Source organism: Grampus griseus (genome assembly GCF_964374135.1).
Source record: "Grampus griseus genome assembly, chromosome: 3".
Classification (NCBI taxonomy): Eukaryota; Metazoa; Chordata; class Mammalia; order Artiodactyla; family Delphinidae; genus Grampus; species Grampus griseus.
This window is the reverse complement of record NC_139019.1, coordinates 160,436,413-160,496,464: the sequence shown is the minus strand read 5'-3', so window position 1 is coordinate 160,496,464 and position 60,052 is coordinate 160,436,413. Positions and strand designations below refer to the sequence as shown.

Here is a 60,052-nt window from a genome sequence, read left to right as displayed (position 1 = left end):
GCTGGGCCCGTGAGCCATGGCCGCTGAGCCCGCGCGTCCAGAGCCTGTGCTCCGCAACAGGAGAGACCGCAACAGTGAGAGGCCCACGTTCCACAAAAAACAAAAAAAAAACAAACGAAAAACAGAAAACAAGTGTTAGCGAGGATAAGGAGGAATTGGAACCCTTGGGCACTGTTGATGGGAATGTAAAATGATACAACTGCTGTGGAAAACAGTACGGAGGCTCCTCCGAAAATTAAAAATAGAACTACCATATGCGCTATGACCCAGCAATTCTACTTCTGGACGTATATCCAAAAGAACTGAAAGTAGGCTCTCGAAGAGAGATTCATCCACCCGTGTTCACAGCAGCATTATTTACAATAGCTAAAACACAGAAAAAACCCAACTGTCCACTGACCGGTGAGTGGATAAGTAAACTGTGGTACATCATATCTTAAAGAGGAAGGAAGTTCACACACACTACAACATGGATGAACCTGGAGGACATTATGCAGAGTGAAATAAGCCCGTCACAAAAAGGCAAATACTGTATGATCCCAATTACACGAGGCACTTAATAGTAGTGAAAATCATAGAGACAGAAAATAGTACGGTGGTTGCCAGGGCCGGGGAGAGGGGAGCATGGGGAGTTAGTGTTTAATAAGTACAGAGTTTCAGATTTACAAGATGAAAAGAGTTATGGGGACGGATGATGGTAATGGCTGCTTAAAATTGTAAATGTATTTAATACCACTGAACTGTATACTTAAAAATGGTTAAGATGGTAAATTTTATGTGTATTTTAACACAGTTTAAAAAAAAGAATATGTCCACATCCTAACCCCTGGAACCTCAGAATGTGATCTTATTTGGAATAGACATCTTTACAGACAAAATGAGTTAAGGATCTTGAGATGAGCTCAGCCTGGATTTAGGGTGGTCCTATATCCAATGACAGGTGTCCTTATTAGAAGACGACAGGAGGGAGGGCTTCCCTCGTGGCGCAGTGGTTAAGAATCCGCCTGCCAATGCAGGGGGACACGGGTTCGAGCCCTGGTCCAGGAAGATCCCACATGCCGCAGAGTAACTAAGCCCGCAAGCCACAACTACTGAGCCTGCGCACCACAACTACTGAAGCCTGCACGCCTACAGCCCATGCTCCGCAAAAAGAGAAGCCACTGCAATGAGAAGCCCACGCACCCCAACAAAGAGTAGGCCTCGCTTGCCACAACTAGAGAAAGCCCATGCGCAGCAACGAAGACCTAATGCAGCCAAAGATAAATGATAATAAATAAAGTAAATATTTTTAAAAATCTTATCTATAAAAAAAAAAGAAGAGGACAAGAGGGAGCTCCCTGGTGGCCTGATGGTTAGGATTCTGGGCTTCCACTGCCGTGGCCCGGGTTCAATCCCTGCTCTGGGAACTGAGATCCTGCAAGTCGAGTGGCATGGCCAAGAAAACAAACAAAAGAACAGACAAAAAAAAAAAAAGGAGGACAGGACACAGAGAAACACACAAAGAGAAGACCATGTGACAACAGAGGCAGAGATCAGTGATGTGTCTACAAGCTAAGGAAGGCCAAGAATTGCCTGCAGCTACCAGGAGAGAGACCTGGGATAGATTCTCCTGCAGAGCCTCCAGAAGGATGTAACCTTCCTGACACCTTGATTTTAGACTCCTGGCCTCATGAACTGTGAGACAATAAATTTCAGTTGTTCGAAGCCACCTGGTTTGTGGTACTCCACTATGGCAGCCCCAGGACACTCATCCAGGGGGCCCTTCCCTGCCCTCCACGTGCTGGGATGAGGGCTGCAGGTCAGGCCCTCCACCCGGGGACCAACAGTCCCACTGCCCACCAAGGACCACGAGACAGCGGAGACTTCAAAGAGATGTTCCTTTTAATAACTGAGTCACCCAGAGCCACGGCCCATGGGCTGAGCCCCTGGGCAGGGCTGGTGGCCAGACCCTATCGGCTTCCAGTGGCACCACTCGGCTTTTCTAAAATGAAGCCTGGAGTGGGCTGGCAGCGGGGCCCAGACTGGGAAGATCCCGGCCCACTCGGGCTGTGCGTGGTCCCAGCTGTAGCATCTCGGCACCAGTTACAAAGTGGAATGCTTCTCGAAGGGCACGGTCAGGAGTCGGGCTGCTGCCTCGTCCAGGAACCAGCAAAGTTTCCCAGTGCGGGGCTGGACCAGGGCGGCGGGGAGCGGGTTTTCCTCCTTGTCCTCCAAAATGCGCTGTGTGGAGAGGGCAGGAGCGTGGGGCCCTGCCCACACCCCAGCACCCTTGGACCTCTCCTACCCTCAAGAGGTGATATCGCCCATCCCGGATGTCCTAGCTTCAAGCAATCAGGAGGGATGGGGTCTCTTCCTTTTTATCATGTGACTGTTTAATATGGGGGTCAGCACACCTCTTCTACAAAGACCAGAGAGTCACTATTTCAGCTCTGCAGATCACACCCCATCTCTGTTGCAACTACTCAGCTCTGCTGTTACAGGGCAAAAGCAGCTTTCTAAAGTGCTTGATTTCTTTATTTCAATTGTTTTTTATTTAACAATTAAATATATATGTATATGCATTAAGTGCTACGAATTTACCTCTGAGCAGTTTTGGCCTCATCGCATCCATTTCATTTCATAATTGTTAACTCCTAACTAGCCTGTATTTGCAGTTTTCATCTCCCCTTCAACCCAAGAATTATTGAAATATCCTGGGATCTGGTGCTTTCAGCACAGTAGTGTCTAGGGCCATATTCTATGCCTACAACCTTCTTGGGAAGGGGGCCCTCAGCTGTTACCTTCAGAACAGCTGCCTTGCCTTCTCCAGTTGCCACAAAGATGATAGTTCGAGCTGCATTCAGCACGGGAAGTGTGAGGGTCACGCGCTGTGGAGGTGGCTTCGGGGAGTCGCTGATGGGGGCCACAATCTTCTCCTTCTCCTGGGGAGGGAGGCCCAAGGTAGAGACAGGAGGACAATGTCACTTGACCTCTTGAGTACTCACACATGCCAAGCACTGTCCATCCACCGTTCCATCCCGCCCACTAATCCTGTGGTACTTGATTTAAGGCTCCTGTTTTAAGGGGGGTGAACTGAGGCTCAGAAGGGTCAAGCCCAGCGGGCATGCCTGTTGGCAGAGGCTGACTCACACCACGCTGTAGGCACCTTCCAGCGCTCTGGAAGCCCCAGATGGCAGAGGCTGGGGCTCAGACATGAGCAGGGCCTTCGTGGGTGTGCTCACCTGCAGGAGGGGGTGGTCTGGGAAGAGTGAGCAGGTGTGGCCATCGGGACCCACACCCAGAATCAGCAGGTCGAAAACCGGGATGGAGTCCCCTTGGAATGCCTGGGTGAGGAAAGAAGACAGTCCCAAGAAGTTGTGAGGGAAGGGCGCAGAGGACACAAAGAAACAGTTGTCAGAAAAACAGGTCGCTGTAACCCAGTGAGAAATGCTCAGCCTCACCTGCAAAAAAAGGAACTCTAATCTACAAGGTTCCACATTTCACTGTCCACCTGGCTGACAGTGTGGGTATACAACTGTCCCCACGATTTGAAGACCCAGGCCCACTACCAGGGTGTCAGAGACCAGGCCACCTTTGGGGTCCCCCAGGGCAGGGCTGTGGCCTCTCAGAGGGGGGATCCTCAAAGGGGGCTCTGCAGGGTGAGGCTGGGTCTGCTGACTGCCCCCAGGGAGATTTCTGCCAGTGCTGAGCACACAGTGCCCCCAGCAGGGCGGCTCCGGCACTCTGGGAGAGGCCATCGGATGGATGAGGTCTTGCTGCAGCTACTCCGAGGGACTCACCTGTCTCAGCTTCTTGGCATAGTCCTCAGCTGCCTCCTCCACGGGCAGCTCGGGGTTAACGGTGATCACCTGGCTGTCGGGGATCGGCAGCCTGGAGAGCAGGTGGGTCTGCAGCAGACGGAGGCACAGTGTCACCAACAGAAACACACAGTTAGTGGTGGCATGGGACCTGCACCTATGACTACCTGGATCCTCCAGGTGAGGACATGACTGTCATTATCCACTTCCCGTGAGTGAGGATCCCAGTGGCATTCCGCCAGGGGTCTTTCAAGTCCATGGTGCTTGGGGGCCTCCTGGCTCCAGCCTGCACCTGTTTGGCCATGCGACAGCCCTGTTTCTAAACCCCCAGGGTGGGGAAAGGGGGGTGTGGGATGAACTGGGAGATTGGGATTGACACATACACGCTACTATGTATAAAATAGATAACTAATGAGAACCTCCTGTATAGCATAGGGAACTCAGTGCTCTGTGGTGACCTAAACGGGAAGGAAATCTAAAAAAGAGGGGATATATGTGTACTTATAGCTGATTCACTTTGCTGTGCAGCGGAAACTAACACAACACTGTAAAGCAATTATACTCCAATCAAAGTAAACAAACAAACAAACCCCCAGGGTCCTTTGGCCTTCAGGATAAAACCTAGCTCCTCTCTGCCCTCCAGGAGGCCCTGCTGACCTTCCTGCCTCAGTGGGTACACCAGATGCTGACCCTGCCTGGGAAACTTACACATCCCTCAAGCTGCCTCGTCTGAGCAGCCACCCCTGCCTGCACCTCCCCCGCAGTGCTGCCTGGTGGCATGACATATAATTGTGAAAAGCACTGATTTGTCTTCTGGGCTGCCACTACGGGGTGAGCGTGCCCAGCACATAGCAGGCACCCCAACCTAGTATGCGTGGGTTTAATGCAGAAGCACCTGGAATCAGGCCTCCCGCAAGGCAGAGGGCTCTAGCCCTCGCCCATGGAGATGAGCCCCAGGGCCTTGGATCTGCCCTGGCAACCCCCACCTCGGTGCCTCCTTTTAGGCAGGGACTAGCTCAGCCAAGGCAATGCTGAGCTGACCACAGAGTAAAAGCAGGTAAACAATACAGTTTTTGGAGCAGTGGGGGAAGGCGGCAGGGACATGGGGCAAACCCGCCAGATCTTATGGCGCTGACCCCCCTGAATGTTGGCCTGAGTGTGGGCTCTGTGTTGAGGGTAATGGGGAGCCAAGGAGGGTGTGTGAGCTGGGGAGGGGCACGATCAGATCCATCGTTGGAAAGACCTGCTTTGTCCAAGGTCCCCATCTATACACACCCTTGGGGATTGTACTGAGCAAAGCCGGATGGAGTACGGGTGCCCCATTTCTGTCACCTGAGTCCCCTCCTTAGCTGCCCTCCCCCACAGGGTCAGAGCCATTCCCTCCTCCTCAGTTTGGGCTTCCAGGGAGCCCAAGGCTGGGCATCGGTTGGGCAGGTTCCTGGAAGTGGAACTGCTGGTTGATCGGGTGGGCTCTCTCTAAACACTTTGTAGGTGCTGAGGAACCATCCCCGGGAACGTGGCCCCAGCTAATCCTCCCAGCCTGGACAGCAGAAGGCCCATAGAACAGGGTGAGCCATTCATGCTTAGAGAGCCCCAAGGTGGCCGGGGTCCATCCTCAAGGAGAGGAATACCTCTGCACCCCTGTACCAGGTCGCTTAGTGGCCCCCCAAATTCATGTCTACCCAGAACCTCAGTTATTTAGAAAGAGGGTCTTTGCAGTTGTCATTAGTTAAGATGAAGTCAGTGCATTAGGATGGGCCCTAAATCCAATGACTGCTGTCCTTGTAAGAGGAGGACACAAAGAGAAAATCAGAGAAGATGATGTAGAAACAGAGGTAGGGGTTGGAGTGATGCAGCCACAAGTCAAGAAACGCCTGGAGCCACCAGAAACTGCAAGAGGCAAGGAAGCCTCCTGCCCTAGAGCCTTTGGAGGGAGCATAGCTCTGCTGAAAACACCTTGATTTTGGACTTCTGGCCTCTAGAACTGTGAATCAGCGCCTGTTGTTTTAAGCTACCCATTTGGTGGTACTTTGTTACGGCAGGCCCAGGGAACTAATATGATTCCCCTCACGGGGAAACTGGCAGAAGCAAATCCTCGCCCCACGTTTGTTCCCACCGCACAGCTTTTGCCTCTACTCTACCCTCTGCCCCAGCTCCCCACTGGCGGGCTCCTCACACCTTCTGGTCACAGCCCAAACGTCACCTCCTCAGAGCCCCCCAGTGCCCACCATCCTGGCTGAAAGATGCTCCCCCCTCTTCCCTGGCACTTTCTTTCATCTTACACTATTATCTTTTGTCCAAACTGCATTGCGTTATGGCTCCGGGTGGATTTCCCTTATTTATTGCCCTGTGTGTTGGTACCCCTTGCCCCACAATGAGCCCTGCGAGGGACCTGTCCCTAGTGCTGGATACATGGACACGCATTGAACATCCGTGCAACTTTCTCTTTGACGGTTCTGTTAGAATTCTGTTACTTGAGGAAGTATGGCTTTTCTAATTAAAAGTCTTTCAAAGTCACTAAAAAGAAACAAGAGCCCACTTTTAAATTAGGCTCTGGGGGAAGACACACAGGAAAGCAGACTTAAGGGTGGCCCCTGTCCCTGCTATGGGTCCCAGGTGCTATCTGGGGGGCTGGGCCAGGCAGGTTCATACCCCGGCTCCCTCACTGGTTACCAGGTGACTCTCCTGGCCTCAGTTTCTCCATCTATGAAATGGAGGTACTAACAGCCCCCGCCTCATAGGCTATTGTGGGGTTTCATGAGATGATGGATAAAGCGCTTGGTAATCAGTAAACCTTCCTGCTTATTACCAAAACAAACAAAACAAACAAAAACCCATCACCTCAAGCTTCTTTGTGAAGAGAACTTAACACATCCAGGACCTGAGCGACCTGAGGCTTCTGGCCAAACCTGCACCTCCCACACTTCCCTGGGTGGGTTTTCCTCCTCCATCCATGGCAAGAAGAGTTGACTGAGACGCGGGGGGCTGGGGGGGAGGCGTAGGCACCCAGCTCAGACCAAAGATCCTCCAAGCCTCAGTTTTCCTGCTTGTAAAATGGCGGGCAGGGGGTCCCCTGATTCTATAGGAGTCTGGGGCCCCAGGCCAAAGTTAACCAGTCACGGAGTCATCAGCGCCACAAGCTGTGTGGAGACCACCGAGAACTCGTCCAGGTTACAGATGGGGAATCTGAGGCCCAGGTTCCACACCAGATCCCTCCTAGCTGGCTCTTCCCTAACTGCCTTTGCACGCTACGAGCCTGCGGCGCCTGACCTTCTCTAGGTCCCTGGAATGAACCACTCTGTTTCACCTCCACGCCTTTGCCCATGCCATTCCCTCTACCTGGCTACCGGATAAAGCATCGAGAGGCTTCAAGGTCCCCACTTTCCACCCGGGTGGCAGTGGAGGTGCAGCCCAGATGGGACGTCAGGGCATCCAGCAGACCATTCCCGGATCCAGTCCAGATAGAGGCAGAGGGCACGGTGTGACCCTGCAATACCCCCGTAGCCTGGTTCAGGCGGTGGGCGCGGCCTTCTCGAAGTGACCCCCGGTGGCCCCCGTAGCCGGGTTCAGGCAATGGGTGCGGCCCTCTCGACGTGACCCCCGGCGGCCCCCGTAGCTCTCACCCGGTAAAGGCCGTACGTGCTCTCGGCGTGCTCGAAGGGCACGAGCCGCTCGTCGCAGAAGCCCAGCGTCCAGCGCGCGAGGCTGGCGGGCCCGGCGGGGGCAGCGGCGGTGGGCAGCTCGCGGGCCAACATCGAGACGAGGCTGCCGCCTGACAGGCCAAGCGTGAAGCGGGCGCGGGCCCCCGCCAGGCAGCACGCTGCCTGCTGCGCCACGAGTTGTGCCAGCGACGCGCCCAGCTCTTGCGAGCTCGAGAAGACCGAGATGAGGCCGGGGGCCGGCGCGGCCATGGCGACGGCGGCAGCAGGGAGGCGGAAGCCCTCCCGGCAGCCGCCAGTGCGCCTGCGCGAAGCCTGGTCCTGGTACACCCCGCTCGGTGCCTTTGGGCGGCTGCTTGTAGCACATGCGCAGTCCCACGAGTGAAATCCCGGCGGGGTGGGGCAGCCGGTCCGGCGGCGCTCATTGATTCTTTGCGCGCTCATCGAACTCTTTCCTGGGCTGCGGCAGGCGGAGCAGGTGCAGTTGCGCTCAACCTCCCGGTATCAGGGCGGGGCCAAAGGAGGGAGCTCAAAGCTTCCAGGCTCGGGAAGAGGGGGACCTGGGGTCGGGTGGAGGGAGGCGATTTCCTGGAGGAGGGCGCATTTTGGTGGACTTTGCATTCCTGAACTTATGTTTGTCTTGCTGGTATTTGTCGTTTCTCTCTTTAATTAAAATATAGACTTGATGAGGACAGGGATATTTGTTATGTTCACCGAATCCTCCAAAGCCCCCTGAATTATGGCACAGTGTAGGGGCTGAAAATACACTTGTTGAATTTCTCCTGCATATTCTCGCTGGAGACCTCTGTGTCTCTCTGAGGACTCAGAGAGGCCTCCACCCTTGGCTCTTGCCTGGAGAAGCTACCAGACTGAGGCAAATGGGCCTTGGCTGATAAGATAGAATATTCAGGAAATAACATGGGCAGGGAGGACTGGAAGGGGCAGGAGGCCTGGTGGGTCAAGGCAGCTGGACCACGTCTCAGAAGCAGAGAGTTTAGGAGAGTGTAGTAAGTGCAATGAGATTTGCATAGGTAGTGCATCTTTAAAAGAAGTAGCAAGAAAACAATTCCATTTACAGTAGCATCAACAAGAATAAAATGCTTAATAAGTTTAGCAAAAGAGGTGCAAGACTTGTACACTGAAAACTATAAAACTTAGCTGAAAAAAGTTGAAAGATGATCTAAGTCAATGGAAAAACATCCAATGTTCATGGGTTGGAAGATTTCATATTGTTAAGATAGCAACACTCAGCCAATTAGTCTATAGATACAATGCGATCCCTATCAAAATTCTGAGAGCCTTTTTTGTAGATATTGACAAGCTGACCCCAAAATTCACATGGAATTGCAAGGACCCCGAATAGCCAACCAATCTGGAAAAAGAACTAAGTTGGAGGACTCACACTTCTTGATTTCAAACTTACTGCAAGCTACAGTGACCAAACAGTGTGGTATTGACATAAGGATAGACATATATATCAATAGAATAGAACTGAGATGGAAAACAGCAACAACAAACTGTATGTCTTTGGTCAGTGGATCTTCAACAAGGGTGCCAGAACCATTCAATGGGAAAAGAATAGTCTTTTCAACAAATGGTGTGACAGTTAGACAGTCATATGCAAAAGAAATGAAGTTGAGGGACTTCCCTGGCGGTCCAGTGGTTAAGACCCTGCTCCCAACGTGGGGGCATGGGTTCGATCCCTGGTCGGGGAACTAAGATCCCACATGCTGCATGGTGCAGGCAAAAAAGAAAAAAAATATATTTTTTTTTAAAAAAGGAATGAAGTTGAACCTTGTAGTAGGCAGAATGATGGTCCCCCTGCTAAGGTGTCCACACTGTAATTCCCGAAACCTGTGAATATGTTAGGTTACTTGGCAGGGGGGAATTAAGGTTGCAGATGGAATTAGGTTGCTAATCAGCTGTCCTTAAAAGAGATTACCTGGATGAGCATAATGTACTCACAGAGGTCACTAAAAATAAAAGAAGGAGGACCAGAGAATTGACAGCATGAAAAAGACTCAACCCACTGTTGCTGGCTTTGAAGATGGAGGAAGAGGCCACGAGCCAAGGAATATTGGCGGTATCTAAGTGCTGCACAAGGCAAGGAAATGGATTCTCTCAGAAGCTCCAGAAGGAATGCAGCCCTGCCAAACCTTGATTTTAGTCAAGTAAGATCCATTTCTGACTTCTCACCTTCAAAGCTATAATTGGCGTTATTTTAAGCCAGTAAATTTGTGGTGATTTGTTACAGCAGCAGTAGAAAACGAATACAGATCCATACCTCCTGCCATATACAAAAATTTAAATGGGTCAAAGACCTGAATATCAGAGCTAAAACTAAAAAATTCTTAGAAGAAAACAAATGCAAAAAACCTTTCTGTCCTTGGGTTAGACAATGATTCCAAAAGCATGAGCAACAAAAGACAAATACATAAACTGGACTTCATAAAAATGAAAACCTTCTGTGTTTCAAAGGATACTACCAAAAGAGTGAAAAGACAACCCATGGGATGGGAGAAATTTGCAAATCATATATCTTATAAGGGTTTAGTATACAGAATATATTAAGAACTCTTACAACTCCAAATAGACAACCGAATTAAAAATTGGGCAAAGGGTCCGAATAGACACTTCTCCAAAGAAGGTATACAAATGGCCAATAAGCACATGAAAAGATGTCCTGTTTATTAGCCCTCAGGGAGATGCAAATCAAAACTACAATGAGGGGCTTCCCTGATGGTGCAGTGGTTGAGTGGGAAGATCCCACATGCCGCGGAGCGGCTGGGCCCGTGAGCCATGGCCACTGAGCCTGCGCGTCCGGAGCTTGTGCTCCGCAACGAGAGAGGCCACAACAGTGAGAGGCCCGCATACCGCAAAAAAATTAATTAATTAATTAATTAAAATAAAACTACAATGAGATATCACTTCATACCTACTAGAATGACTACAATAATGAAACAAGTAGTGCTGATTAGGGTGTGGGAAATTGTAAACTCACACACTGCTGCTGGTGGGGTTATAAAATGATGCAGTCACTTTGGAAAACAGTCTGGCAGTTCCTCAAAAGATTAAACATAGAGTTACCGTGTGACCTAGCACTTCCACACCTAGGTTTATACCCAAGAGAATTCAAGACATGTTCGCACAAAAAACATTTGTGTGAATGGTCACAGCAGCATTACTCACGATAGCCAAAAAGTGGAAATAACTCAGTGTCCATCACCTGGTGAATGGTTAAACAAAATGTGGTCTCTCTTTACAATGGTATATTGTTTGGCCATAAAAAGGAATGAGCTACAACTTGGATGAATCTTAAAAACATATTGAGTGAAATAAGTGAGACGCCAAAGGCCACATATATGATTTCATTTCTATGGAATGTCTAAAACATATCCGTAGAGACAGAAAGTAGTACTTGCCAGAGGCTGGGGAAGGGGAACAGGGAGTGACTTCTAAGGGACATGAGATCTCCTTTTGGGGTGATGAAAATATTCTGGAACTAGACAGAGGGGACAGTTGTATAACCTTGTGAATATACTAGAAGCCACTAAGTTGCACATTTTAAATGTTTTTTTAATTATATTTTAAATTTATTTCATCTTATTTTTATTTTTGGCTGCGTTAGGTCTTCATTGCTGTGCGTGGGCTTTCTCTAGTTGCTGCCAGCGGGGGCTACTCTTCGTTGCGGTGCGCGGGCTTCTCAGTGCGGTGGCTTCTCCTGTTGTGGAGCACGGGCTTCAGGCACGCGGGCTTCAGTAGTTGTGGAGCACGAGCTTCAGTAGTTGCGGCGCATGGGTTCTGCTGCTCCGCGGCATGTGGGATCCTCCCCGACCAGGACTCGAACCTATGTCCCCTGCATTGGCAGGCAGACTCCTAACCACTGCGCCACCAGGGAAGCCCTAAGTTGCACATTTTAAGAGGGTGCATTTTATGGTATATGAATAATAGCTCACTTAAAAAATAAACCAGTGATTCAGGCACATGAGACAGCAGGAGCAAAGGCACTGAGGCCAGACACAGGCTGGAAACAACCATCTGTGGTACAAGGAAAAATGCCTGCAGGATGACAGTGCTAGCCAGAGCCTGGAATCTTCCCCAGAGTGATGGAGACCCTCAAGGGGTGTGGGGCAGGGATTCAGCCTGCAGCCGCCCGTCCTCAGGAAGCTCTTGGCCCCCAACTCTCCTCCTCCATGTGCCCTCTCGGGCAGCTGCTGCTCCTTCCTGGTCCTTCATGCACTTCTCAGCCCCTGCCTCTCACAGTGTACTTGCCAATGCCAGGCTGGGGCGTTTTTCTTCCCACATCACAAATAAAGACATCCCCTCTGTGCACATCCTTCCAGGGCCCCTCCAAAAAGGAGAGGCTCAGGGCACAGCACCTTCGGATCCTAGCTCTCTTCCTGATTTACCGAGGGTCCCGGGGGCAAGTCACAGAGCTTCTCATTTGGTATAAAAAATACAGAGCTATCAAGCCACGAGAAGGCATAGAGGAACATCAGATGCATCTTGCTGAGAGAAGCCAGTCTGAAAAGGTTACACATCGTGTGATTCCAAGTCCATGACACTCTGGAAAAGGCAAAACTGTGGAGACAGTAAAAAGATCAGGGGTTGGGGTAGGAGGAATGAAGAGATGGAACATGGGAATTTTAGGGCAAGAGAAACTACTCTTTGTGATACTGTAACAGCAGATGCATGTCTTTATGCAATTGTTGAAACCCACAGAATGTATAACAGAAGGAACCCTAATGTAAACTGCGGACTTGGCTTAATAATAATGTATCTACATTAGCTCATCAAGTGTGACAAATGTAGCCCACTAATGCCAGATGTTAATTATAGTGCAAACAGTGGCGCAGAGGTGAGAGGGTATATGGGAACTCTGTATTTTCCACTCATTTTCCTGTAAACCTAAAACTGCCCTAATAAGTAAAATCTATTAATTTTATTATTTTTAATAAGTTTATTTATTTTTGGCTGCGTTGGGTCTTCGTTGCTGCACTCGGGCTTTCTCTAGTTGCAGCGAGCCGTGGCTACCCTTCATTGCGGTGCACAGGCTTCTCATTGTGGTGGCGTCTCTTGCTGCGGAGCACGGGCTCTAGAGCGCAGCCTCAGTAGTTGTGGCGCACGGGCTTAGTTGCTCTGCGGCATGTGGGATCTTCCCGAACCAGGGATTGAACCCGTGTTGCCTGCATTGGTAGGCAGATTCTTAACCATTACGCCACCAGGGAAGTCCCCTATTAAAAAGCAAACAAACGCAGACCCTGATCCTAAGAGACATCAGGATTATTTTCTTGCTGGTCTGGAGAGAACTTCTTACACTGCTGCAACTAGCGTCACAGGCTTTGCAATGAGAAAGGTCCCCACTGGGCCACTTTCTCACCAGAGCCCCTGACAATGAGTTCATTCCCCTCCCTGTGCCTTCAGTTTCCTCATCGGTACAACGGGGACCATGATGATACCTTTGGAGGTGGTTGGATGTCTGAAGGGATGTTACCCAGAATACACTTGCTTATCAACACACCAGGGAAGCTCCATCCCCACCAGCACCAGATCCTTCTCCCACCCTCACTGGGCATCTCAGAGGCTATACCTTACATCCCCCTCTTTGCAGTGTGGGCAGCCAAGGACCAGCTCCACACATCAATGGTTCATCCATCCTTGAGCTGGCCAAGGACTCATCCACCCCCCATCCAACCCCAGGGTCGCCCCCTGGGTGCTCCCTGCTAGCAAATGCTCCGTTGTCATAAGACTTTCTTCCTCTGTCCCTTGAAATGGAGACGAGACAGACATTATAATTCTGGAGGGGGGACAGCTGATGGTGGGAGCTGAGAGTATGAACTCTGGAGCTCAATGTCCTGGGTTCAAATCCCATCTCAGGCAGCTACCCTTGCAGGCTCAGTGGTTCTCGCCCAGAGCTATGGCCTTACGTGCTGACCCCACACACAGAGGGGCTCCCTTCCTGGGGCAGCCGGACATGCCAGGACACACCCTCTGTCCCCGGCCATCCTGTGCACCTGCCGGAACCCAAGGCAGATAGGCTGTCCCTCTCCCGGGACCACCAAGGTCAGCACGGGGCTATGGGAGGACCCGGAGGCTGCAGGGAGGTGGCAAGAACGCTAACCCATGTGCCCCCCCCCGCCCCCCATCCCCAGACCCCTGAAGCCTTGCAGGTTGGAGAAGAGGCAACAGGAGCTGTAAGTAAAGGCTGAGTGTGTTTTGCTCATGTCTGGTGACTGTGTGTTCCGCGGTGAGAGGCCTAAAACTGACAGGGTTCTGGGCCACGTGGGGACAAACGGTGAGTGACTGAGTTCCCATCAGGCACCAGACACTCTGCAGGTTTATTTCTTAAATTCAGCTAGGAAACAAAATCTCAGTGCTTAGAAAGGCCCGTGCAAAACAGCATGGGGTCACCTGCTACTGGCCTTGCTGTTCTAGGTGCGGGACGGTGCTGCCGGAGGCAGGGACAGAGGGGCAGTTTGGGTGGCAGGCCCCAACGGTGGGTGTCCAGGCTGAGCCATCGACAAAGCTGATGGGGATGTCCGAGCCATCCTGGCAGGGTTGTCTCAGGATGTCACCAACCCAGGGTCCGAGCTGTCACCAGCAAGGCTAGCGGGACGTTCAATAGGCTGGAACGCCTGAGGCCCAAGAGGCCATCTCAGACGCCACCCCTGGCCTGGAGGCTTCTCCCAACCCCACTGCTGCCACCCCCGTGTGTCCCTCCAGCAGCCACACCAGGTAGGATCCCCAAGAGGCCTCTGCCAGGGTGAGCGTCTGAGCAGTGGGCCGAGCAGCCCCCCAGAGCCATCTTCAGGGCCCCTCCAGCAGAAGCTCCGTGGAGACGCCTGAACAGGGACATCTGGGCAGGGGAAACATCCAAGTGGTCACAGTCAGTTCCAGAAGTTTCTGGGGTATCAGGAAGGGCAGGCAAGGCAAGGGAGACCCACCAGGGATAGGAAGTGCAAAAGGCAATTGGTCCGGCCAGGGAGAAATTTCCCGTTGACCTGCACCCCTGGCCGAGGCCCCCCTGCTCCCGGGCTGGCCAGGCAGACACCCCCGGCTCCTCAGTTCAGCAAGGAGAGTGGAGGGCCTGCCTGGAGCTCATGCAGTGCTACAACGTCCAGGAATCTAGCAGCCTAGGGAGGTCTGGGCTGGGTGGGCCTTGTTAAGGCACAGCTGAGAGGGAGGTGGAGAGGCCCCACTTGGGTTTACCACCCAGTGGGGAGGACCCGCGGAGGCCCCCAAGGCAGCTGGGCCTCCGCACAGACCCCAGCTCCCAGGAAACGTCTGTTCTACTTTCGGCAGGAAGAGGGCAGGGGAGGAAAGATGGAGGAGAGAGGTGAGGGCAGTCAGGGACAGGAGGGAGGCCGAGAAGCAGGGCGCAGAGACAGACACACACACAGGAGTGGAGGACAGGCAGGGGGGCAACCAGAGGGGGAGAGGAGGAGGGTGAAGGCGGGAAATACAGGCTCCTCCTGGGATCCAGTTTCTCTGCCCCCAGGACAGGGCAGGGCTGTCTGGCTCAAGCCCCCCTCGCTTGCTGGGCCTGGTGCAAAGTCTCTGGTGGGCCGAGGAAGAGCGTCAGAGGGAGAAGGCGCCCGAACAGATGCGGGTGTAGACACCCTGATCCAGAGGCAGGTAGTGGCCCTGCTTCAGGTCCAGGAAGAAGAGCCGGTCTGAGGTCTGGCGTGGGTCGAAGCCCTCGTGCTGCAGCCTCGTCTTCTGAATCTTGAAGGTGCCTGTGGGGATGGGGGTGGGGGTGGAAGTGGGGGTGGGATGGGGACTCGGCAGGGGGGGTCCCAGGAATCCCCCCTCCCTCAACTCGCCATCCTGTCCTGCACCTCCAGGCCTCTGAAGAGGCCTCTGCTAGGAACATTCTTCCCCATTTTGCCTGCCTGACTCCCCCCTGGCCTTTGCATCTCAGCTTCATGCCCTCTCCCCCAGGGAGGCCTCCCTGACCACCCTCATCATGGCCTGAAACTCTGTGTACCCCCTGCCTGGTCACGTGCCGACCCCCCACAAGACCAAGAAGGTGACAGGGCTGGCTCTGTCACACAGTAGGTCAGGAGTCAGCAACTTATAGGCCCATGGCCCACCCCACGGGCCAGATTCGGCCCACCATTCGAGGTGGGCCACGCCCATTCACGTACACACTGTTTACTATTGCTTTTGCCCTACAGCTGCAGAGCTAAATTATTGCTGCAGAGGCTGTGGCCCACAACTGAAAATATTTACCATCTGCGACTTTAAGAAAAAGTTTGCACTCCCTGCGGTAGACTATTAAAGAAGGGTTTTGTGAAAGACAGGGTTAGGGTTGGTAGCAAAAAATGGAGGGAGAACCTCTGTGTGCTCTAGAGTTGGGAAAGTTTTTTTTCCTTTCAAATGAAACTTCAAAAGCACAAACCTGTGTGCATTGGTGGCAGAGTGGTGAGCATAGCTGCCTTCCAAAAGCACAAACCACAAAATTGAAAAAGCAGAGGCGGTAGTGGCGGTGGTGTTTAAGTTTGTATCAAAATTAGAGGCTTCTTTTCAATAAAGGGCATCATGGACAGAGTTAAGAGATTCCAAAACAGAAGAGATGTAGAAGGTCTGAAACCACTAAGGAATTAACATCTAGACTATTATGGGAAATTTCCGTAAATCACAAAGAAAGATGAGGCAATACAAAGACGGGTCAAAGATACGAAGGGTGATTTACAGCAGAGGAAACCTCAGAGGTGTGAGATGATTTGCTCAAATTTCCTAGTCATCAGAAAAAATGCTGAATATGAAGAAATGCACCCAATACTGCAGGATCCCCAGTGGGAGTGCGAGTGAGAAACAGAAAGAAGTATGTAAATAAAACAAGAAAAGGGCTTGGCCCACAGTGCCGGCTGGCCATGAACCATTACGTCGGACCTGGCACAGGGACTGAACTAGGACAAATAAGTAGATGACTGAGGAACTAAAAGACAGATGGATACACGAAGAGACAGGGCCGCACCTGTGGTGTCCACCTGGGGCAGGAGGCGCAGGAAGATGGGCCGTGCGTAGGGTGCCAGCACCTTCTGCAGCTCCTGGTACAGGGCATTGGGGCTCAGCTGGCCGTGGGGGTCCGCAATGGCCGCCATGCCTGCTTTGCCCTCCACCCCTGGAGACAGAGGTTTGGCTGAGACCACCACCCTTCGCCCCTCCATGGGACCAGATCCACCCTCCAACAGTGGCCCCTGGCTTCTGACCTCCAGTCCCTTCCACCCGGAATAATGCTCGCCAAAGCAGCAAACATTTTATGGAGTTCCTGCTGCACTCCCTGCAGCCCTGAGCCACGGCTGATTTCATGAGCCCATTTTCTGGATGAGGAAACTGAGGCTCAACATCAGGCACGAGGAGAGATTCCAGACCCAGGCCGCCACCCTGTCGGATGCAGTTGTCCAGGTTGTGCACTGCTTTAGGTCCTGCCTACAAGGGTACCTGTACCTCCAAGCTCCTCCTGGCTGGGCTCCTCCAGGGCTGCTCCCAGGACCCTAGAACCACCCCCAGAGCCCCCAGCTTGCCTGGCACGGCCACCCCGTACACGGCCACGTCTGTCTGGCCCAGCAGGCGACTCAGCACGCCCTCCACCTCAGTGGTGGAGACGTTCTCCCCACGCCAGCGGAAGGTGTCCCCGCTGCGGTCCCGGAAGTACATATAGCCCAGCTCGTCCATCACCAGCACATCGCCTGGCAGAGAGGAGAGGAGATGGGGAGGTAAGACGGCGACCTGCCATCCCTGTGGCCGGCCCCCAGGGTCTGCACACCTGAGAGGTAGGCACTGTCCCCCTTGCGGAAGACGCTGTGGGTGATCTTCCTGCTCGTGGCGCTCTCGCTGATGTAGCCATCGAAGCGACGCAGAGGGTCTTGCTGGTTGATCTGGCCCACGAGGAGGCCGGGCTCCCCTAGGGAGGAGGCGGCGCTCGGGCTGTGCTGGGCGGGCAGGAGGCGGGGGGCCCCGGCTCCCCGGGGGACTGGGCGGGACCCTGCTCACCGGCCTGGCATGGGATGCAGAGGCCCTGGGCATCCCGCAGTAGTTCCATGGTGTCCTCATTGACCTTCACCAGTCGGATGGGGTACACATTGGGCAGGATGCGGCTGTTGAAGCCACAGGAGCCGACCTGGGATGCGGCCAGCCGAGTCAACGAGGAGCCCCGGGGTGACACGGTGTCCTCCACACACACACACACACCTTGCCTCTCCTGCCCCAGGGCCTGCAATTAGCACTCCCTAGTGTCACCCAACTCTGTGACCTTGGATGATCTGAGAGAGGGGGGTATTAAGTGCAGCATCCTGCCAGGAATCGTGCCCCCCTCTCCCACCTTCCCAGCCTCCTTTGCAGTCATGTGAGGAGACCTGCCAGCCGGCCGCCACTTCCTGGTCCTTAAAACTTTCCAGGCTGGCAGGAAGTGGATGGCCAAAGTGATCCTGAAGCCATGTAGGGACACTGGCAGAGCTTCTGCCCGCTGCCCACTGCATGTCACCCTGCCTGGCTCAGTGCTATGAGCAGAAAGGCCTAACGGGTTTCTGCCGCTGCACACGGTTGGGTGTATTTGTTAGAGCGGCAACCTCTGCTGGTACGGCCAGAGTGTGCTCTGGGGCTGTCCATTCAACAGATGTGCGCGGTGGGGACTGTGCCTTGCCCTCAGGTGCTGGGGACCCAGCAGCGAGAGACAGAAAGAACCCCTGCCCCCTAGGGCGATGTATTATTCTTCTCGTTCTCTGTTCCTGACTTTGGATGGGAAGGGCTTAATAAGGGAGAAGGAGGGTCCTGAGAGGGCAGAGTGGAGATAATAATTATTAATCATAAAAGCATCTGTTTGCAGAGTGTCTACTGCACGGGGAAGGGGTGCTGTGCTGAGCTCGTGATGTTGGGTGATTAGAACAAACCTGATAAGTTGTTAACCCCATTTACAGAGAAGGAAACGAAGATCCAAGGAGTCTGAGTGACTTGCCCGGTAGGAGGAGATCAGCACCCCATTTCTGGCCCTGGACCCCCCAGAGCCTTGCTCTCCCCTGCCACCTCCACTGCTACAAATTGAGGCTCAGAAAGGCTGAGGTGATTGCCCAGGGCAACACAGTCACGCTGTGAATTTGAACTCAGGGGCGACAGTCACATGACTGGACAAGCCAGAAGAAAGCATCCGAGTGCCCTGGCTGAACTGCCCACCATAATCCAGGCTGTTCTTTGGGGACACGGGGCCGGCGAGGCATAGGTAGCAGTGATCCCTGAACCCCGAGACCTGCCCGGGCCGGGCCGCCCCGCCCACGCCCACCTTCCCGTCCATGTTGGCGATGCTGCAGTTGCACTCGGTGGCTCCGTAGAACTCGCCGACCTGGCGCACGCCGAAGCGCTCCGTGAACTCCTCCCAGATGGCTGGCCGCAACCCGTTGCCCACCGCCAGGCGCACGCGGTGCCGCCCTTCTGCCTCGCTCACCGGCTGTTTCAACAGGTAGCGGCAGATCTCCCCGATGTACTGGACCACCTAGGTGGGTGGGAAGTGAGCAGTGGGCGCCTGCGCTGGAGCAGAGAGGAGCCGGCTGGGGGTGGAGGCGGGCCAGAGACCCCCAGACCCAGCGACCTCCCCCACTCCAACCTGGGCGCTAGGAACAAAACGGCCTTAAAGATGATAATAGCAAGGAAACAGACCAGGCCTATCCATTCCCTCAATCCCCAACACTCCTTCCATCTGAGTGGATGCATCGCGTCCCCCATGCCCCTCCAGCGGTCCCTCTATCCCCTCCGCTGCTTTCTGGGGACACCACGTGTGGTGCACGCAGGCAGGAAGGTGAGCCGTGGCGTTGACACTCCACAGGGCAACCCTCAGCCCAGAGGCGATGTGCTCTACACTGTTCCCTAGAGCCCCAACCATCTGAGCTCAGGGCGCCCACAGTCCTGATCCTGGGGTGGGACCACTCTCAGATGCATGCTCTTCGCTGCCTCCCTGAAGTCACAGCAGGGACCCAGCCCCAGTTGCCCATGGAGTCACCTACTCACTGCTCGCCCCCCCGCACCGCCCCCTGGGCTCCTTCTCTCCCTGTCTTGTGGCTCCACCCACTGGGGTCAAGTCCCAGATACCCCAGGTGCCCTTGAGTCCTCATCTCCAGGACGGCTTCTTAATGATACCCTCCCCATTTTACAGATGGAGAAACTGAGGTTCACAGACAGTAAGTAACCACCAAGGCTGATAATGTGGTAAAATTTGTTATGTATCTGGGCATCCTGGCTCCAGAGTCTCAATGAAGCAGTTACATGTTCAGAATTAACCACCATGGCCATCAGTACGGCTTCAAAGTACTCACTAGATGAAGTACAAAATTCGACCTGTGATCAATTCCATGTGACCCTGCCGCCCTCACTGCCCCCTGTCCTTCTAACTCCTATGCTCACTCAGCTCTGCCACGTGGGTCTCCTCCTCAGGGCCTTTGCACATACTGTGCCCTCTGCCTAGAACAATCTTCCCCCAGATGCACCTGGGTCCTCAGGTCTCGGCTCAAATGTCACCGTGACTGAGAGGTATTCCTTGAGCAGGACTTAATAAGTATCTGATAAATACAAGTGCACTGAGCACTCACTACCAGCCAAGCAGAGAGCTCATCTGTTTCATCTTCCTGAGACTCCATGTTGGAGAGGAAGGTACTGAGACCCAGAGAGGGGACACAGGTGGCCCAAGATCACCCGCTGCTGACCAGGAAGCAAGCCCCAGGCAAGGCAAGATCAGAGACCCTGATGGTTTCTCTCCCTCTGCCCCCAGGCTCCCTCATGTGCTTTGGGTGTGGCCCAGCCCACCCCATCTCCAGGATAGAACAAGTCATAAGGCCTGGCCAATCATTCCAGTCCACCCCCAGACACTGATTGGTTCAAGGATAAGCATGTGACCACAGCTAAGCCAATGAGAATCAGCCCTGAGACTTTTAATGGACTGGTGGGAAGACAGGCTCTTTCTCAACTAGAACTGCAGGGAACACTCCTGGAGAAGCAGGGCTGGGAAGGAAGCCACCCACTAAGGAAAGAAGAAAACAAGAGGAAGAGGAAAACAAGAAAGAGAGAGAGAGAGAGAGAGAGGCCTTCCTTGATCAAGGTGTGCCTGAAGCTGTCCATCATGTGGCCTCCTCGGTTCCATAAGCTAATAAATCCCTTTCCTCAAGAAAGCCAGAATTTAGGTTAGGGCTGGGTTTAGGGTTTTGGTTTTACCTGTCAACTGACAAAGTCCTGCCTAAATACATAGCTGCCCTCCAGACCATCACAGGTAGACACAGCCACACTCTGAGCAGCTCGCAGATGTCCTCTTCAGAAACCAGGCTGGGGAAGGGACAACACAGCCACAGTTGAGGCCGCTGAAGGTTTCAATGACCCTGTGGCCCTGAGGCCACATCTACATACTGAGAGCCAGACAGCTGATCTTTACTCTGGCCTGGACTCTCGGACAGACCCAGGGCTGAAGGGAAGACAGCTCAGGTCAGCTCAGAGAGGCAGACACCAGGTGCCCCAGCCGAGACCTCCTGCCTGCAGGGCAGCACCTGGAAAGAAGCTGGCAGTGAATTGTCAACCGGGGACCCCCACTACAACTCCCGAGTCAGGGTGACCTCGTACACCAAATGTACACACCCAAGTGGGTATGGGGAGACACAGGAGCTATACACCCATGGATGGATGACGGGTTGACTTACCCGTCGCCTGCCCATCTGCTCTATGCGCTAAAAAAGGGGAGTTCTAGATTACAGCCTGCTGCCTCCCATGAGGATGGCTGGGCAGTTGATCTGGGCCATGCCCACTGCTGCAAATAAAACAGCCACGCAGTTTCCCCCATCCTACAGCCAGCCATGAGATGGGATTTCTAAACCCAAACGCACGCTCTTAAGTCTTTTTGGCATCCTTGTTAAACTTGACCTTTGAGGATTCCATCCTCTACTCCTTAAAGAGCCCCTCAGTGCCTTCTCTTGGTCACAGAAATACCCCTTCAAGGAAACAGAATGGAATTTCAGGGGCCCGGAGACAGTGAACAAAGCCCGATGCAATACAGCATGTCAAAGACAAAGAGAGGGACCGCCAGATACCACAGGCCTCCTCGTGTAGGACATGACATCACCCACAGGGAACCCTTGCCAAAAAAGCAGAATTTGAAGCGATCAAGTATCTAGATCAGTGGTTCTCAACCACAGTCAAGACACCTGACAATGTCCGGAAACGTTTTTAATTATCACAGCTGGGAGGTGGGGTGCTAGTGGCATCCAGTGATTTTAGGCCAGAAATGCTGTTAAATAACGTACAGTGCACAGGACAGTCCTCACCACAGAGAATGATGCAGCTCCAAAGCCACACTGCTGTGGCTGAGAGATGCTGTGCTTCCACTACGGAGAACAGTATAGAGATTCCTCAAAAAACTAAACACAGAGTTACCATGTGATCCTGCAATCCAACTCCTGGGCATATATCTGGACAAAACTCTTCACTAGAAAAGATACATGCACCCCAATGTTCATAGCAGCACTATTTACAGTAGCCAAAACATGGAAGCAACCTAAATGTCCACTGACAGAGAAATGGATAAAGAAGATGTGGTACATATATATACAATGGGATATTACTCAGCCATAAAAAAGAATGAAATAATGCCATTTACAGCAACATGGACCGACCTAGAGATTATCATATAAAAAGAACTAAGTCAAACAGAGAAAGACAAGTATCATGTGATATCACGTCTATGTGGAATCTTTAAAAATGATAGAAATGGGGCTTCCCTGGTGGCGCAGTGGTTGAGAGTCCGCCTGCCGATGCAGGGGACACGGGTTCGTGCCCCGGTCCGAGAAGATCCCACATGCCACGGAGCGGCTGGGCCCGTGAGCCATGGCCGCTGAGCTCGCGCGTCTGGAGCCTCTGCTCCACAGCAGGCAAGGCCACAACTGTGAGAAGCCCGCGTACCAAAAAAGAAAAAAAAAAAGATAGAAATGAACTTGTTTATGAAACAGAAATAGACTCACAAACTTAAGGTTACCAAAGGGGATGGGTGGGAGAGATAAATTAGGAGTCTGGGATTAACATATATACACTACTATATATAAAATAAACAACAGGACCTACTGCATAGCACAGGGAACTATATTCAATATCTTGTAATAATCTATAATGGAAAATGGAAAATAATCTGAAAAAGAATATATATATATATATAAAATGTTTATATATATATATATATATAACTGAATCACCTTGCTGTATACCTGAAACTAACATTGTATAAATTAACTATATGTCAATTTTAAAAAGTAGTTAAAAAAACCCGCTATGCTTGACCCTACTCCCAAGGTACAGGAGGTGCCAGGGAGAGAGAAGCATGTCAAAGGACCTCCCAGCAATACCCAGACTGGGAAAACACTACAGGCCAAACTTCATTTCTTCAATAAATAAATTACAAGGAGGGGTGGGAAGAGAATGAGGGAGAGACAAGGGGCACCTACAGATGAAAGGATTCTTATAGGAAACATCAACTAGTTGCAATGTGTGGGTCTTACCTAAACACTGATTTAAAAAAAATACAGAAACAAACCGCCCCCCCATATTTTGACATGGTAGAAACACTGGGGATCAGGCCACTGTCCAGATTCCTGATAATTGAGAAATCACTGGCACTTTTTGGCTGGGATAATGATACTGAGGTTATGTGTTTGTGGGGTTTTTTCCTTCTTTTTGACTCTATCTTTTATTGGGGTAAAATACACACAATATAAAATTTACCATCTTAGCCATGTCTTTTCCATCTTAGCCATTTTTAAGGGTACAGTTCAGTGTATTAAATACATTCACATTGTTGAGCAGCCATCACCACTATCCATCCCCATAAATTTTTTTTTTTTTTTTTTTTGGCCACACCACGTGACTTCTGAGATTTTTTTTAGTTCCCTGACCAGGGATAGAACCCGGTCCCTCAGCAGTGAGAGTGCCGGGGCCTAACCACTAGACTGCCAGGGAATTCCCCCCCAAAAATATTTTTACCTTGTAAATCTGAAACTCTATACCCAGTAAACACTAACTCCCCATTCCCCCCTCCCCTGGCCTTGGCAACTACCATCCTACTTTCTGTCTATGATTTTAGCTACTGTGAGTACCCAATATAAGTGGAATCATGCAGTATTTGTCTTTGTGCAATTGGCTTATTTCATTCAGCATAATGTTCTCAATGGTCATCCATGTTGTAGCCTGTGTCAGAACTTCCTTCCTTTTTAAGGCTGAATAATATTCCACTGTAGGGATGAACCACATTTTGCTTATCCATTCATTCTGTTGCTGAACACTTGGATTGCTTCCATGTTTTATTTATTGTGAATAATCTGCTGTGAACATGGGTGTACAAATATCCTTTGAGACCCTGCTTTCAAATCTTTTGTTTCATTTTTTTTAAATTAATTAATTTATTTATTTTTGGCTGTGTTGGGTCTTTGTTGCTGTGTGGGGGCTTTCTCTAGTTGCGGTGAGCGGGGGCTACTCTTTGTTGCAGTGCACGGGCTCCTCATTGCGGTGGCTTCTCTTGTTATGGAGCACGGGCTCTAGGCACGCGGGCTTCAGTAGTTGTGGCACGCAGGTTCAGTAGCTGTGGCTCCCGGGCTCTAGAGCGCAGGCTCAGTAGTTGTGGTGCACGGGCTTAGTTGCCCCATGGCATGTGGGATCTTCCCGAACCAGGGATCGAACCCGTGTCCCCTGCATTGGCAGGCGGATTCTTAACCACTGCGCCACCAGGGAAGTCCCAAATCTTTTGTTTTAAAATCAGCCCTCACCAGACACAAAAGGCCACACAGAGATCCCATTTATAAGAAATGTCCAGAACAGGCAAACCCACAGAGACAGAAAGCAGATTCATTGCCAGGGGCTGGGGGAAGGGGAATGGGGAATGACTGCCAGTGGGGACAGCATGTTCTTTTGGGGGTGATGGAAATGTTCTGGAACTACACAGAGGTGGTGACTGTACAACACTGTAAATGGACTAAGTGCCACTGAAGTGTCCACTTTAAAACAGCTAATCTTGGAGACTTCCCTGGTGATCCAGTGGTTAAGACTCCGCCCTTCCACTGCAGCAGGCACGGGTTCCATCCCCCGCATGCCGTGAGGCGTGGCCAAAAAATAAATAAATAAAACTAAATAGTTCAAAAATTGAAAACAAACAAAAAAAAGCTAATCTTACGTGAATTTCACCTCAATTGGAAAAAAAAAAAAAGACCAATCCTCAGCTTTCAGAGGTTTTACTGACGTATCTATGCAGGAAACACACTGCTATCTGGGGCTGCTTCACAACAACACAGAAGGAGGGACGTGCTGGGGGCGTGGAGGAGGCAGGAGAGGGTATCTGATGTCCTCTGGAGCCGAGTGATGGATACCTGGGAATCCCCTAAACTTTTCTGTCCACATTTATTATATTTGCAACTCTCAAGAGTTAAGTTAATAAACGGACTGTCTTCTATTTCAAGATTCAGATTAGCAGTTTTCCCCAGACCACCCCCCACCACCCCAAGCAGAACATAAAATCCTCAAAAGCACAGCAGGGCAGAGTCATCGCCCCGAGAGATCCCCCAGGATGCCCGGCCCAGAGCCCCCACCCTGTCCAGCTGTGTGATCTGGGCAAGTGGCTGAACATCTCTGGGCCCCACCTGTTCAAGGTGGGGTCAGCACCTGCCAATTTGCCAGTCCCTGGACACACCCCCTTCCCTCCCCTCCTCACTCCTTCTTCCCCCTGGAGGAAGGTACTAGGCACCTGTATTTCCACCCCCATCACAGCACTGAAATCCTCGGCCTGCTCTCCTCTCATTGTGGAGGGGAGAGGAGAGGAAGGGATTTGTCTTAACCCCTACCTGCTCTGCAGGACAGTGGATGCCCTCCACCTCTGCTTCATGCTTATCCCACCAGGAAGCCCTGGGCTTTGTGGCCTTAACCAGCCCAGCGCGGTGACTGCACCCATTTCCCTGCAGCCACCAGCAGGGAAGACCTTCGGGGCACAGGGAGTAGGGAAGGCAGCACCTTAAGGATCTCAGGCAGTCTGTGTCCAATTAAAAGCCTCAGTTTCTCCACCTGCAAAACGGGTATGAGGCCTTTGCACGCTCCCAAGCAGCTGTGAGGTTCCAATGAGTTTACATGTTGACGGTTTAGCCTCGGGCTGGGCCTTGAGCACAGAAGCACTGACTGCCCCCTCCCAGCCCCACCGAGTCCCTGGGAGGCAGCCATTCAGAGCCATATACTTGGAAGGGTGGGCGGAGGGCTGGAGGTGCGAGAGGGGGCGGGGCCTGACCGTGCAGTTGTACTTGACGCAGTCATCCCAGAAGCGGCTGGCTGAAAACTTCTTGCGGAGGACCACAGTCAGCCCGTAGATAAGACACTGACCCACGCCAATGATGTTCCCTGCAGAGAGTGGACTCAATGAGGGGTCCCCAATCCCCCGCCCCCTCCCCCGCCCAAGCTTCCCTGTGGTACCTGCCGAGTGGTACAGGGGCAGACAGTCGTAGAGCACATCTGCCGCCTGCATGCTGTAGGAGTGGTGGGTAAATGCCGCTATGCGGTAGTACCTGCAGGGGCAGGGAGTGCAGGGGCTGGGACCCACACCCCCGAAAAAAGCATGGCATGGGGGGAGCGAGCTGCGTACTGAGGCAGAGCCAGCCCAGCTCATAGGGGCCTTATAGGCTGGCAGGAGAGGAACATGCAACAAATAAAATGGTGCTTGCTCCCACGAGGGATATAATAGAGCAAAGGGATAGAGAGAGGCTGAAGGGGACAAAGCCAGGGAGGGTGGGGTAACCTGCCTGGGGAGGTGACACATGAGCTAAGGCCCGGCAAGAAGGTGCTGTAGGGTGAGCTAGGGAAGGGCACCCAGGTGAAGCGCAGAGCATATGCAAAGGTCCTGAGGCCAGAAGGAGTCTGGCAGGTTTGAGGAAGTGTGAGGGGTCGAGGAGGGAGCGAGCGAGAGGTGGAGAGGAGGAAAATGACATCAGAGAAGTGGCAGGTGCCGCACAACACAAATACGGCTTTTATTCTGAGGGCTAAGGAGGGTACGGGGAGGTTTGGCACAGAGGAGGTCTGACTTAGGATTTTAAACCTTGCTATGGTCACTGATGAGAAGGGGGCTGTTGGGGGCAGGAGTGGGGACAGGAGGAGACTGAGGAGGGGCAGAGGGCAGCACGGTGTCCTGAGATGGGCTGTGGGTTTTACCCAGTTGGGATCAAGATGCCCACAAGACCCCAAAAGGAGCTGGGGGTTGGGGGGATCAGGCCATAAAGAGGCTTTCCTGCGCTGGGGGCAATGCCCACGGGCCCCTCACCTGCTGTGCACGACGATGGCAGCCTTGGGCAGCCCCGTGGTCCCTGATGTGTAGATGTAGAAGAGTCGATCTAAGAGAGATGTGGGTGTTGGGGACCGGAGGCTGGCGTGAGGGGGACGAGGGGACTGGGTGGGCATCGGTAGGGGGGATCCCACCTGGACTCACCATCCATGCCCTTGCCAGGGGGCTGGGCTAGGGGGGCTGTGGAGGCCTCCTTCAGCAGCGGGTCCAGGAGCTGGGTGTCCGGCAAGACACCCTCGGGCCCCACGTCTCCAGAACAGAACTTGACCAGGCTCTTGCCCAGCTGTCCACTCACCTCGGCCACCACTGCGGCCCAAAACATATGTCACGGTCAAGGACGGGCAGGTCCCCTCCCAGGGCCAGGGAAGCACCATCTCCCTGCCCTGGGCGGCCCCAGGCCCCCACCGAGATGCTGCCCACACCCGGCCTCACCCGCTGCCAGCTCCCGTCCGAAGACCAGAGCCTTGGCACCCGAGGTGCCCAGGCAGAAGATCAGGGGCTCCCGCCGCAGGTTAACATTGAGCAGCGCGGCCTCCATGCCCGCCTTGGCCAGACCCAGCCACAGCCCCACAAACTCAGGCCGGCCCTCCAGGAAGATGGCCACCACGTCCCCTGGCGTGTAGCCCAGATGGCAGAATAGGTTGGCCACGGCATTGGAGTAGGCGTCCAGCTGCGCGAAGGTCCAGCATACGCCGCTGCCCGCGTCCACCAGCGCCAGGTGCTCAGGCTGCCGCCGTACCACCTCCTGGAAGATCTGCGGGATGGTGTGGCGGGCGCGCTGGTGCCACCGCAGCTCCAGGCGCACGCGTATCAGCACGAAGAGGCCGCTGGGAGGGGGGACGAGGGGACGGTGTCAGTGAGTGTCCTGCCCGGCTTCCAGGAGACCACCCCAAGCCTCAGCATCCCCACGTGGAGAAAGCGGAGGAAAAGGTCCCTGTGTTCCCAAGGGTGGCAAGTGTTCAGAAGGACCCTTGGGTTGCTGGGTCTCTTGGAGAAACTAAGGGCAAAGGGCCATTTACCAGTCAGCCCAGAAGTAGGCGGATTCTCACAGCTGGCCAGGCCATGCAGTGTAAGTCAGAGTCACCCTGTCCTCCTCCGCCACAGCTTGCTTGGTGACCCTGAGGGAGCCAGGCCCAGGCCTAACCTTGTTTTTCTCTCCTGGGGCAGCCCAAGTGCCCCATGCTGACCCCCCACTGCCTCCAGCTTGGACTCCTCATGCCCCACCTGCCTCAACCGGGCCCTGGGGTCCAGCCCCTGAGCTGGGGGGCTGTTCCACTCCCAAGTTACTCAATGGCACTAGGCACAGGTGGCTGAGCCATCCAGCATGTGTGCCCCCACCCAGGGGAGGAGGTGCCTCTGCCCCAGATGAGGCCAGAAGACAGGCTAGCGAGAGGCCCTGATGGCAGGTGTCTTGCTCCTCTGTCTTCACCTGCTAGTAGAGACAAGGGGATCAGAGGGCCCAGGGGGAGATAGAACCCCAGTAGGAAGGAGCCAGGTTCCTGAATGACCCTGTGGAGATGAGCAGCCATCACTGATGATGCCAGGCTGTCAGATGAGTGAGACATGAACTTGTTTGTGTTGTTTTAAGCAAACAGAAATGGCTTTAGATCACAGAACCAAGAAAGCTAGAATTTCTCAGTGCAGGAGCTCAAGAAACAAGTGGTCTTCTGGCTTTACCTGGCTCTCTGCCCTGCCACCTGACTCTGAGAGGTAACTTTGTGCTGGGTTAAGCCACTGTCAAGTGGGGACCTGTTTGTTACAGCAGCTTGCTCTGCCCTGACCGAGACAGGTGGTCCTCACTCTGCCCCCAGGAAGGTTACCTGGGTGTGGTTCCCCAAATCCTAAATGAACACTTAGAACAGGTGCATTTTATTATATGTAAATTACACCTCAAAAACAACCCATGAAGACAGAGCAGATTGGTGGTTACTAGGAGCTGGGGGAGGGAGAATGGGGAGTAACTGCTAATGGGGACAGGGTTTCCTTTTGGGGTGATGGAAATGTTCTGGAGCTAGATAGAGCTGATGGTTGCACAACACTGTGAATGTACTCAATGTCGCTAATGGTAAATTTTATATTATATGTGTTTTACTACAATAAAAATGAATGAATGAATGAAACTCATGAAGACTGTGGCAAGGTTAAAAACAGGAGTCCTTACCTTCCAGATGTACACCCTGGAAAACCAACAGATAGAAAGATGTGCCACTGAGATTCAGACACAGGAGGAAGTGGGTGGAGATGAGGAAACAATCATATGAAGATCACGGAAGCTGGGGGATGGGCACATGGGTTTATTACATTATTCTCTCTACTTCTGTAAGCTTGAAACTTTCCATAGTAAAATGTTTTTAACATAGATTTTTAAAAAATAAAATAAAAAAATAAATTTAAAAAATATTTGGGCTTCCCTGGTGGCACAGTGGTTGAGAGTCCGCCTGCCGATGCAGGGGACACGGGTTCGTGCCCCGGTCCGCGAGGATCCCACATGCCGCGGAGCGGCTTGGCCCGTGAGCCATGGCCGCTGAGCCTGCGCGTCTGGAGCCTGTGCTCCACAACGGGAGGGACCACAACAGTGAGAGGCCCGCGTACCGCAAAAAAAAAAAAAAATTAAAAATTTAATTAAAAATTTTAATTTAAAAAATTTTTAAATAAAATTTTTTTGGCCGCGCCGTGCAGCTTGCAGGATCTTAGCTCCCTGACCAGGGATTGGAATGGGCCCCCTGCAGTGGAAGTGTGGAGTCCTAACTACTGGACTGCCCAGGGAATTCCCTAAATTTTAAAAAATTTTTTAAAAAATCAAAAAAGTTTTTTTAAATAATGTTTTAACCCTCCAAAGGCTCCCACTGTTTTTTCGATCAAATGCCTTCCCTGTGGCCTGTGAGGCCCAGTACGGCCCAGCCCCATGCATCTGGCCACCTCATCACCCTCCATTGCCCCAGCTTGCTCTTGCCTCCTTCCCTGATCTTCAGCAGGGCAGAGGTTCCTGCCCCAGGGCCTTTGCCCAGCTCCCACTGCCTGGAATACTCTGCCCAGGCCCCTTATCTCGGCTCCTTCTCATCCTTCACCTCTCAGCTCCAATGACACCTGCTCAGAGGGGTCCTCCCAGCCCTGCCCCGCTTGGATCAGTATGGCTATTTTAAAATATCCCTGCAAACCCTTTGACAGTCCTCCCTTCGAAAGGTGGGTTCTATTTCCCATCCGCTTTAGTGTGGGCAGACTGAGGGGCTTGCTTCTAAGGAAGAGAATGTAGCAGAAGTGATGCTATGTGACTTCTGAGCCCAGGGCACAAAGACAGCACACCAGCACGCAGGAGCCCTCATGCCCTCTTGCTTTCCCTCTCTCTCAGGACACTGGCCCTAGGAACCCAGCACTGAGCGGTAAGGAAGCCTAGACATAGGAGATGATAATGATCATTTTTTAAGCCCCTAGTTAAAGGGGTAATTTGTTACACAGCCATCGGTAACTGATACATTCCCAGCACCTACACCACCACCACCATCGTTTTCTTCCTTCAAAGTGATCATCACAATCTAAAACTGCCATCTTCCTTTGTGGGTTTCCTGAATTCTTTGTCTTTTTCCATGAGAGCAGGCACCCTGTCTATCTGTCTATTGTGTCCAGGGATGTAGTCCCAGCACTAGAAACAGGGCCTAGAATGTAAGGACGATGCTGGTGTCCCACAGGCTGGCTCAAATGCAGCCCAGTCTCTTCTGCCTGTGTGACTGCAGTTGTTGAAGAGTGTCTCCAAAAATTCATGTACACCCAGAATCTCAGACTATGACCTTATTTGGAAACAGGGCCTTTGCAGATATAATTAAGGTAAGTATGAGATGAGGTCATCCTGATTGCCTAGGTGGGCCCTAAATCCAATAACAGGTATCTCTACAAGAAGAGAGAGGGACTTCCCTGGCGGTCCAGTGATTAAGACACTGCACTTCCACTGCAGGGGTCGTGGGTTCAATCCCTGGTCGGGGAACTAAGATCCCGCATGCTGCGCAGTACAGCCAAAAAGTAAAAAAAAAAAACAAGAAGAAGAGAGAGCACAAAGACACAAGGGAGAAGGCTCTGAGGAGACAGAGGCAGAGACTGGAGTGATGCAGCCACAAGCCCAGCCAAGGACGCCTGGACCCCCCAGAAGCTGATCTGGGGCTTCTGGTCTCCAGAACTTTGAGACAACAAACTCCTTTTGTTTTAAGCTACCGAGATTGTGGTAATTTGTTACGGCAGCCCCAGGACACTCATACAGTGGGCATGGGTGGGTACATCCCTCTCTGGGCCTCCTGGTTAATGGGGACAATAAGATCCCATGCCTTCCAGGTCATTAGGGGACAAAAGAGATGGATGGAGACTTCTAAGGACAGGGCCTGGCGTGTCCTACATTCTCAATAAACTCTGTTGCTATCCTCTCCCCAGGGAGGTATGCACTGTCAGTAAGAAAACAGAGTTGAATTAGCATTTTATCTGCCCAGCAACTTGACTCATACCTACCCTGTAAGGAAGAAAGAGGAACAAGCAAGTTCCAAGAGCGGGGGCCAGCCCAGGAGGTCCCCTGGGAGTAATGGTCCAGGGGAGGAGGCAGGACATGATCTGAGGGCCTTGTGCAAACACTGATTCCTCAAGTGTCTGTCCCGGAGCTGTGAGCCCCAGCAGAGCCCAGAAGAAAGAGAAAGTGCCCTGGAGTCAATGGCCTTGGTTCAGATCCTACTCCACTGCTTACCAGCTGTGGCACCTGGGCAGACCCTGTCCTCTCTGGGCCTCAGTTTCCTTACTTGGAGTATCAGGAGACTGAACATAACAAGCTCCAAGTGTTCTCCAGCTCAGCAAAGTGTAGGTACTGCCATTGTCCTATTTACAAAGAGGAAGCAGGGCCCACAACAGCAGTGCATCTGTAAATGGGGCAACAGTGCAATTCTCAGCCTAATACCTGTCAAATGTATTAAGTGCCCAACCAAGAAGAAGGATTGAAAAAGAGGGATTCATCGTTACTCTGCCCAGGAGGGTCGGGTCCTGCCTCTGGGCTTTGCACCTGCTGTTCCCTCTGCCTGGAGAACTCTTCCATCCCCCAGGTCTTTGCACGGTTGGCTCCTTCTCATCTGACCACCTGTGCTGGATGCCCCACACCTACCGCCCTGGCTGCAGTAGTCATGCACTATCCTTTCCTCTCCCCCACGTGCTGTATTCTTCTTGTCACTTTCTGATGTTTAAATTATTTCCTCATTTCCTTCTCGAGCATTCTTCTCCCTCATTAGGCTGTGGGCTCCATAGGACAGGAAAAGCATCATCTGGTGCGTTCATGGCATGTCATGGTGACCATGGCATCCCCGAAGCCCACACAGGGTGTGGGGCACAGGAGGTCCTCAAGGATGGGTAGAACAAATGACTTTCTCCAATGCAGACTAGCTGGAATCCGGTTATCTCACAAGCACGGCCAAGACCCCACCGTCACAAGCCTGAAACGGTGCAGTCACCTCCCCCTGGTCTCCCGCCTCCACCCTGGGCCAGGCCCCATTCTCTGTGTAGTGGGGTCAATGGTGGCCCCAAAAAGATACATCCAAGTCCTGATCCTCCAAACTTGTGAATGAGCCCTTATGTGGAAAAAGGGTCTTTGCAGATGTAATTAAGTTGAGGATCTTCAGATGAGATCATCCTGGATTTAGGATGGGCCCTAAATCCAATGACAAGTGTCCTTCTAAGAGACAGAAGAGGAGACACAGGCATAGAGAAGAAGGCCATCCGAAGACGGAGGCAGAGATTGGGCTGAGTGATGCAACCACAAGCCAGGGAACTGCCGAGGATTGCTGGAAGCCACCAGAAGCTAGGAGAGAGGCATGGAACAGATCCTCCCTCGGAGCCTCCAGAAGGAACCAACCCTGCCCACACCTTGATTTCAGACTTCAGGCCTCTACAACTATGGCAGAACAAATTTCTGTTGTTTTAAGTCCCCCAGTTTGTGCTTCATTGTTATGACAGCCACAAGAAACTAACACACTCTGCTTCATCTCCAACTTTTGTCTATCTTCCTTACCGCTCTCACTCCAGTGCCCCATTCAAGGGGGTAGAGGGGGTGTGTCTCCATTCCCACTGTATGGGAACAAGTGCATTTCCTGCCTGACTGCCTCAAACCCTCCTCACCAAGCCACCCTCTTCCTCCATGCAGGCCAGCCTAGCTGTGCTGCTTCCCTGCTCAGAACACTTCCCTGGGAACATAAGACTGTCTTCTGCTCAGTGTTCAAAGCTCTGGAAATCTGGCTCTAACTCCAACACTGCCCAACTCATAGACCTCCCGCCATCACAATAGCCCCTTTCACACCCCCTGCAACATGGGGCCTGGTAGTCCCATGTTCACTTTCTTTTATCAGCATGTGATGGCTGGAGCCACAGCAGCTAATATAGGACCATGAGGGTAACTAACAGGAGACGCCGAGCCCTTGAAGCAAGGATGCCAGAGCAGAAAGGCAGAAGGAACTTGGGCCAATGATAACATGCTGAACACAAATTGATCAGCCTGAAGCCACCTCATGTCCCAATACCCCATTGCCCATGGCTATAAATGTGCTTTACTGTTGATGCCACTTCTAGTTGGGATTCCCACTACTTGCAGCTGAAGCCTCCTCGTGGAGAAACACCTCCCCAGAGGAGCTGATCCACAAGTGCAGCACACCTCCACAAAGTACCACCACACGCTGGACATCATCACAGGAATGGGGACACACAGGTGACCAAGGTAGGCGTGATCCCTGCCGCTATGGGTTTACAGTCAATAATCAGGGAGAAAGCAAACAAAAACAATGACAGTTTTATATGTTTCTTAAGAAAAAAGCAACAGGATGATGTGATCAAGCACGACCAGGACAGACTTCACCCACGGGGCAGGGGAGCCTTGTCTGAGGAAGCAGCATTTGCACTGAACTTTGAAGGATGACAAGGAGCCAGCCACGGGTAAAGCTCGAGGGAAAGTATTCCAGGTGGAGGGCACCACGAGTGCAAAGACCTGAAGGCAGGAAGGAGATTGGCAGGTTTAAAAGAGAGCAAAGGCCAGCGGGAGGAGAGGAGTGAGTGAAGCAGAGTGAATCGCTCCGCCAACTGGTATACTGATTTTGGCATATTAAAGTCACACGGGGGAAATGACCGCACATTATTCATTTGTAGCTTCCAGTGAGCAGAAGATGGGAAAGAATCCAAACATCCTGCAGTAGGCGCAGGGTTAGATGAACAACAGCTCGAGCTGAAGCTTACAACAAAAGGCTGTGCACAAGAACGGCGCCCCCGGGCTTCCCTGGTGGCGCAGTGGTTGGGAATCCGCCTGCCAATGCAGGGGACACGGGTTCGAGCCCTGGTCCGGGAAGATCCCACATGCCACGGGGCAACTAGGCCTGTGAGGCACAACTACTGAGCCTGTGCATCTGGAGCCTGTGCTCCGCAACAAGAGAGGCCGCGATAGTGAGAGGTCCGTGCACCGCGATGAAGAGCGGCCCCCGCTTGCCACAACTAGAGAAAGCCCTCGCACAGAAACGAAGACCCAACACAGCCCAAAAAAAAAAAAAAAAGAACGGCGCCCCCAATGCAAGGGATGAGGAAGGACCCTAAAGGTAAATGGGGAAAGTTACTGCTGACCATGCGGCAAAGATGGCAGATTGAGCACTCAGACACTGACTGTTGACAGTGCCTCCCAAAACGGCTAGTAAAAGGTCTTAAGTGTGAACTCACAAGGACCGGGAAAATGGAAGTGGAGACCAAATCACCCCACTTTGGGAAGCTGGGCAGCAGCACATGAGAGGTGGAGGCCCCAGGAGGAGGGGGAAAGCAGAATCCTGGGCTGTGGTGGAGGATTGATGGAAATCTGTTTAAGAAGCCCCCTCTGTGAAATAAATGTCATGGGGACGTAATGTACGACATGGTGACTATAGTCAATACTACCTCATGGCATATTTGAAAGTTGCTTAGAGAGTAGATCTTAAAAGTTCTCCTCACAAGAAAAAAATTTTTGTAACTCTGTATGGTGATGGATGTTAACTAGACTTACAGTGGTGATCATTTCACAATATACCAGTATCCCCTACTTTTCAAAAATTCACTCTAATGCCACTTCTCTTTTGTGAAAGACCAAAATTAGTACCTGTTTTTGCTAACCGAAAGAAATCCAAAGAGGATTTTCGCTTTAACAATGAAAGGCAAGAAGTGAAAATAGTGTTCGGTGTTTGTTCTGCAGGGAGCTGTTATAGGGGCAGCGCGCACCCAAAGCAGTGAGAGAGGCACTGCCAAGCTCCTTCCCTGGGAACTACACTCAGCATCCCAGCATCAAGCTGTCATAGCTTTGAACTGTGTCTGTGAGCATCTGAACTTTATCTCAATTTATTTTGTGCACCCATTAGCAAGATGCATCCTAAGGTAATTGCTTCTTCCCTTTACACCATTTAGGTTTATGAAAGGTTTCAGAGGAATGCTCTATTTTCGGGTAGCAGGAGAAACCTTTATGCAAATAGCAAATCATTATGTTGCCCACCTGAAACTAACAAGAGTGTTATATGTCAGTATCTCAATTGAAAAAAAAAAAAAAAAGTGGCTACCCAGGAGAAGATTGAAAGTCCATCCACAGGAGGGTTTCTGGGTGGGGCACCTCCCTGCAAGTGGGTGTTAAGTGAATGTTTACTTGCCAGATGTCAAGCCTCCAGCCCTCTTCCCCGCTGTGTTCCTGGGATGCTGCTGGTGGGGCCTGTGCCCAGGCCTGGAGGAAAGACCCAAAGACACTGCACTGGACTTTCCCCAAAGCACCACCTGGCCAGGTGACCCCATCATGAAGCTCAGTTGACAAGACCCCCTCACCCCCTACACACATCCATGCTGAGAGCTTCTAATTGGCTTTACAGCCAAGGACTACCAGACTTCTGGGGATTTCCTCTAATAGGGATGATGGAGACTAAAATAAACAAAGAAGAAAATCTTTGAGGAAAAAGAGATTGTGCAAAGTGAAAAAAACTAATAAAGTCATTAATATCCTTGAAAATGTACGAAGATATACCGCATCCATGAAACAAGAATAGGATGCTATATAAAAGCTTTCAGGGAATGGAAAAAAAAAATGATCCAGGAAAATTTAAATGTGAGGGCACAAAGAATGTACAACATACACATGAACCCTAATGAAAAATATGGGGCTTGGGGCTTCCCTGGTGGCGCAGTGGTTGAGAGTCCGCCTGCCGATGCAGGGGACACAGGTTCGTGCCCCGGTCCGGGAAGATCCCACATGCCGTGGAGCGGCTGGGCCCGTGAGCCATGGCCGCTGAGCCTGCGCGTCCGGAGCCTATGCTCAGCAACGGCAGAGGCCGCAACAGTGAGAGGCCCGTGTACTGCAAAAAAGAAAAGAAAACAAACAAAAAAAAAAAACAGGGGAAACTGCAGGGGAGAGTAAGGGGGTATATGGGAACTCTCTGTACTTTCTGCTTAATTTCTGTAAACCTAAAACTGATAATAAAAAATAAAGTCTATATAAAAAAGAAAAAACATAATTAAAAATCAATTAAAATAGTCTATTAATTTGAACAAAGAATCATAATAAAAAATTTTAAATGTGAGGGCATAAGTTAAACATTAATAGAAGAACTAAAAGATATATTTGAAGAAATATCATAGAAAGTAGGATAAAATGATAGAGATGGAAAATAAAAAAGATAAGAAGATAGCTGATTCACTTTGTTATAAAACAGAAACTAACACATTATTGTAAAGCAATTATACTCCAATAAAGATGTTAAGAAAAAAAAAGATGTGAAAATTATAGAACCAGTCCAGAAGATCCAACATCATATTCATTCAATAAATGTTATCAAGCTAGACATTGTTCCAGGCACTCAATAATAGGAGTTCGAAGAAGAACAAAGGAAATAAAGGTGAGGAAATCACCAATGATAACATCAAGAAAACTTCCTTGACCTGAAACCCACCAACAGATCATACAATGGATGGAAATAACCCACCATCTTGAAAAGATCCCACAAGCTTCCAGAAGGAAAAAAAGAAAAAGAAAAAAAAAAGTCACTGCAAAGGATCAGGAATCAGAGAGTTTTAGTCTTCTCAACAATAACCATGATGTGAGAAGAAAATAAGAAATGCCTTCAATTTTGAAGGAAAATAATATCCAACCTAGAAGTCTATACCCAGACCATCAGTCAAGTGTGAGTGTGGAAATAAAGATATTTTCATACATGGAGGGTCTCAAAAAATTAAATTTCTATACATGATTTCTCCCAAAGCTAATGAAGATATGTTCCAACTAATTAAAGGAGTAAACCAAGGAAGAGGACTATCAGGGACCCAGGAAACAGGGTATCTATCCAACCCAAGATAGAAGTGATGCTAATCCTCAGGAAGATGGGTAGGAGCAAGCCTGGTGTAATGGCTGCCCACCAGGTAGAGAGAGCAACTAGACCAGCCTGGACAGATTGGAGGCTAAAAGAGAGACTTCTCCAAAAAGATGAAACTGAAAGCCCATCTGATGCCATAAATATTAGAGGAGAGAGAGACAAATGTTGTGGAGTTTGGCTTTGAAGTAGAGATAAATACATAGAAAACTAACCAATACGAAGGCAATCAATAACTCCAGACAAAAATACATAAAGTTGTTTAATTCATATTATAAACAAGCATCCTTTTGGCAGTCTATTTAATGCCACATTTTTTGGTGTCTTTGTGCTTTTTGTTGTTGATTTTGCTGTTTAAAATGGGCCCCAGGCATAATGCTGAAATGCTGTCTAGTGTTCCTAAGTACAAGAAGGCTGTGATGTGCCTTACGGAGAAGATACACATATTAGATAAGTTTTGTTCAGGCATGGGTTATAATGTTGCTGGCAGTGAGTTCAACAGTAATGAATCAACAATATATATTAAATGATGTGTCTCTAAACAGAATACACACGAAACAAGATTATGTATTGACTGGTTGATGAAAATGTGATCAGAGGCTTGCAAGAACCTAACCCTGTATTTTCCCTAGGAACAATGGTTCAGTATTTGCTAATTCAATGTTCGCAGCAACTTTGTAGAACAAAACTATCACAGGGAATTCCCTGGTGGTCCAGTGGTTAGGACTCCGTGCTTTCACCGCCGAGGGTGCGGGTTCAATCTCTGGTGGGGGAACTAAGATCCCGCAAGCCTTGCAGCATTTCCAAAAAAAAAAAGAAGAAGAAGAAGAAAACTACCACAAATAATGAGAATCAACTGTAATAATATTGGGACAATGAAGAGATGGAAACATGTGTGTCTGTGCATGTATGAGGGTGGGTATGTATACACCATGCACAGGGACAGGAAGACAGTGAGGACAGGGGGATAAAGGGATGCCAAATCCTCATCTTCCATGGTGTGAGATGACAGATCTAGTCTCAAAGTGAAAAAATGCAGATTTGTCACATAAGCCATTTAGAGACGTGGAGGTGAAGTCCAAAAGATTCAAAGGAGAGGTAAGAATCATTCCTGGAAGGGAAGGGAGAATGTGGGTAGAGGGTGGGGCTAGCAGCTGCCACTTGAGGTAGAAGGCTAGAGTCTTTCATCTCGAAGCCTGCATGACTTTAATAAAAGCAAAAATTTCAAGTGAAAGTGGAGAGAAGAAAGAAAGCAGGAGGTGAAGAATATGATGGAGAATGTGTGGCCATTTGTGAGCACCAAGAACAAGAAGAGGTCTACATATATTTCTTGGGAAAGAGACACAAGATGCCTCTGAGGAGAGGAACTGCAGGGCTGGGGGCAGTGGAGAGAGGGCAGCATTCACAGCAAACCTCTCTCTAACATTTGAATTTTGTACCTGTGTTATGTATTAACTGTTGCAAAAAAAATAACTGAAAATGTAAAATGTTAAAAGTTAGCTGTTTATACATCCACCTCCCTGGTCGGATCCTGATATCTCAACCATTCAACGAATAGAGTTGCTACGGTGAGCAGCCTCAGCGTTTACTGAGCTAACCTTACGGCCACCCTCCAAAGTAGGGTTCTAAAATCCCCATGTCAGATGGTGGATGAGCTGGGAGCTCAGGGAGATGAATTACACACCCAAGGTCACACAGCAAGTAGAGGACAGAACGACACAGACCAGGCCCCCGGCAGGGTCCCTCGGTTCCTCCTCAGGCCTGCTCCCAAACAGTCACCACGTACCACGTGACAGAACAAGTGCCCGTGCTGCACACAACAGGTGCTCAATTCATGTTTTCTTAAAGAAGAGAGGATGCACAAGGTGTACTCTTAGAGATGAAGGAACTAAGGCTCAGAGGGTGATGTTTCATGGGCTAGCAAGGCGCAGAGTGAGGGCCACAGCTAGACGCTCCGGCTCTAGCCACCAAGCACCTGACCTCTGAGGTGCCCACTGCTGGGTGAAGGCGATCAGCACCCACAAGTCTGGGTGCCTACTAGGTGCCCAGCTCTCCTCTAAGAGCTTCAGCAGAGCACCCCAAGAACCCCATGAAGGGGTGCTAGTGTTACAGCCATGGGGAGAGGGCTATCAGCAGGGGTAGGAAGCACAGGAAGCCGCTCCCGCAGGGGTGCTCCCTGTCCACAGACAGCACAGCAGAGAAACTCGACTGAGGCTGCAGTGGCTCGCGCTCAGGTCACTCAAGCATTCACAGTGGGGCCCAGTCTTCACGGCCTGTCCCTCCCGCCCTCGCCCCCAGCCTCTCTGGAGCACACCCACACGGGCGGGCAGTGGACTTCAGCACTGGGCTCCGGCCACATGTCTGGGCCACATGTCTGGGCCACCCCCACCCAGGGGACAAAGAGGCCACTGTCCACCTTTGGGCCCTTCCTGAGGCCTCTTCTTGACCCTCTGCTCCTTCTGCCCCTTCCTGCTTTCACCCTGAGCTCTAGGACACCGGGGCAGGGAGAAAGAAGCACAGATGAATGTGATCAGATTTCATGAGGAAAACAGAAGACGAGTTAGAAGAACGGAGGCTGGGTGCTTAAATATTTCTGAACCTAGGTTCTAAATGCAGCCGGCCCGCACCACCACCCCAGCACAACACAGCAGCTAAGAACACGTACTCTGGAGTCCTGCCGCTCCTCAGCTCTGTGTTCTTGGGCAAATGACCTCCCCTCTCGGTGCTTTGGTTCACCAACCACAAAATGGGATTAGTAAGCATGCCTTCCTTACAGGACTATGAGAACACTAGAACAAAACCTGGTACAGAGGTGGGTGGGTGTTACATAAGCTGCATTAGTTAGCTATTGCTGTGTAACAAATTGCAGCCAAAATTACTAGCTGAAAAGAGCAAACACTGATTATCTCACAGTTTCTGTGGGTCACAAATCCAGAAGCAGCTTAGCTGGGTGGTTCTGGCTCAGGGTGTCTTGTGAGGCTGTAATCAAGGTGTCAGCAGAGGCTGTGATCATCTCAAGGTTTCACTGGGAGAGAATCCATTTCCAAGTTCACTCATGTGAGACTCTCCACAGAGCTGCCTTACATGACAGCTGGCTTCCCCCAGAGGGAGTGACCCATGAGAGAGAACCCAAGATGGAGGCCACAGTCTTTTTTATTACCTAATCTCAGAAGTAATATCCCATTGCTTTTGCTGTATTCTGTTCATTAGAAGTGAGTCACTAGGTCCAGCCCACACTCAAAGGGAAGGGATCATACAAAGGTGGGAAGACTGGGAGGTGGGCCCATCTTCCAGGCTGCCTCCTACAGAAAGTGTGTCAAGCTCTGTGTTGGGGACTCGGAGTGGACCTAGCTTCTGTCCTGTCCCAGGGGAGACAGAGCAGGTCACAGATATCCCCTTCCTTGGGCATGAAGGAGTGAAGACCTGCCATCCAAAAAAGGAAGGAGTGAAGACCTGTCATCCAAAAAATACATCCTGTGCTCCTGTTGTGTGCCGCCCTGACGGAAGACCAGGGCCACAGGAGCACAAAGTCCAACACGGTCTCCATCTGTGCTGGCCCCCCAACAGGGCCCACAGTTTAGTGGGGGGAAAGAGACCCCAAAATTAAAAAGCAAGAAAGCAGACACATATGATAATTACAAGTGACTGATGCCACTAGCGGTTACAAGTCAAGCTCCGGAGCCACACTGCCTGGGTTCAAATCCTGCCCCCACTACTGGCCAGCTGTGTGACCTTGGGCAAGTGACAAAACTATGCTGTGCCTCAGTTTGCTCATCTGTAAGATGGGACAAGAGAGTACCGACCTCTCAGGGTGGTTGGGAGGACTTGAAGAAGTCATGCTTAGCATAGTGCCTCACACAGAGGAAGCCCTGTGTAAATCTTGGCCATTCTACCAGAGAGCAACAAGGTGGGAGGGTCTACAGCGACATAGGGTCAGGGGAGAGCTGTCTGACAAGGTGACATTTAAGCCATGGCATGATGAAAATGAAGAGCAGGGGAAGAGTGATCTGGGCAGAGGGTATAGCAAATGCAAAGGCCCTGGAGCTGGAATAAATACGAGTGTGTTTAGGAACAGCAAGGAGGCCAGTGTAGCTGGAAGAGTGACAAAGGAAAGGACAGGAGGTTGGGAACATGGTCAGAAACCTCATGTGGTCTAGATTCTAAGAGCAACAAGGAGCCATGGGAGGGTGCTGAGCAGGAAAGTTCAGCAAAGGGTCCCCTGAGGGAGGCAACATCATAAGGCGTTGCCAGGCAAAAGGAGGGCCAGTGTATTTCAGACAGAGGAAAGCAGCCTGAGCCTGACAAGGCAAGTTGATCTGGGGGCCAGATGAACCTATGGAGAGGTGGGGAGTGGCAAGTGGGCAGGGAATAGATTGTCAGGCCCTCAAGTACCCAGCTGGAGGCTGAGTCTTTTCTACTGCAGAGGATGGAGGTTGTGGAGGGTGTCTGAACAGAGAACACAGTCCAATCTGCATGTCAGAAAACCAAGGGCAGGGGCAGGGGCCAGGGCGTGGAAAAGAAAGGTCAGGTTCTAGAAGGTTCAGAACCAGTCAATTTGCAGTGGAGGTTTTTCCAGCTGCACACCATCCCTGCTGCTCACAGAGCCTCAGTTTCTTCACCCTTACAATGGGTTAGTCCTCCCACCTCCCCATGGGCACCAAGACTGGCAGACCCATAGCAAGTGCTCAGGGACTTCCACATGGAGGCTGTTCCTGAGATTTGCTCCGGTGGTAATGCCCAGAAGCACTTGTTTCACCCCAGGAGGACTCCCAACAGCTTCTCTGAGGAAGCCCCTAGAGATACCCCAGAGACCTTCCAAGGATGCCTGCAAACACCACCAGAATCCCCTCCCCAGAGATTCTCAGTCACCAGAGACCCCTAAGCAAATCTTGGAATACACAGCAACCTCTCCACAGACTCTGAACCCCCAAAGTCACGCACAGACCTCAAACTCTCAAAGAGCACCCCGACCACAGAGAGACATGTAAATGGCCCTGAGGAGACAAACACCCTTCAAAGGCTCTAAAAGCCCTTTACACATGCCCCAGGAAGCCCTTTCATTCTCCCTGAGAAAGTCCCCCTGAGAACTCCTAGGGACCTGCCGGAGTCCCTGAAGACGCCCCAGATCCCTCCCACAGTCACCAAAGCCCCACAGAGACCCCCCCAAACACACACGGCCTCCCAAGCAGCCTCAGCTCTCTGGAAGTCCTACTCGCTGCCCTAGTACCCCCAAGTTGCTGTCCAGAACCCTGAGGTCACCCACGCAGGCTCAAGGACATTGAAATCTACCCATCTCCCTCCAGGGAATCCCTCAAGATGTCCCCTGCTGGTGCCCTCAGAGTCCTCCAACCCACTCTTTTCAGGTCCAAGCCCAGCCCCTAGCCCTGCCCTCACCCAAACCCCGCCCCCAGTCTCCAAAACCTCCCCCCTCCAAGCCCTCAAGGTCCCCCACGCTGCCCTTTCAGCCCCCTCTGTTCGCCTCCCTGGGCGCTCAGCCCGCCCCCGACCCCAGCCCTTGTATCAGGCCCGAGCTGCACTCACAAGAGGTCCCGCCTCGCGGTTTTGCAGACGATGCGCAGGAAACGCCAGCCGCCGCCGCCTACGTACACGCCGAGCGCCACCGCTGTGCTCCAGGTCCACGGCAGTCCGATCAACCACAGCAGCACCAGTGAGGCCACGGAGGCCGAACCCGCACCTGGAGCCCGCATCCTGGGGAGGCGGAGAGCTGTGAGGCCACGGCCCGCCCGGGCCCTGCCCCACGGCCAACCCAACCCCGCCCAGATGTCGCGCTCCGCTCCCGCTTGGAGCCGGCCCCCCCCCATACCTGGGATTGGGCATGTCTCAGACAGGCTCCGCCCCATCCCAAAGTGGGCACAGGCCTCCTTGCTCCTAGCCCGGCCCAGGCTTTTCTGCCAATCATTAGTGTATCTCCACGCCCCCAGGCATAGCTCTTCCATTCCGTCAGTCACTGGCAAGCCCCATCCCATGCCTCGACTTAGCAGCTGTACGCTGGACCCAAGCTCCATCCTAACGACTTGGCCCCCAAGCCTAGAGTCCACCTTGGCCCCACCACAGACCCAGGTCCTGGGCTTTCCCCCAGGTCCCACCTCTATCCGCCCCACCTCCACTGGCTTGACCCCGCCCCCAGGTTAGGTCTCCGGCCCCGCCCGTAAGCACAGGCCCCATTCCAGAGCCCCGCCCGCCCTGGACCAGGTTCTGCCCCTAGGTTAGGCCTATGGTCCCGTCCACAAGCACACGCCGCACCCACTCTGGGCCGCAGTAGCTCAAGCCCCGCCCCCAGTCCTCGGCCTAGCCCGTATTCCCAGGCCCAAGTTCCACCCCGGTCACCGGCCCCGCCCTCAGGCTTTGGCCCAGTCACCACCCTCCGCCTCACTCCTAGCACCCTAGGCCCCGCCCCACCTGCCCTCCCAGGCCGGCTCTCTTCCGACCTGTCTGGCTTAGACTGCTCTGCCGCACAGCCGCAGAGCCGACGCCCGCCCCCTTCCGGAGGCCACGACCATAGAGAGGCCACCCTGGCCAGAGTGACGACGGCCAGCGAGACCCAGGGGCTAGAACGACTGGCGAGGAAGGCGGCTGTCTCCATGACAACCAAACTTCGCCGGCCTCCCAGCTCCCCCGTCCTATCCCTGCCGGCGATTAGGAAACACGTGCGTCCCTCAGCCAAGAGAGGTTTGGCTCCCGGGCGCTCCCGGCCCAAGCCTTCGATGGAAACCAGAATTCCTACCCCGGGGGACTAGCAACTCTCAGTTCACATTCAGGGCCTACCTGTACTGGGTTCTTGCCCCAGTTTATTCTAAATCCAATCCCCAAAGCCTCTTCGGACTCCAGGGACCTGGGGAGTACTAAACTCACAGCCTAGGGGCTCCCAAATATCCAACCCCTACCTCAGTCTTAAAGATATATTCCAATGGACTTCCCTGGTGGCACAGTGGTTAAGTATCTGCTTGCCAGTTCAGTCGACACGGGTTCGAGCCCTGGTCCGGGAAGATCCCACATGCCGCGGAGCTGCTGAGCTCCTGCACCACAACTACTGAGCCTGCGCTCTGGAGCCCGTGAGCCACGGCTGCTGAGCCCACGTGACACAACTATTGAGGCCTGTGCGCCTAGAGCCCGTGCTCCTCAGCAAGAGAAGCCACCGCAATGAGAAGCCCACGCACCACAGCAAGGAGTGGCCCCCAGCTCCCAGCAACTAGGGGAAGCCCGCGCTTAGCAACAGAGACCGAACGCAGCCAAAAATAAAATATATAAATAATTTTTTTTAAAAAAAGATATATTCCAAGGACCCAACTAATCCCAAATCCATATCCCGAATTCTTGTCAGTTAAGTCTCACCGCAGCAGCCCAGGGAGGGCAAAATCCACACACCAGTTCCCCACCCTTCCACAGGAACTCCACAGTCCCTTATTTGCATCCCAAGGTCCTAAATGCTAACCTAGAGACCCTAAAGCCCTCCCCCTGATCAGGTGCGGGCCAGTGCTGGCCTCGCTGCCCACCACCCTGTTCCCTGGCTGACCTGGAGCCGCTCACAGACCCTTAGGCTTTGGCTGCTCTGTCGAGGGTTACCAGAGCTTAGGCAGCGACAGTGAGTACAAGACAGAGGACTCCTCTCCGGGGCTTCTGCTTCTGCAGACTCCTGGGACCTGCTCTGACTGCATTGTGCCCATGTGGGCTTGTGCTTTGGCTCCTTCTCTCCAAACTCCCCTTTCCTCTGCCCCTCTGCGCACCCCACCCTGCTTGTTTTCTGCGCAGCTTGGCCGACCTTCTCAGCACTCTCCTTGGGAGGTGGCCAGGGCCTGCTTCCAGCACCATTTAGGGGACAGGACCGGTCAGGCGCTCCCCTCCACACACACACACACACACACACACACACACACACACACGTGCGTGCGCGTATGCGCTAGCGCACCCATGCTGCCATTGGTCCCTGCGGGCCACATAGGGTGGATAAAAAGGGGACGAGGAGGCAGATCTGAAGGACAGGCCCAGAGCCAGTCACTGATCCCCTACTTTCTCAACTGGGGGTCAGTAGAGTCAGCAATGCCCAGTAACTACAGCAGCACTCTTATCCTGCCAGGTAGCACTATTGCAATCACCCCACTTTACAGGTAAAGAAACTGAGGCCTGGAACTGTCACACTAGCTGGAGTTGAGATTCATTCATTCACAAATGTGGGCAGACAGCTTGCTCCCCTTCCTCACCCTCCTCCTCCCCTTTCACTCTTCCTTAAACTTCTCCTCCCTCTTCTCCATCTTGCCCTGATTCCCCCTACTTCCCCCTTCCTCCCTCTCTCCCCCTCCCCCTTCTCCTTCCCCTCTTCAAGGCTCCCCTTTAGCCTTCTTCCACTTCCCCTTTGCTCACCTTCTCCCCCTCCTCCACCCACTCCTCCTTCCCCTTCCCCACTTCCTCCTCCCCACTACTCCTCTTCCCCTTCTTCCCCCATCCTCCTGCCTTCCCTCCTCCTCCCTTCTTCCTCTTTCTTCTTCCCCTCCCTTCCTCCCCTTCCCCCTTTCTTCTCTCTCTTCCTCCCTCCATCTTACCAAGTTTACTGAGCCCCGACTAAATAGTACACGTGGGGGCTTCCCTGGTGGCGCAGTGGTTGAGAGTCTGCCCGCAGATGCAGGGGACACGGGTTCGTGCCCCGGTCCGGGAAGATCCCACATGCCGCAGAGTGGCTGGGTCAGTGAGCCACGGCCGCTGGGCCTGCGCGTCCGGAGCCTGTGCTCCGCAACGGGAGAGGCCACAGCAGTGAGAGGCCCGCGTAACGGAAAAAAAAAAAAAAAAAATCGTACACGTGGGACTTCCCTGGTGGTCCAGTGGTTAAAACTCTGTACTTCCACTGTAGGAGACGCAAGTTCCATCCCTGGTCGGGGAACTAAGATCCCAAATGCCGTGCACGGAGATACTCTTCTCCTCAGTCAGCAATCCCCAAATCCCCAAAAAGGCTCTGCAAACCCAACTTTTTCTTAAGGTAGTGCCAGTACTCCGGCGGAGGGACCACTTCCGCGGCACTGACCCTGGCTGTTTTCAGTGATCAACGATCCCTTTTTACCCCTGTTTATCCTTTATTTATCCCTTTACATAGGGGCTTCCCCATACCCCCCAGGGACATCACACAACACATGGCAGCTTTCGCCCTGTTACCTTCCTAAGATCTGAAAAATTTCCATTTCCAAAAACGTAACTGTCCCCAGGGATTTCAGATGACTGGTTAAGGAACGATCCTATCCCTGTTTCACAGGAGGGAAAACTGAGGCCTGGACAGAGGGACAGAACTCAGCTTTCAGGGCCAAAGCAGGCTCTGAGCCTCTCCAGTTGGGTGGCCTTGGGCAGGTCACCTCTCGCCTCAGCACACTGTTCGCCCTCTGGGTGGTAACGCCCACCTCCCGCGCGCGCTGTGCAGAAAGGCTCACGAGGGGCTTCTGGTCTGGAGAGGGAGCAGGCACACAGTAGGTGGGGGGCACAGAATGATGGGTATCTCCCTTCCCCGGCTGACCACATGGGTCTGCAGGCCACAGCAAAGGGAGTTCTTGGAACTTTCTGGAAGAACAAGAGGAATGAAGCACACGTTGAAATAAAATAACCGGAAGATCAAAGCATGGGAATCGCACTATCAGAAGAACATGAGCGCCGTGTGGGAGGCAGCCATTTCTCTGCGCCAAATTCAAGTGCCCACTACAGTAGGGGTATTAGTTTATTGGGGCTGCCATAACAAAATACCACAAACTGAGTAGCTTAAAATAACAGAAATGTATTGTCTCTCAGTTCTTCCTGAAGCCAGGAGTCAGAAATCAAACTGTCAACAGCCTCATACCCTCTGAAAGTTCCAGGGACCCTTCCCTGCCTCTTCCAACTTCCGGTGGCTCCAGGCGTTCTTTGACTTCCGGCCATATCACTCCTATCTCTGCCTCTATCTTCACATGGCCTTCTCCCTGTGTGTCTGTGTCCTCTCCTCTTCTGCCTCTTATAAGGACACTTGTCATTGGATTTAGGACCTACCTAGATAATCCAGGATCATCTCATCTTGAGATCCTTAATTTAATTACATCTGCAAAGACTCTTTTCCAAATAAGGTCACAGTCACAGGTTCTGGGGGTTAGGGCTTGGATATATCTCTTTAAGGGCCACCAGTCAACCCAATATAAGCAGGGTGATCAGTTAGAGCGGTGATTCTCAACTAGGGGGCAATCCTGCTCCTTTGGACACTTGGTGACACCTGGAGACATTTTTTTTTTTTTTTTTGCGATACGCGGGCCTCTCACTGTTGTGGCCTCTCCCGTTGCGAGCACAGGCTCCGGACGTGCAGGCTCAGCAGCCATGGCTCACGGGCCCAGCCGCTCCGCGGCATGTGGTATCTTCCCGGACCGGGGCACGAACCCGTGTCCCCTGCATCGGCAGGCGGACTCTCAACCACTGCGCCACCAGAGAAGACATTTTTAATTGTTACAACGTGGGACCGGGTGTGGTGAGGATGGGGTGTTATGGCATCTAGTGAGTAGAGGCTAGGGATGCTGCTAAATGTCCTGCAATGTTCAGGACAGCCCCACACCGCAGAGAATGACCTGCCCCCAACTGCATGGGGGCTACAGTTTGGAAATTCTGGGATAGTTGAAAGGCCCAGTTAAGTTGGAAGGGACTCTGCAGCCTGACAGGCGTCATTTGCTGGGTGACTTCTCCCAGGCTCTGTGCTTCACCTGCAAAAGGGAGTAAAACCATACAGGCCTTGTAGGGCTGTTCTGAACACACAAGCCTGACACCTATGTTGACCTGAAAAATAAAGTTATTCTACCAGCAAAGATGGGTTTATGGGGAAATAGCATGGAATTACAATTCAGGACAAGCAACCTACAGTGAAAACCATAGACAAGTCCAACAACGACAACGACAACAAAAAGGAGAGGAACATTATTTTATAAAGAAAAAGCAGGGGGGCTTCCCTGGTGGCGCAGTGGTTAAGAATCCACCTGCCAATGCAGGGGACATGGGTTCGAGCCCTGGTCCGGGAATATCTCACATGCCGCGGAGCAACGAAGCCCGTGTGCCACAACTACTGAGCCTGCAGTCTAGAGCCCACGAGCCACAACTACTGAGCCCGTGTGCCTACAGCCTGTGCTCCACAACAAGAGAAGCCCACCCAACGCAACGAAGAGTAGCCCCCACTCGCCGCAACTAGAGAAAGCCCGCACACAACAACGAAGACCCAACGCAGCCAAAAATAAATTAAAATTAAAATTAAAAAAAAAATTTACTTAAGAAAAAGGAGGAAGTTGAGAGGCACTGTTTGGAAGGAAAATCCACTGGAGAAAACTGAGTGTTCAGGGTGATGACAGTTTCTCATTGGCTGAGTTCCTGGGGTAGTTGATTTCTTGTAGGAGATGCAATGTACCTCCTTTCTTTTGGTGCCTGTAATTGGTGATTCCTTCCTATTGATGATTCTTCTGTTGGGGCCTGTAATTGACAGTTCTTCCTGTAATTGACCTTGAGTAATACTGCATGAGAGCTCCCCCTCTGGCCTCCCAACTCCATTTTTGTGAGGTTTCCCTTTATTTTCATACCTTGTAAATATCTTAGAAGAGTTCTCCATTGTTGAGATAATTTTGCTCTCAGTAATCTCTTGAATTCACAATAAGTTGGGACTTCCCATGGTTCTGGTGGAGAGAGGAAAATCTAACCAGGAAATTTTAAAGGGAATTGAAACCGCACACCTCAGATGGGACTCCAACCCACAATCTCTGGCAGATGGGACTTGAACCCACGATCTCCCAGCTGAAACTTCACGCCTGGTCTCAGGGCTTACTGAAGTTCCAGTTCTTGTGTCTTGGTGCAGAGAGAATTCAACGAGAGGCAAAGTGATAGGTAAGAAGTGGGGTGGGGTTTTTTTTGGCTGTGCCAGTCTTAGCTGCGGCATGAGAACACGGACTTCTTAGTTGTGGCATCCATGTGGGATCTAGTTCCCCGACCAGGGATCGAACCCAGGCCCCCTGCATTGGGAGTAGCAGAGTCTTACCCACTCCGCACCACCAGGGAAATGCCAAGAAGTGGATTTAATACTATAGGACTCTTGTGAAGGATACAAGCCGGCAGGCAAGGGAGCTCTGCTGTCCTGAGAACAAAGGTGGCTACATTTTCATAATCAAAGAAAAAGTAGGTAGGGAAGAATACCCCCTTCTTCCTCATTCTTGGGTAGATGTCAAGGCTTACCTCATTAGCTCCTCCTTTAAGCTTGTATGGTCTAATTGGGACTGTCATAGCGCTACTTAAATCATATGTATTGGGTTGGCCAAAAAGTTCGTTCGGGTCTTTCCATAGCCTCTTACAGAAAAATCAGAACGAACTTTATGGCCAACCCAATATATTAGTAAAAATGTGGTAACATATACTAAAATATGCTAATTTATCTCAGATTTCAGTATAATGTCACCTTTCCCCTAGTTTCTTTCACCTTTCCCCCATATTCCTCTGTAAGCTACAGGCCGGAATGCAGTTTTTCAGGGCAGGTTATCTTACAGACCTCACAATGCCAAATGCAGGTCTTGTATCCATTTTTTCCGTGGTAGTGGCCTAAGTAAGTGTTTAGTTTCAAATGTTCTGATTTAGCTGCCAGATGACCTGGGCATTTCCTGGTTGGTGTCTAGTTTACGGGTGACCTCCTGAAGTCCTTCTCTATCTTCCCCTAGTGGGATTTCTAGCTGTGTAAGTATCTTACTCTATCCCTATCAGAATGAAAGGTGGACCCATCAGGGATGGGCCCAGTCACAAAGCCTTGACAAGGTAGGTTAAACTCTTGAGAATGAGGATTTTGTGGTTTTCTTTTTTATTGTTTAAAGCCAATACTAAGTTTCTTTCCATCTCTCACATCTCCCCAGGTCCAGAAAAGTCCTCAAGACCTGGTGTTCTGGGTACCTATTGCTGTATAACAAATCACCCCCAAACTGAGTGGCTTCATCCAAGGCTAAGCAGCTATTTCTCAGGATCCCATGGGTCGCCTGTGAGACAGGCTGGGACCTGGGACCTGGGACCCTTTGCTGCAGTGCTTGCACCTGGACAAAATCTCCTCAAGCAACAAAATATGAATACAAAGAAACTATAAGGGACTAAAAAGAACTGCTTGCACGCACGGTTAGGGCAAACTATGGACAAGATACAAAAAGACCAAACAACCCCAACTGCCACTTCTGAAGAGCTGGGAGCAAAAGCGGGGTACTGCGCATGCCCCCTGCACACAACACCACCAAAGGGGTGGGCAAACCACCAAAGCCGCCCCTCCGACCCAACCCCTGGACACACCCCTCCCCTCACCCCATATAAGGAACCAGCTCGCCCCCACTTCAGCAAGCAAGCCAGCGAGGGAAACTGTTATGGTTCTGCAAGTAGGGACCTGCAGCAGGGGCCCCAGTAAAGCCTCCTCTGAACTTCTTGTCTGGCCTCTGATCAATTTCTGTTGATTAAGGAGGCCAAGAACCCTGGTCAGTAACACCTGGGCGTCCCTCTGCTGGTCTCCCCTGGCACAGTCACTGTGCTACATTCTGTCAGTGGCTGGGCTGGAAGATCACACGTGTGGCAGTTGGCTGGGCATCTAGCTCTCTTCCATGTGGCCTCTCGACCAATAGGCTAGAACAGGTCGTAGGCCAAATCCTGCTCACTGCGGGCTAAGAATGGTTTTTACATTTTTCAACGGTTGAAAACAAAATCGAAAGATTGATGTCTCACGATGTATGAAAATCCTATGAAATTCAAATTTCAGTGTCTGTACATAGAGTTTTATTGGAGCCCAGACACATAAATTAATTTACATAGTGTCTAGAGATGGTTTTGCACAATAAGAGAATTCAAAGTTGTAGCAGAGACTCTATGGCCTAAAATGTCAAAAATATTTACTCCCTGGCCCTTTATATAAAAAGTTTGCCAACCTCTGGGCTAGATCAGCTTCCTTACATGGGGCGTCTGGAGGCCACATTCCAAAAGAGTGAAAGTGGGAGGTGAGAATAAGGCTTATCGTGCGAACTCACACCTTCCACCACATTCTATCGGTCAAAGCAAGTTAGGAGCCAACTGGCTTCAAGGAGAGGAGAACTAGTTCCCAGCGCTTGGTGGGAGAGGGCCGCAAAATACTGTGACCATGATTTTCACCCTTACTCACCATGGAATCTTAAGGTGGGCTGTTCAGACAGAATTCAGGAGGGCGAAGGGAAGAAAAAAGAGTTTATTCTTATTAATTTCTAACTGGAATTTAGCCTGTTTTCTCATGTCCTATCAAAGCAGATATTGGCCAGCTCTGTGACTTTGTCACCCGTGTAAATCAAAGATAATTTCACAGGACATCCTGGTCATGGCAGGCAGACACCTTGAAATATCATTTATGCTCATCTCGACTTAGAAATCACTGTTATTAATTAGTCGAGCCCTGTGGTTTAGGATTACCGAATGCATTCATGAAGAGGCACGTATCTTTTTACATCACAATTTAACAAAATATTTTCACACCAGTATGTCAGCCTGTTTTTTTAATGCCTTAGCAGCTGTCTGCTGAGACAGGCCCATGAGCAGCTGACCCCCTGCCCTCAGAGGCAGCAAAGAATCAGGTCGAGGTTAGGCAGATTAGTGAGGTTCTAAACTGGCCTCCTAAAAATTCCTAATCCTGGGACAGCAGCCAGTCAGCAGGCTCGGGGTCACACAAGGTCCTTGCGCCCTGTCCCCAGCACCCAGCCAGGGTTGTCATGGCCTGCCTGTTCTCTGGCCGTGTCCTGATCCGAAACAACAGTGACCAGGATGAGTTGGACACGGAGGCTGAGCTTAGCCGCCGGCTGGAAAACCGACTGGTGCTGCTGTTCTTTGGTGCCGGCTCGTGCCCGAAGTGCCAGGCCTTTGCACCCATCCTCAGGGACTTCTTTGTGCGGCTCACGGATGAGTTCTACGTGTTGCGGGCAGCCCAGCTGGCTCTGGTGTACGTGTCCCAGGACTCGACAGAGGAGCAGCAGGACCTGTTCCTCAGGGACATGCCCAAGAAGTGGCTCTTCTTGCCCTTCGAGGATGACCTGAAGAGGTGAGGTAAGAGGAGAGGTCAGGGAGGGCTTCCTGGAGGAGGGGCTGTTTCTGCTGAAAGTGAAGTATTTGTTTACTGAGGTATCTTGTTCCATCTGAAGTTGATGAGCACCCTCTGTAGGCCAATCAGAACAGAGAACTGGGGGAGAGGGGCGGGGGAGGGGTACATATGCCCATTTCCATCCAGCTCCCTGGGGAGTTTACAACCTGGGAAGGGGGGAGCACAAACGTGAAACAAAGACTCAAACACTCAGATAAATACATAATAAAGAACTGCAGTAGTTCCCAAGGACAAAGGGAGGATGTCATGAGGAAATATCATGGGGAGACCTTGCTGAGATTTGGGGGTCAGGGGATGCTCCCCAGAGGAAATGGCTTTAAAGAGAGACACCCCACCACCACCACCAAGGACAAGGAGGATAGGAGGGTAAAGAGTGAGGAAAGGGAAGGGTTTCCAGGCAGAGGACATAACCCAGACAAAGGCTCGGAGGAATTCAGGGAAAGAACAGCCAATTCAGGGAACAGTCATACCAGGAGTAAGAAGGCAGCATGTGGAGCAGCGCCCCAAATCCCACCTAATGAGCGTGGATGTGATCCTCAGAGTAGCTGGGAGCCATGGAGGGCACTGGAGCTGAGAGAGAGAGATGGTTGAGTTCCAGCCGTCCAAGGAGCTGCCCAATAAACTGTGATCGTTTGTGGCTATTTGCAGACTTTCCCCTTTTCAACAGTGAGACTTTCATTCTTTTTATTTATTTATTTTATAAATTTATTTCTATTTTATTTCCTTATTTTTGGCTGTGTTGGGTTTTTGTGGCTGTGCACGGGTTTTCTCTAGCTGCGGCGAGCAGGGGGCTACTCTTCGTTTTAGTGCCCGGGCTTCTCATTCGGTGGCTTCTCTTGTTGCGGAGCACGGGCTCTAGGCACGTGGGCTTCAGTAGTCGTGGCTCACAGGCTCTAGAGCACAGGCTCAGTAGTCGTGGCGCACGGGCTTAGTTGCTCCGCGGCATATGGGATCTTCTCGGACCAGGGCTTGAACCCGTGTCCCCTGCATTGGTAGGTGGATTCTTAACCACTGCGCCACTAGGGAAATCCCTCATTCTTTTCAAACCCCAATTTTTTACTATGAAAAGTTTCCTGCAAGCCGTGTGGCATGGCCAAAGGAAAAATAAAAGAAAAATTTCAAAGATACCAAAAAGTTGGAAGGAGCACACAATGAAACCCTTGGGCATTTTTGCCATTTGCTTTATCTCCATGCACGTCGAGTTTGTGCTGAACCATTTCAAAGTGAGTTCCAGATTTTGTGCCATTCTACTGATGTCATCAATTTTGTTACAAAACTTAGAATTCTGTTTCTGGTCATGGAGACCTTCATCCCCACCCAACATTATCAGAGTTGGCACACTTGCTCACTCCCACAGCCTTCTGCAGCTGAGGAGGTTCTTTTCCCCAAATGGTGAACATTTCCCTCCCCTGGGGGAAGAAATGCCAGCTGTAAGGGGATCATAGCCAAACATTGACCTTGTTTGAGGCAGGGTCCTCTCCACAAAGCCTTCACCCAGGCAAGTATCCAGACAGAGTGAGCGAGTCCCCACCCCCTACCCCTCCCACACACAGGGTTGCCAGATAAAATACAGGACACCCAGTTGAATATAAATTTCATGTAAACAATGAAAAAATTTTGAGTATAACTGTGTCCCACGTGATGCAGGGACATACTTATAAAAAGTTATCTGTTGTTTACATGAAGTTCAAATTCATTCACACAAGGTGTCCTGTATTTCTAGTTGCTAAGTCTGGCAACCTACTCCTGTGGGATTTTGCAAGTATCAATACTATGTGTCTCTGTAAGGAGGCCTGGAAAAGGGCCACCCAAGAACCCCGTGGGTGGAAGTTAAGAATCATGGGTGATGGGACCAGTCTGGTAGCCTGCTTGACTCCATGATGACCATGTGGGGCTTTGGCCTAGATGGGAGATTTGGTCTGGGGGTCTCCTGTGGATGGCTTTTCACTGGCTCTCTCTCATACAGAAAACAAAATCAAAAACTCCTTACCATGGCCCTGCAGGGCCTTTATGATCAATGCTGCACTCCAATCTCCCTCTGACCTTCAGGCTTTTGCACCAGCTGTGCGCACTCTGCATGGGAAAACTTTCCCCAGTTCTCCCCTTCCTCTTCCTGCAGATTTCAGCTCCAGGGTCACCTCCTTAAAGAGGTCCTCTCTGACCATAAGTCCTTTACTCAGTTTAGTATCTCTTTATGGAATCTGTCAGTGTTTATTCATTCATCCCACACACATTTCCTGAGCATCTACTCTGTGCCCAGCACTGTTTCGGGCAATGGGGACACTCGTGAATAGGGACAGAAAGTAGCCCTAGTGAAGCTACTTTCTATTGTGGGAGAAAATGACAAACAGGAGAAATAAACTATGCAGTGTGTTGGATGCTGAGAGCCGCGCATCAGCAGAGAGAAAGAGAGGCGTTGAGATTTAAGGTTAGGTGTCTGCAGCATACAGGGTCTTAATCCGCAGATGTCTGGAGAGAGTGCTCCAGGCAGAGGACATGGCCAGTGCAAAGGCCCTGTGGTGGGAGCATGTCTGGGGTGTTGGAGCCAAAGCCCGGAGGCCAGTGTGGCCTGGCCTGTTCTGGTTCCTGGGCATCCCCAGAGGCCGGCATGGGACAGTGCACACAGAAGGCGCTCAGTAAGTACTGGGAGGAGGGATGTGGGGCTCCTCAGCATAGGGTCAAGGACGAGGGTCCGACCGGACTGACCCGCCCGCCCCGCAGGGACCTCGGGCGCCGGTTCTCCGTGGAGCGCCTGCCGGCGGTCGTGGTACTCAAGCCGAATGGGGATGTGCTCACGCTCGACGCGGCCGACGAGATCCGGCGCCTGGGCCCTGCCTGCTTCGCCAACTGGCAAGAGGCGTCTGAGGTGCTGGACCGCAGCTTCCTGCTGCCAGAGGACCTGGACGACCCCGCGCCGCGGAGCCTCACCGAACCACTGCGCCGCCGCAAGTACAGAGTGGACCCGGCTGCGCGGGGCGTACGAGGCCGGGGTAGAGGGGGCGACCCCGGGCAGGAGGGCGAGGCCGAGGGCGGGTCAGTGGGGCTGTTCTGACCCCTGGAGGGGTGGACCGGACTTGGGGGGGTCCATGATGAAACCCCCGAGGAGGGCGGGGGCGGGGCTGGGGCGGAAGTGGGCTGTTCTGATCCCTTTGGTGGGAGAGAACAGACAGGGGCGGGTCTATGAGGAGTCCTTCCCCCTCCCCTAGGGTGGGTGGGGCTAGGGGGTGGGGGCCTGCTCTGAACCCTCCGGTAGGACAGAACAGACAGACAGAGGCGAGTCTGTGATAAGCCCTCATCCCACCCCCACCCCCCGACCTCCCGGTAGTGGGCGGGACCGGGGGGCTGTTTTGAGGCCCCCTGGTGGAAGGCTGACGGTTAGAGCAAGCAGAATCTCTGATGAGCCCCAGCGGGACGGGAAGTGGGGTCGGGGTGAAGGGAGGGGACCTTTCTGAGTTCAGGCCAGGAGGAGGGAGGGGACGTAGCGTCAGGCCGGAGCCGCGGGCTGGGGAGGCGGTCTGTATTCTGAGCCCAGCCCGAAGAGCAGAGGAGCGGTGAGGGTGGAGCTGCTCTGAGCTCCCCGGATGCAGAGTAAAGGCCGAGAAGTGGGGAGCAGGAAGGGTCTTTTTTGCGGCCCACCCTCCACACCCTCAGGATTCAGCGGGGGCGAGGGGCTGTGTAATGAGATGGCGGGGGAGAAGCAGGGCGGGACCTGAGGTAGTTCGGACGCCCCACCCCCGCCACAGGTGGAGGGTGAGACCTAGCGCAGGGCCGATGACGGAGGTTTCTGTGTGAGGCCTCCCTCCCCCTCCCCCCCAGGACCTGGCAGGCCCAGGACCTGTCTTGGTTCTCCAGCGGCCGGGGTGGTGAAGCAGGGAGAGCTTTTCAAGGGCCTCTAGAAATATTTTTAAGACTTGGGGAGGAGGGGTGGTTACAAGTTCCAAAATGGGAAAATGCAAACCAAAATCAAATGATGGTGCTGAGAACCCTCGGCCCGCCGTGCATTAAATGGCGTTGTTCACATGCTTCATGCGCAAAACTACAGTAATCCTTTAACAACGGATTTGTAGTTTGCACGGGATGCAGTTCAATATTTGGTGTCGTGTGCGCTGGGTCCAGGACCTTCAGCGAGGGCTCAGAGTCTCCCTGTCCCTGGTGAACCCTGGGGATTCACGAGGAGACAGCAGAATATAGAAATCAAAAACCCTAGTCTGGAGCCCCTTCCCGGCTGTGTGACTGTAGGACAGTCACCTCCCCTTTCTACGCCTCCTTTCTTTCCTCTGGAAAATGACAGTAAGGCAAGGTCCTACCTGGCAGGTCAGCCAAGGACCCAGAGCCGGAGCTCGCTCCGCGCATGAACCTCTTCATTTTGCCTCTGGCGCCGCCTGGCGGCGAGATGGGGAGGTACGTCCTAGGGGAGGGGCCAAACATACAAATGAGGTGCAGTCCACACCTGTTCCCAGTCTCCGGAAAGGGTGTGCTAGGAGGGCGGTGCGACTCCGGGATTTGGGAGGCCCTGGAGGCCTAGGGACTGGACAAGTGCCTCATTTCTTGCTCACCCCTAACCCCCAATCTCCAACTGAGGAAATTGAGGCTCAGGTCGGTGATGCCACCTGCTCTGGTTCCAGACACATCTTGCCCTTCATTGACCTTAATTAGGCCTATCTGTGAAATGGTTGTGTTAAACCCTGTGATAATGGCTCTTAAATTCTTAGGTCGCTGGCTCACCGACAGCCTTTAAAAGAAGTTAAAAAACATCCTTCCCGAGAGCAAACCACAGGACACACATCCCATCAATATCTTTACTATTTCAGCCAGCACGGAATGAGAGTGGCCAGGTTTTGCCCTCCGGGCAGTGAGGTAGGGAAGTCCGCTCCCTGTCCTGTCAGGCTGTGTGATGTGGGCAGGTCACTGGCCGTCTCTGAGTCTCCCTCCTGGTAGATAGGGATCAAACCTCCCATCCCCATCTCTACTCCTGCTTGTCACAGCTAAGGTGAGGAAGGGACAGCTTGGCATCTGGCCAAGGCAGACAAGATCACTGTCAGAGTGTCACCTACAGAGTGTTGCCAACTTGCAGGGTTAAATTTCCAAATTGAAACCAGACACCCCCAAACCAGAGAATCACCCCCATATTCAAAGGGGGTGCCAGGTTGTGGTATCTGTGACACTACCGCCCAGCCTCCATCAAATAATGGTGAAGTCTAAAAGAGGGCTGTAATGACCTTTGGCCATTGCATAGAATTGCCCCTTTATTTGGCTGGTTTAGCATGTGTTTTCACCTCCTCCCCAGAAGGGCAAGCTGGACCTGCCTTTGTCACCACTGGGTCCCCAGAGCCAGGGGGGCACGGGCCCCCATCAATGTTTTTTGAATGAATAAATGCCTCTATCTTACAGCTGTGTATCCCCAACACCCAGAACAGAGCAAGGACTCTGTTCCAAACAAATCACTGAGCCCCAGCTATCCCAATGTGAGACGTTTTCTTACCTGTAAAACATGGAAAACTCACTCTAACTTTGGCGATGAAGAAAAAGGCTGGGTGTGTCGGGCCAAAGCCTGGTGAATAAATGAATGAATAAACTGATTCCTCTTATAGATGAGGAGGCCCAGAGAGGTTAAGGGATTTACCCAAAGCCACACAGCAAAGGAAGAAGCCAGCTGTTGCTGAAGGGTCACCCTGTTCTCTCCCCTGGGGTCATTTTACCCATCAGGCACTGGGCTGAGGGCTCAAGGCCCACAAACTTTTCCCAGAAGACCCCAAAATTTTGAAACCTGAAAAAAATGGCTCCCCAAATTAGAGAAGAGACCTGGAAATTCAAAACCAGTGGGATCTATAACATTTCTGTGAAGCAATATAAAGCAGTGGGTGGGAGCTAGGCTGTCCGTGTTTGCTGCGTGACCTAGGGAGTTACTTAACCTCTCTGTGTCTCAGTTTCCTCATCTGTAAAGCCTAGGTGATGACTATGCTGTCTTTCAGGCCCAAATGCATTAAGACAGAGATGGCTTGCAGGAGGCCATGTCGACCTCATTCACTCTTATATTCTGGATCTATCAGGAATGTGTTAACTTTGAAACCATTTTCAGTTTTGATATTTCAAACTTTGCAAGAATTACAGAGCAGGAGTACAGAGCGATCCGTTCACTCAGGCATGCAACAAGCATTTATTAAGGGCCTACTGTGTGCGAGGTGCAGACCCAGACACAAAGGGGACACAGCAGTGGACACTTGAAGCAGACATTCTACGGACTGGAGCAGCCACCCCTCCCCCACTACCGGGCCACACATAGTGGGAAAATGCACATGGTGCGCTGCCAGAGATGTAAAGTGCTACAGGAAAGCAAGAAGACAAACAAGCCAAATGAGCGAAGGATATGAAGAGACATTTCTCCAAAGAAGATACACAAATAGCCAACAAGGGCATGAAAAGACACCCTACTTCAGTGGTTATTATGGAAATGCAAATCAAAATTGCAATGAGATACCCATTCACACCCTGTAGAATGGTTACAAAAAAAAACCAAAAAAAAACAAAAGAGAAAATAACAAGTGTTGGAAGGGAAATGAAGAAATTGGAAGCCTGGTGCACTACTGGTGGGAATGTAAAATGGTGCAACCGTTGTGGAAAACAGGCAGTTCCCCAATAAGTTAAATAGAGAGTTACCATATAACCCAGCCATTCCACTCTAGGTGTAGACCCAAAAGAAATGAAAACAAGACTCAAACAAATCATTGTATGTGCATGTTCTTAGCAGCACTATTCACAATCGACAAAAGGTGGAAACAACCCAAATGTCCATCAAAAGATGAATGAGTAAAGTAAATGTGATCCACCCATACAATGAAATGTTATTCAGCCATAAAAAAGGAATGAAGCATGGGCATATATACACTACCAAACATAAAATAGAAAGCTAGGAAGCAGCCGCATAGCACAGGGAGATCAGCTAGGAGCTTTGTGACCACCTAGAGTGGTGGGGTAGGGAGGGTGGGAGGGAGGGAGATGCAAGAGGGAAGGGGACATTTGTGTATGTATAACTGATTCACTTTGTTATAAAGCAGAAACTGACACACCATTGTAAAGCAATTATACTCTAATAAAGATGTTAAAAAAAAAAAAGAATAGAGCACTGACACGAGCTACAACATGGATGAGCCTTAAAAACCTTATGCTCAGGGAAAGAAGCCAGACACAAAAGGCCACATATTGTCTGGTTTTGTTTATATGAAACGTCCAGAAAAGACAAATCCATAGAGACAGACAGTAGATTGATTTGTGGTTACCAGGGGCTGAGAGGGGGGAATGGGAAGTGACTGCTAATGGGGGAGGGGCGGAATGGAAATTCCAGAACTAGATAGAGGTGATGGTTGCACAACGTTGTGTATGTACTAAATACCACTGAATTGTTCACTTTCTAATGGTTAATTTTTTTTTTTTTTTTGCGGTACGAGGGCCTCTCACTGTTGTGGCCTCTCCCGTTGCGGAGCACAGGCTCCGAACGCGCAGGCTCAGCGGCCATGGCTCACGGGCCCAGCCGCTCCGCGGCATGTGGGATCCTCCCGGACCGGGGCACGAACCCGTGTCCCCTGCATCGGCAGGCGGACTCTCAACCACTGCGCCACCAGGGAAGCCTCTCTAATGGTTAATTTTATGTCGTGTAAATTTCACCTCAATTTTTAAAACTTAAAAATAAATAAATAATATCCCCCAAAATGTGCCGTGGGAAGAACAAAGGCTAGCAGCGAAGGACAGGTGTGCTGCTTGGGGAGGGGGTGCAGGAGGGCCTCTCTGAG

General features: G+C 51.7%; 3 protein-coding genes across 4 annotated transcripts; 1 reads left to right on the top strand and 2 right to left on the bottom strand.

Moving 5' to 3' along the window:
* Positions 1-1,863: 1,863 nt before the first annotated feature.
* Positions 1,864-7,779, bottom strand: PGLS (6-phosphogluconolactonase). Its single transcript, XM_082651905.1, has 5 exons — positions 7,421-7,779; positions 3,780-3,887; positions 3,222-3,323; positions 2,781-2,921; positions 1,864-2,220 (listed from the first exon to the last, which is right to left on the bottom strand). The coding sequence occupies exons 1-5, from the start codon at positions 7,706-7,708 to the stop codon at positions 2,083-2,085; spliced, it is 777 nt and encodes a 258-aa protein (XP_082508031.1). The 5' UTR covers positions 7,709-7,779; the 3' UTR covers positions 1,864-2,082.
* Positions 7,780-13,665: 5,886 nt separating this feature from the next.
* SLC27A1 (solute carrier family 27 member 1) lies at positions 13,666-44,898 on the bottom strand. 2 transcript variants are annotated; one of them, XM_082652267.1, is made up of 13 exons: positions 44,679-44,898; positions 42,686-42,853; positions 27,216-27,610; positions 26,928-27,089; positions 26,763-26,832; positions 25,922-26,013; positions 25,740-25,849; positions 18,738-18,947; positions 17,456-17,582; positions 17,229-17,366; positions 16,987-17,151; positions 16,437-16,583; positions 13,666-15,192 (listed from the first exon to the last, which is right to left on the bottom strand). In XM_082652267.1, the coding sequence occupies exons 2-13, from the start codon at positions 42,850-42,852 to the stop codon at positions 15,035-15,037; spliced, it is 1,941 nt and encodes a 646-aa protein (XP_082508393.1). In that variant the 5' UTR covers position 42,853; positions 44,679-44,898; the 3' UTR covers positions 13,666-15,034. The 2 variants fall into 2 exon arrangements, with proteins under 2 accessions (XP_082508393.1, XP_082508394.1); XM_082652268.1 differs by lacking the exon at positions 44,679-44,898 and adding an exon at positions 43,565-43,589.
* A 6,981-nt stretch (positions 44,899-51,879) lies between these two features.
* NXNL1 (nucleoredoxin like 1) lies at positions 51,880-55,317 on the top strand (the record flags this gene model as incomplete). The annotated part of the gene is made up of 2 exons (XM_082650380.1): positions 51,880-52,205; positions 54,987-55,317. 2 exons carry the CDS (start codon positions 51,880-51,882, stop codon positions 55,315-55,317), a joined length of 657 nt encoding a protein of 218 aa, XP_082506506.1.
* Between the last annotated feature and the right edge of the window lie 4,735 nt (positions 55,318-60,052).

Bases quoted from the DNA above. Each gene is read 5' to 3' on its own strand.
- PGLS (XM_082651905.1), bottom strand. From the start codon at position 7,708: ATGGCCGCGCCGGCCCCCGGCCTCATCTCGGTCTTCTCGAGCTCGCAA. The intron at 2,922-3,221 runs GTGAGCACACCC...CTCCCTCCCCAG, and splicing joins CAGACCACCCCCTCCTGCAG to GAGAAGGAGAAGATTGTGGC. The intron at 2,221-2,780 runs GTAACAGCTGAG...CTCTCCACACAG, and splicing joins GCAAGGCAGCTGTTCTGAAG to CGCATTTTGGAGGACAAGGA.
- SLC27A1 (XM_082652267.1), bottom strand. From the start codon at position 42,852: ATGCGGGCTCCAGGTGCGGGTTCGGCCTCCGTGGCCTCACTGGTGCTG. The intron at 25,850-25,921 runs GTACCACAGGGA...CACTCTCTGCAG, and splicing joins GCCCCTGTACCACTCGGCAG to GGAACATCATTGGCGTGGGT. The intron at 15,193-16,436 runs GTGCGGCCCTGT...CCATCCCCACAG, and splicing joins GCCCCAGGTGGACACCACAG to GCACCTTCAAGATTCAGAAG.